General features: G+C 37.1%; 1 protein-coding gene across 1 annotated transcript; it reads left to right on the top strand.

Annotated features, from left to right (window-relative positions):
- The first annotated feature begins 33,473 nt into the window (after positions 1-33,473).
- LOC116112072 (protein STRICTOSIDINE SYNTHASE-LIKE 3-like) lies at positions 33,474-37,654 on the top strand. Its single transcript, XM_031398260.1, has 4 exons — positions 33,474-33,966; positions 35,031-35,306; positions 36,211-36,378; positions 37,020-37,654. The coding sequence occupies exons 1-4, from the start codon at positions 33,638-33,640 to the stop codon at positions 37,420-37,422; spliced, it is 1,176 nt and encodes a 391-aa protein (XP_031254120.1). The 5' UTR covers positions 33,474-33,637; the 3' UTR covers positions 37,423-37,654.
- Positions 37,655-70,888: the final 33,234 nt, after the last annotated feature.

Genomic DNA, 70,888 nt, shown 5'->3' with positions numbered 1-70,888 from the left:
GCCCTTACTCTTCTTTGGGAATTCCATCTATATCCTTTGATTCATTACAAACTCACCCCCATATCAACACATTCTCCATGAAAAATCCTTACAATTAACTCCCCACTTTTCCTGCTAAAAAGGGGTAGAAAGGTCAAATTGACCTTAGGGAAGAAAATGTCTAAAACTCAACCAACATTTTATTCGGCCTGTCGCCGCGGCGAAGAAACCTTTGTCGCCGCGGCGAAACTGTCCAGAGAGTTTCACCCTTGGTTCAACCCATCTTCGCCGCGGCAAAGATTCTTCTTCGCCCCGGCGAAGCTTGGTACACTTAAATTCTTCTATTTTCAACCAAAATTCAGGGCAACATTCAACATAACATTCAATCAAACAATAATAACAAAAACCAACTCGATTAAGGGCGAAAGAGGAAACAATAACAACGTACCTCAAGCGGGGCGTTACATTAAATTAGTTGCGAGTTAAGGGCTAAGATTGCTTCTGATTCTCAGCACACGAGTTGACTCATTCTCGTCGATAGAAACCTTAGATAAAGTCTCAACCAGCCTACTGTGGGAATACTCCTCTTGAACACAAGGGTCGATACTGTCTTCCACTGGATCAGACTGTGGTTCGATCTTGTTGATCGCTATTGCCTATTCGGGAATGCTTGCAGGCTTCCATTTCCCTTTGCATGCCATCTACACTGCTCTATTATAGCAGTCGTGAGGTTCATGAAACTTCATCTTCAGATGGTAGATTGAGGTGACAACCTTGAAATTCCACAGTAGAGGTCGTCCGAAGATGCCATTAAAGTCTGATGGACAATCCACTACCAGAAATTATGTCATTTTTGTCACTTTGTGGGTATCTCCCAAAGTAACCAGAAGAGAAATCATTCATCGGGGAATTAGATGGTCTCTGGTAAACCCATATAGAGGAATGGAGACAGGTTTCAGATCTTTCTCTTCCAACTTCATTTCCTTAAAAACTCGTTGAAATAGGATATTCACGACACTCGCATTGTCCACCAACATTCTGTAGACTTCGCACCTTCCTATTTCAACCATAACGACCAGTGTATCCTCATGAGGGTGATGCAGTTGTACCATGTCTTTCTTAGAGAAGGTAATCTCCTCTTCTCTACGCAACTTGCTTGGTCACAGTGCCAAATTTAGAATATTTAAGGGCTCATGCCAAGCCTTTCGAGCATATTTTTCTTATGCATTTCGAGAGTTTCCAATTATATAAGGTCCCTCAAAGATAGTCCCTACCAAATAGAGACCTTTGCGACCTCAACACCTTTTCCCATCGCTCTATTGATCATTCTCCCTTACGGGAGTTGGACCATCAACATACTCCTTGAAGTGCCCCTTTTGAATGGGGTCGTCAATTGCCTACTTAAGAGCTCGACAGTCATCAGTATGGTGCCCATTATCTTAGTGGTAACAGTAGTATTTCTTGTAATTCTGCTTAGATGCGGGTTTTTTCATGGACTCTATCTCTTCGAGTAGATTAGCTTCTTCTTATTTATCTAGAATAGCTAAAACAGATGCGTTAAGTGGAGTGAAGTTATCACGGTCGTGATCGCAATGAAGAACTTGGGCATAGGATTTCATGGGCTCAAACTGTTGTTTCTTTCTTTTTCTCTGATCATCGTTAGCCCATTTGCGATCAGATCTTCTAGTACTCTCTCCTCGGTATTCTTCCCTTTGACCGGGAGCGCTAGTTGAAGCCCCGGAGTCATGGTGATTTAGAGCTGCCACTTAGTTTGCAGGTGAACTCTAACAATAATTAGAGTTCGAACTGAATCCTTAGGTGTATTAGCCACCTTGTTCAGTTCCCGGTGAAATATGTCAATATAGGATTGGAGAGACTCATTCTTCTCCTGCCGTATGTTGTTGAGGTAGCTTAACGATATTGAGAACTTCTGATTGGCTTGGAAGTGTCTAAAAAATAACTAAATCATCTGCTGCCACGAGTTGACAGACCTTAGTGGAAGCGATCTGAACCACTGTTTTGTGTAAACAGTCAGAGTCACTGTTATGCAGTGACATTCTCCAAATTGTAAACTTAGTGAAGCTCCATAAGGTCGTTAAACTCATAGAGGTGATCTTGTGGATCAAAATTTTCATCGAATACCCTCATGTCGGGCATTCTAAATCTTGATGGGAGAGGAGCAGTCAAAACTGCTGAAGAAAAGGGAGATGCCTCAACGACCTGCCCTTGCTCGTTCTCTTGAGCTCTAAGCTAATCTAGAGCTCGTTGTAACTCCTCTATTTGAGGAAGCGAAGCCTTTTAGGCATCACTTTCTACAATGTAAGTACATTCCTTACGATTGTGATTAAGGAAGGGTTGTAGATCGAAACCTTCCCTACCTTGGCTGGAGCCTTTGACATACCTTGACATATGCTAGTTGAAGCCTTGTGAAGGCATTGAATGGCTTAGGGAGTTCTCCCTACCTCTGCGGTGGTCAGAACTGACCCGCTGACGGTGGGTAATTCCCTCGCGGTGATGGTTGGGACCATCATTTCAGCAATGGTGGGAATCTCCCTACCGAACCTCTTATAAGGGTGTCTTTACGATGTGGCGTGGGATGACCGTTGATGCAACATACTGCCAAGTTCCAGGGCCACAGGTTTTCTACCTAGCTTGTGACCAGTATTCACTGGCCCTTTAGAGCCTTTCGGCCCATGCTTAGCCATTTGCTTTCCCTTGTCTTTACGTGCTGTAGTGCGCATGGTATGAGCTTTTGCTCGTTTCCACGTTTTAGCGCGACTTACAGATGTTTTTGGAGGTGGTACCACCTTATCAGAGTTTGGTGGCATGACCTGATCTAAACGATCTAGCCTTTAGCTCATCGTTTATAGGGTGTTATTAAACCTTTCTAGATAGTCCATCACAACTGGATTTGGCTAGGAAGCCAAAAAGATGTCTGCCACAACACTTTAGGGAAGTGGAGCTACTTCGGGAGGAGTAGTCTCCTGAGTGCGAGGAACATCTTCGTTGTTGGTGCTAGCACGCTCAATTTCAAGACCACGAGCCATGAGTTTGTAGGTAGAACTGATTGATCAGTTGAAATTACCGGATGAATAGCTAATGTGAAATCTGGCTCTCCTTCTATCGCCAAACTGTTGATGCTTGATTTTGACACCAACAACCTCGCACATGCAAAGTGCTAAGTAGGTATTAGAAATTACACATGAGTAATTTGAGATTTAAGTTAAGTCACAATAACATGCAAAGACTTAATAGTAAATGAGACAGTGAGAATTTTATAATGGTTTGGATGCTTAAAGCGATTCATACATCCACTGTTTTATTTTATATGAGTGTTCTTAGTTATTAGCCAAGTTACAAGAGGTCGCAAACTACGAATAAAATTACAAGAGCTTGGTATTTAAACAAAATATTAAGCCAGTCTCTTTCCCATAGGTTGTCTTTGCTATTTGTTTTTATGAAAGTCAGAGATCCCAATTTTGTGAGGGGAAGTCCCCTATTTATAGCTGTTGAGTTTAAGGTAATGATTACGAGTCTGCAATTGGGTAGGTGCTGTACAAGTCCTTCCTTGCATCCCATTGGTTGATAACTTAGGAAATATCCTTAAATTATATGGGGCTTGGACAGGTTTGTGGACCTCATCCATTCACAGACAAAACTTGAGCCTGCTAAGTTGGTGACAACGGTATTCTCTCTGTCTTGGGGTGATGTGGCATATTTTGGATGGTGCAAAGCCTTACTGAACTTTGATTGGTGCTCACTGATGTAAGCTTACATCAGCCCTGGTTTTATAGGCATAACAATCTTTTTATGCCCTGTAAAATGTTAGTGTAATTAGAGTAAATAACTTTTTCCCACCCAAATAATAGTTTAATGACATTTTTTCACCTATAGACTTTAAAAATACCACTTTATTACCTAAATTTATATTCCGTTTCTAATTCCGGCATCATTGTGACCTCACACCACCACCATTTTCTTCCCTGATCATCACTCACCAAAACCCCTCAAACCCTACTCTCGTCAATCACCAACAATCAAGCGGTTAGAGTTTGCACAGCCACTCCTCCCAAGTCAAATTCTGATAAATCTCAATCACCAAAATCCAATCTTCCACACCAAAAGACTCCTCAGCCTCCCCTCTTCAAAAGCCCCAATAGCCTGGACCGAATTTGCTCTTTGTTTGCCATTGGAATATGAATTTGGATAGCAAAGTAGTATTTTAAAAGTCTGTGAGTGGGAAAATGTCATTAAGCCATTATTTGGGTGGGAAAAAGTCATTAACTCGTGTAATTAACTCTAAATACAATTATACAAACCTCTTAACTAAGAAAAAAAAAATCAGAAAAATATACATGTTGAAAATCAACTGGTTCACAAATATAAATAAACCCATGGTCTACATGTACAAACTCATCACACAAACAAATATTTACAAACTGATGTAGCTATCGCAACGAAATATGGTAGATACTAGACACATTTTAGCGTAACAACTTGAATCCACAAACACATTTAAATAAACAAAGATGTTGAATCCACGATGAAATAACTCCAAAATGAACCAATACTTAACTAATCATAATACTAGGACAAAGAATAAGAAAATTCTAATAAACAATGAATTATAAAATAAGAACGCAAAATTAACTAAAAATACATTTATAATTTAACTAAAATCCTAAAACAACTATACTTCCATGTATAAAATCCTAATTAAAAATAGAAAATCAAATAAAAAAAGAAATAAAATAAAATCCTAATTTAGGAAAATATGTCCTACATCAGTATCACATCATCTATTTTCATTTGTTTAATTATCTTTAATTTTAAATAATCTAATTATATTATAAGAAAATGATTTTGATACAATTCAAAGTAATTAATCAATATATAAATTGTTGATGTAGAAATCTACACCAATCAAAGGTACGTGATTGACAATGCTAGAACCACGTAGGACGTGGGCATAATCCTGACGGATCAGCGATGAAATAATATGGTGATGAATGTGTAATAACAAACATAAAATATTAAAGAACAACTTAGACTTTTTAAAGTGGTTTAACAACTTATAATGCAAAACCTATGTCTACTGTTATGTAATTGAGTGTATGGTATCAACGATCTGATTTAAAAGAGTTATTCGAATGATTTTCTCTTCTATGAGCTTTCTCTCTTCCAAATCTCCCCAAAAAAAATTGTAATTAGGTTTATATAGTATCTGTTACAAGGTTGAGTTGAAGATAAACTCAAATTCGATAATATAGGGAAGTTTTGTGATCACCGACCTTAGGTATGGGATTTATGTTCACGAGATATTTGCATGCCAACTAGGGATTTATCGCTCTGGATTTCCCGTACAACATAAGTAAATAAATGGAAAAAGAGTATAAAGCAACTTCATAGAATGTAGAATTTGTTTGAATATTCCAAAAAAATATATTTAAAAAACCAAGTAATAAAAGCTTTATCTTATGTAGAATTATTTAAAATTTGAAATATATTCTATTAACGTAATATATCTTAATAATATTTAATTATATGATTTTAATAGATATTATATAAAAGAACTTTGGGTTGTTTCAATGCATGCCCTGATGGCACATATAAAGTTCACTAGAAACAAATTATTTAAATACCAATGCATTAAAAATTAATTACTCTCTATTTTTTTTTATTTTTTTTTGTCTTTCTTAACATTCAATTGCATCAAAATAGGTAAATATTTTATCTTTTAGGGAGCGTTTGGATCATATAATGTTTTATTATAGGAGTATATTATATTAACGGAAAGAAAGATCACCTTGAAGATTATTGGAAATGTTTAGAAAATGTGTTTGGTTGGTTCGAATAAATTGGTGAATAATATGCTTGGTTAGGAGGATAAATGGGTGTGCATATTATATAGATTACTAAATTGTCTTCCTTTTTAAATATTAATATAATAGTATTTATTATTATTATTATTTTTTAAATCATTTCTTTTAACCCCCTACATTTGAAATTTTGCTAAAACACTCCAGTTATATAAAACTTTAATTTGTAGCAGAATCACCCCTACCACCCCAAGCCACTACTGAAAACTAGCCAACACCGTCGACTGCTGCCGACAATCGACGGAATGGCACACGACTAGCCGTATATGGCCGACCGTGGGCTGGCAAAGCTAGAAATGGCCATAGATCACAAATCCATGGTTGGAAAATGGCCAGATCTATAGCCATTTCACGGCTAGATCTGTGGCCGTTTCATGGCCACATCTTTGGTCATGAAACGGCCATAAAAATGCCAGATCTTGTCATTTTTTGGCCATGGATCTACTGGAAAATGCCTTATCGATGCACGACCGGCCAAATCCCGCTGGTCGTGCACCATTACGACAACTAACACCAGCAGCCGACGGTGGTGAGTCACGACCGGGGGTGGTCTTGGCTGGTTAGGGGTATTTTGTTAACTTTTAAACTTTTTTATAATTGGGATGTTTTAGCTAATTTCTCAAATGTAGGGGGGTTGGGGAATTGTTATTTGGTAGACATTTGAGGGCAATTGTATTCGAAATGATTTTTAATTAAAGGCAAAATGGGTAGAAAATCAGATTATCCTTGTAATGTTTAAATAACATCCTCTAACAAGGTAATAAGATTACCTCTCACATTACCAACAGTAAATATTATTTGCAATAAAAGATTATCAAAATATTTTATTACTTGCAAATAAAATACAAGAATCTTGTAAAATAAAAGAAGATTATCCCCGTTATGTTATATACCCCCGATCCAAATGGCCCCTTAGAGTTTAACTTTAACATGTGCAGTTAAATTCATAATGTGAAAGTCAAATAACAATGGGACAATGTTTAATGATAGTCATACAAAATTTAAAAGTATTTAAGGCAACTAATTTTATTTTATATTTTTAGAAAAGTTTAATTTAAAAAGATACAATACAGTTTTTAATCATATAAAAACTTTTACTAATAATATTTTATTTTAATATTTTTGAGAACTTTGGGACCCTAAGTTCGTTAGGGGTTGAGTCGTACTACTTTGAATCATTTAATTCTATTATACTATATATGTTAATTGGCCCAAAAAAGTTTGTGTATGTAATATTATTAAAAAAAATTATAATCATAGAGTGAAAATAAAGGAAAAAGAAAAGTCATGGAAAAGGAAAACACGTCAATCAATTAAAACGTTACAAACCTAACAACCACTAAATAGTACTATACTATTCGTCACAAAGCCAACTTCTATTTCAATGATTCATCAGATTTCTTAATTTTATTTTATAATTAAATCAACAAAAATCCTCAACAAATCTCCAAATAATGTGTTTGAAGAATTTGTACTGGTTTTCATTAATAATTATTAGGAAACTTTAACGCGTTTGGTTCCCTATTTCTATCCATATTCCCAATCTTATTCCCCAAATATTATTTGACACATTATTCCAGAAATATTACTATATTTTTTTAATTACTTTTAGTCTCCTTAAGTTTATTAATTTCATTAAACACCCCCAGAAAAAAAAAAAAGTTAAAAAATTAGCAAAATCACCTCCACCCACTCATTCTTGCCAGATTCCGGCAACCACCGTCGGTGGCTACGGTGGTAGCCGGAATCTATCACAACGACTTACATCTCGATCGAAATTGATCAATATTCACCGATCTGGCCGTCAACGATGGGCTTTTGTGGCCGTCGATGGCCACATCTGGCCTTTTCCGGCCAGATCCGTGGTGGATCTGGCAGAAAAATACCAGATCTACGCGTTACGACACATATCCGATCGGTCTGTGTTGTAACACAAGTTTCTAGCCAGGTTTCGACGGTGGTGGGGGTAATTTGACACTACGGTGGTGGGGTGTTTTTGTCATTTTACAAAATTTTTATATATTGGGGTGTTTAATTAAATTAGTAAACCTAGGGGGTTTTTTTATAAATTTTTAAATTTTACCTCGTAATACTCCCCTATCTAACTACCCAATATTATTTACAAAATCCTATCCAAAATAATAAACCAAACACACCCTTTGATTTTTTTTTTCCTAATAATTATTTCTACGATTCTTCTGATTTTGATGGTTTCAAAATCAATTTGGCGCACCATTAAATCCAACAAATAAAAAACTTTGGCTTGATAATGAGGAGAGAGTGTTTTCACTGTTTTTATTACAAGGTCCATGTGTTAATAAGAGAAATTATATTTTGTGGAAAGGTAAAGTGTAAAACATGGTCAAATGGGGTTTTTCACATTTTTCGAGACATAAAAGTTAAAAAGAAGCTCAAAAAAAGAGAAATAAAAATATTATTGAACTTAAAACTAATTAGGTTATTAATTTATGGTCTAATCAACTCTCGAATCATGATCGAAGGGTTTGTATAAAAATTACGGTTTATTTTTTGAATAATACTGTGCGTACTAACAGATTTTACTAACCTTTGTTAAAATCACATATAGTACCCGTACTATGTGCATGGTACCCGTGCTATGCTTTAAGTTAGTATACTAGTTTGTAGAATCCATTAGTACCCATAGCATTACCCTTATTTTTTCCCTTTCAAGAGGTCACTTAGTATTAAAATCATTCACTTCGTTTAGAAAGTATAAAAAACACTCATATCGGGGAGTATTTAATGTTTTAAAGAGTTTCTTTTTTAATATATATATTTTAAGGGGGTTTTCATAATTACAAGAATGTTTTTAGTACTTTCTAAACAAGTGATAAGTTAATAGTAAGTGATCTTACAAGGGAAAATGAAATAACCCCATGAGGACAATATTATCTCTTGAATAGGTGGACTTTGGAGAAATACTTACATGAGACTCTCTTATCGCCTTACTTAGGTGAGGTAAGACGACCATCCAATGAAGTAATGGCATGTGTTGTCACAAATTTTCTTTCATCCACTTACAAGCATGATTGATCAATAATTACTCTATATCATTCATCAACAACTATGATGATAATGGGTGGTTATGTAAACAAACTCTATGGAGGCGTTTGGCTGCGCGTTATTTCCAGTTACTGATGTAATGTCATCTTATATTAATTAGATTACTACGTTTAGTTGTTAAGTAATATAAAATTTCAGTAATCTTCCAAAACCAATAGTATTACTGTTGGTTATATAGGTGGTAATTTGAATACTACTATTTTCTGAGGTATTTTAAGATCACTTAGTAATCTTATTTTTATTACAATTTACCCCTTATTAATAAAATTTTAGGACAATAATGTCCTTATTTTTAAATTAATTTACATGAACATGTCATTACAATTTGATCCCTAATTAATTAAGTTTTTAGAGAGTAATGCCCTTGTATTTAAAACAAATTGTAGGCTATCCAAGACCACCACCGTTCGCTGGCCACCACTGCCAGCTAATGTTGCCGAAACGATGCACGATTGACAGGTCTAGCTGGCTGTGTGTCAAGATCTGGCTAGATTGGTGGCTAGAAATGGTCAGATCTATTTTAGTTGTTTCCGATTAGATCGATGGATCAAGCCATTTTCGGTTAGAATAGATCTGATCGTTTCCAGCCAGATCTGGCCGGTTGTGCACCGTTTTGGTCGCTGTTGGTTGTGACCAACGGTGGTAGTTGACTACCGGTAATGGCTTGGGGTGACTGGGGGTGATTTTGTTAGAAATTAAACTTTTATGTGGCTGGGGTGTTTTAGCAAAATCTCAAATATCGGGGGTTAAAAGAAATGATTCCAAAAATAATATTATATTAATATTTAAAAAGAAAGGCAATTTAGTAATCTACATAATATACCCACCAATTTATTCCTCCCGACCAAATATATCAATATAACATACCCACCAATTTCTCCCAACCTAACCAAACACATTTCCCTAAACATTCCTAATAATTTTCAAGGTGATTTATCTTTCAATTAATATAACATTCTCAATAATACAACATTCCTTGAACCAAACGTTCCCTGTAGGTCATTATGTTATTGGAAGGTCTCACCACATCACCTAGATAACATGATAAAGACGGTCCCATATAAGTTTCATGTTTCAATATTGTTACTATATATTTTCACTAAAGATTTAAATTGTAATTCTTTGTTACTCGTAGACTTTCTTCTTCTTTAGCCTTATATATGTATTTTAATTCTTGAAATTAATTAATTTAATTGAATACTTACTATAAATCTTATGTGGTTAGCCTAGAGCTGGTCAAGGACCGGTCCTAAGCAGGCTTGGGCTTGGGTCCGTTTGGGACTGGTACCATTTGGGACCAATCACTCATGGGTCTGGGACTCATGGGCCTGGGAATGAGTAATTTCAGGACCCGGACCGGTCCAGTCCTATGGGCCTGCAAAATTTCATTTTCTCCCTATCTTTTTTTTTTTATATTTTAGGGGCGAAATGAAATTTTGTAGGGGGGTTATATAGTTTTTAGGGGTAGATTAATAAGTTTTAAAAAGTTTAATTAATTTAAAAAAATAATAAATTAATGGTTAATTTTAACATAAATGTAATATTCACACAATCACACATTCACGTTTCACAAATAAACAATTAAATAATTTTTTTTATTACATTATTCATCTCCATCGTCAACAATATTTAAATTATTAAAATCTGTGTTCCTAAAGAATTCGAGTAGTTTGGGATCTTCAGGGTGCTGTTGTAGTCTTCTCTCTGCATGAGTCTAATCTTGTAAACACATTATCACTTCAATCATCTCATCGATTAAAGAGCATCATTTGTCTTCAACAATCCGACCACTTGTTGAAAATGCTGATTTGGATGCAATTGTAGAAATTGGCATAGATAAAATGTTACGTGCCATTTGGGCTACAATGGGGAATCGACTTTGATGTTGGTTCCACCATTGAAGCACATCCATCTCACGTTTCTCCTTCTTCGTCATGTAGGACATGTCCATTTGTAGGTAGCGATTCAGCTCATTTGGTTCATGTATGTACGAGCTGGAGCCGCTACTTCCGCCATGTTCCATATACGTCCACATGCTCGATCCTTGATGGAGGTCTTCTTCAGGGTCCTGATCGTCTCTCCTGGATGTTCCACTTCCACTTCTATTGTACCTATTCTAATATAAAGAAAAAAAGCTTTCCAATTTTTGCTTAAAGTCAGTCAAATAAGAAGTATAATCATGTCCTAAATGCTGGCCTATCTCAGTAATTATACATTTAACTACATGTAATTTAAACCTAGGATTTACAACAAGGCCTAATCCATTTAAGAATGGAATATCTAACTAATATTTATCGTATTTTTCTTCCATATTTAAAACAATTTCCATTAAAACGTCATTATATCTATATTTAGCAAAAGTTTTAGAAATTTGAAGTAAAATATCTAATGTTAAATTAGTAGTCGGATAATAAATACCACTTAATGTATTAGTGGAATCATAAAAAATTTCAAGAAATGAATTAAAAAGTTCACAAACCGCCCAATCATCATAGCTGACAACTTCCTCTGGATGTTTCTTCCAGTTGACGAAATCAGTAATTTGTCTTGCGGTTGGCAAAGCTTTTTCCAGCATCAAGTAAGTGGAGTTCCAACGGATAGGCATGTCTGTACATAACTTCAAAGGTCGAACCGGTGGGTCCTCTTGCCTACAATATTTAACGTACTCTTGCCATCTTTTGTTGCTACCGTCGATGATGAATCCGATAGCCATGCGTACCCTCTCCATCTTCAAATGTATAACATGTAAACCTGCTTTAACAATCAAATTGATGATGTGGCAAGCACATCTCTGGTGAAAAAATTTGCCTTCACCACGTGGATCCAATCTCTTTTCAAATAAAGAGACCGCCACGGTGTTAACAGTTGCATTATCAAGTGTTAGCGCTACAACTTTATAAGTTAATACATGTTCTTGTAAAACTTCAAGAATTGTAAAATAAATAGTGTCAGCACTATATTTTTCATATAATGGTTTAAAACCTATCAAATTTTGTTGTAAACCCCAACTATGATCTAAGAAATTTATTGTGACAGTTAAAAAAATTTGTTTTTGATCCATAAGCCCATATGTCTGATGTAAGTGTAATAGATATATTCCTAAAATTTTGAAATTCGTTTTTAAGTTTATTATTTATTTTGTTATAAAGTTTTAGTATATCTCTTCTATTTGTACTTCTACTAACAGGGGTATATGCTGGACAAAATGCAGTTTTAATCATGTGAATAAAATAAGGATTTTCAGATAAACAAATGGGAGAGTCCGTAGCAACTATGAATCTTGATATCTCCTCTCGTGCAACATGTGCATTGTATTGCCATGTTGAGAGAGTTGAGGATTGTGGATTAAAATTAAGTTGAGTTGGAATTTGCCTACCTGATCCAGTTCAAGATGTATAAGACATCTGCATTATTAGAGGGTGCTTCTTCTCCAAGTGGCGTCGCATCGTCAAAGTCCCATTCTCAGGGCCAATAATGGTTCCACAAAAATTACATACCCCACATGATTCTTCCCCCTCCCCATTTATCTTTGGCCGTTTTGATTTGGTGAAGTGTTGCCATACATCCGACACGACCCTCTTTGACGGTCGAGAGGGTTAGGTCATGCCCGTGCCCGTTGAGTCGCAACTCGCTTGTGTTTGGCTGCACCTCGTCCCGATTGAATGTGGTTGTTGAATTGTAGTTGCTGCCTCTAGAGGAAATGGTGAAAATGGATCAAACCCTTCCATTTCTTCGGAGGATGAAACGTAAAACTCATTTGGGAATGATCTTCCGAATGTATCATTTCGGAATCCATTATGAATTTATGATAAAATAATAATTAAAATGAAAAAAATTAAATAATAATATGAATAAGAGATGATATTGAAAAATAGAAAAAATTGAATAATATAAATAAATAAATAAATAATAATATGAATAACTTATAAATATGAATTGAATTAGAATTTGGAGATTTGGAGTAAAGAGTGGAGAGAATGAGAGAATGAGAGATTGAGTGGTGTTGACAAAATGAGAAATTTAGGGGATATTTATAGTGTAGCAAGGGGGTGGGGGGGCATGGTTGTGCATTTAACTCCTATAATTTTTGTCTATTTAAAATTTACAAGGAGTTTTAGTAATTATCCAAGGGGCTAAAAAAAATAAACCAAAAGGGTTTGGGCCCGGGCCTTGGAGGAAGGCCACATGGAGGGACCGAGCCCTCCTCCTTAGGCTTGGTCCGATTTGTTAGGACTAGTCCTCTCAAGGATCGATCCTAGGACCGAGTTTTTGGACCCAGTCTCAAATGCCTAACTCTAAGTTAGTCTGAATAAAAAAAAAAAAAAAAAAACATTGGGATTATTTGCATCTAAAAGGATATTTAAACGTATATTTTGTTAAATATACACATTATTGTAACTTAAAAAACAATTCTTAAAATTTTGGTTTTAGTTGCATTTGCTATTGTATTAAATATAGAGTAAACAACTTTTTCCACCTAAGGTTTGGCCTAATGACGCTTTTCCATCAAAAAAGTTTCAAAATACAACTTTATTACCCAAATGGTTCTGGTAATAGTCTTAGTTGAATATAGTGATATTCATCATGAAGACAAAAATACCCTTTACTCAATTACTAATATTCTCACTCTTCAAATATGAAATTACTGATATGTAACTTGCTAACTTGTCCCTCAAGTTTTTTTATTAAACATGGGTTTGCCTTGGTATCGTGCTTTAGCCTGAGAGGGAGAAGGCTTCCCCCCGACTCTTTATTTTATGGAAACCTCGCATTCAACCTCCTCGGACATTAACATTGATCTAGTTTAGGCAGCTTTCAGTCCGGGAAAGGAAGGTCAGGTGAAATCCCGTTCGTAGATTAAGAAATTAAGTATGTCAGCTCCTTTAGCCCATCAACAGCGGCGATAACATAAGACAGGGAAGGCATATCCGAAAGTCCCCCATCTCGCGTGAGAACGATGCCTTTCTTTTTCATTTTCTTCCATCTCTTCTCTCTTCTCCTCTTTCTTCGGTGCTTTCTTCTCCCTTCCATTTACATTTTCTTCTCTTTTCCTTATATTTGTTCTTCTCCTTTTATTTTTATTTATTTTTAATTTTTCTTCTCACTTTCTTCTCAGTTTACAACTCAAAACAAACATCAGTCCATAATACAACAAACAATAATCAAATTCATGTTCAATTTGAACCCAATCAATTGAGAAAACAAAACAACACATAGTTGCAGGCAGCGAAGTCGTGACCGACCTTTGGTGAGCAATCAATCTTTGTAGTGATGGGGGGTTTTGTAGGGAAGGGCCGATGAGTCTGTGGGTGGTGACAGGAGCAATTTTGGCTGCAGAAATAAGTCGGAATCTGGCTTGAACAGGAAACCCTAGTTCTTGCGCGTCTAGTGAACGGTGGCTACAAACGGCGGGGTCTAAGGGGGGTTTTGGTGATGCTGAAGCCGTTGGTGGTGTCGGAAAGACCAATTCTGTTGGGCCGGCCAGATCGAGCCATGATGGAGGCTAAGAAAAACTATTAAGAAGGCCTTGACTCGCTTAGCCCTCCAATGAGATAACTGACACCGATAACAATAGGAACTGTTATGGCTTCAGGTTTGGATCTGAGAAAGAAAGCATTCAGGATAGAAAGAGAGAATGAAAGGGCAAAAAAAAAAAAAAAAAAAAAAAAAAAAAAAAGAAAGAAGAGAAAGAGAAGAGAAAGAGAAGAGAAGGAGAAGAAGAAGTGAAAATTACAGAGAACACAGAACAGGGAGAAAAAGGCAAATGACTTTCCGTTCTCCCTTTTTTTTTCCTAAATTAATTTTAGTAGGACATGGGGCAACCATTCAACCCTACAATTACCCACACTTCAATTTAAAATTTTGATTTCCGATGCCAAATGTTAATTCATCGTGCTCTTATGTATAATGGACTTTTTACCATCTCTCATTCTTCGCAACAAAATTTATTAACAAAATGGTATTGTGGTTAGTAAAATTGTATTTTAAAACTTTTTGGGTGGAAAAGAGTCATTAACTAAACCTTAGGTAGAAAAGAGTCATTTACTCTTAAATATATTCATATGTTGATTTTATATTGTAATTATGTTATAAGAGATCTACTTAGAATGCTGTTAAATGTAATCATCTATACAATAAATCTCCCATGGTTAGTAAAACTACTAATAAAACCTTAATTAATTTTATAGTTGGTGGTATCGTTTGTTATTCTAGAAATTATATGGGTTTATCTATTTTAGTGAAATAATCACAAGGGGCTTCTATAATTATGTAAGCTATCCCAAAAATCATTTAAAATTACCGAATAATATAACAATAATAAGAAATAATGTTATAACTTTTCAGAAAACCATAATTTATTAATTGAAAACTCTTGCACAAACTGTAATAATGAGTCATATCCTAATTCATTTTGTAATGAATCAAATCCTAACTTATATGTGGAACGGATATGCTCCATTTTCTAGATGTATAAAAAATAGACCATGTTAATTGTCATCTCCAGAAATATTAGGAATTGAAAACTCACAAAGTGTACATTAATAATATAATTGATAAAATTACTAAAAACCTAACAGCTATTAAAGTTAGTAATTTCATCATTTTGTCACCTATATTATCTTTATTTTTTTATATGAATAATACATTTATATAAGCTCTTCATGTGCCATATGGTATAATAATATCATCTCGTCAATTTGTTAAAAAAAAAAAAAAAAAAAGAGAAAAATGAAAAGAAAAAAGAAGCACAAATAAAAGGGATTATATAATTTGGACTAAACACATTGGTTTATTGTAATATATCCTAATCCACCCAAAAATCAATTAAAATAATGTAACAACATAATAATAAGAAACACATGTTATAACATTCCATAAACAAATTATTCTATCAAGTAAATACTAATAAAGAAGTATAATAAAGAATAAAATCTTAATTTATATAAAGAAATCAAAACTCAAAAGCACACTTTTCTAGATATATAAAAATAGACCATTTGAATCATCATTTTTTTTTTTTTAATATATAATAATGAACTCATTTTTATAATAATATGAATCAAATCCTAACTCAAATAACGGAATCGTATGCTCTGTTTTCTAGTTTATAAAAAATACACCATGTGAATCGTCATCTCCAAAATATAAAAGGAATCGAAAATCCACAAACCGCACCAAAATTTTATGCATATAATTAATAATATTATTCATATACTAACAGCCATTAAAATTACTCCTTTCATCTTTTTGTCACCCATAGTATTTTTTTTTTTTTTCCCCTCTTTAATGAATAATACATGTATATGGGGTCAAAAATCACCCGGGGCCTTATTAGGCCCAAACAAGAATGTTTCACTATATCAGTCCAACCTAAAGATCCAATCTCGGTTGGGTTAGCATCAGAGCCCATGACATGGGTTGAAACATGCGCCTCATGTCCAGCTTTTCTCCAGAATGGGCGACACCAGCAACCCACCTAAGGCCAAGCCTTCAAGATTGAGGTAAGTAACATTCTTCTTGTTTGATGCTATCATAATTCGCCCAAGATTTCGTATCTTAGGCAAATTAGGACCTCGGTTGCTAATAAGTCGAGTGAATCAGGATCTTTCCTATTCACTAGACTTCTTCCCTTAAGGACTCAAAATCCTATCAGGATACGAAGATCCTACAACTATTATATAAACAAAGGTCACTCCTCTGTTTAGGCATTCAGCCTCAAATTCTCAATATCACCTACCAGCACCCAAGCTCTTACTCCTATGAGCCATACTACTACGCCGTGCTTCTAGTCTCCGACTTGACCTCCAGTAACCCTTCATTCCTTTACCCTCACTAAATTGCCTCATTCAGCCTTATTAACTTAAGCGTCGGAGTGCCTATGGTAGATACCACACCGGTGTCCAAGTAAGCTCCGCGCTTGTTTGCTTTGTGTGTAGGTACAGTGGATTGTCAGTGGCCTCAACCTCACGGGATCAAACCCTACTTTCGCAATCGTAGATTTTAGCATCTACAGTTTGGCACCCATCATGGGGCCTCTAGCAATTGATCTTCGTTCAAACTCCTGCTTTATGAAAAATAATGCTATGGTTGAAAACACGGATACTACCCCAACTGACCTCACGACTAAGGTCGAGGCTCTCTCAGCACTCATGCAACAACAAGCTGACAAAGTCACAACGTTAGAAGCCGAGAACAACAACATTCGGGCTAAGAATCAAAGCCTATGGGAAAAGGTAAATTAGTTCTATTCTCTTGACTTCCTATTCAATCAGATACCGAAGAACCGCTTTGGCGTCTTGGTAAACCGCATACAACCATTGATGACCCCAAACCCTAGATCCTCGGTTTCCGACCTATAATCATCCCAACTCCAGTCATCCATGACAGATGGACTAGCACCCACCACCACAAATATAACAAACCTGGCCATGCAAACACGACCCCTATCAGCTGATCCCTCAATTACCCACGATCAGCTCACTTTAGCCATCCCAAGCCACCAGCAACAAAACATTACCAATGTTGACCAACCCCTTGGCTTGAATAACCCACACTACATCCAAGACCCCTCTAGTTTGGCTCACCCTCACGGGTCGACCGATTAATCCATCCAAACACCATTCGTCTTGGCTTATCCTAACAGGTCGAACGACCCCTAAGCCACACCTTTAACCATCCATGCTGAAAAAAATACCTGAATAGTTACACTCAGGATGACTCACCTTGAAGGGATGAATGGAATCCAAAACACACAAGATAACCACTAAGCCTACCTCAACGACTCGGCGCGCCCTACCAGACTGAGTGAAAGAAAAACACATCCCCAAACCATGAACCCAGACCTCTTGTCTACCGCCTCCTCTCTTGAACAAATATTAGCAAAAAAGTTGGTTGACATGGAAGCTATGATGAGACGTATACCTAAAGTACCTTCCCCATAGCTATGCTGACTTACCCTTCATTGACTCCATAGCCCTAGCGAAGATGCCCTAGAAATTTTCCATCCCAAACATGAAACCATATGATGGAACGACCGACCGGATGATCATATAGCTTCATACAAATAGAGGATGTTTGTTGTCTCCATACCTTGGGACCTCAGGGAAGCATGCATGTGCAAGGGTTTTAGTTTAAGCTTATTAGGGCCAATCCTTCAGTGGTACACAAACCTCCCCAACAACTTCATAGACTTATTCGCCCAGCTCACTGGCGTATTTGTTGAGCAGTTTACAAGCAGCAAGAAGCTAGAGAAGCTATTGTCCGACTTATATAGAATCTATAAAAAAAGAGGAGAACCACTGCGTGAGTACGTTAGTCGGTTTAATAAAGAAAAGATATCAATCTCATCCTTCCATCTTGAGATTGTAGTGGATGCTTTCAGAAAAGGACTACTTCATGATGGGAAACTCTATAAAGACCTCACTAAACTAGGTTACAATTCTATGGAGGACACCCTGGCCTGAGCGATCATTTAGATAAGGTGGGAAGAAGATAAGGTAAATCATAGAAGACATACATCCTACGATGAACACTGATAGAATTGCAGCGAGAGGCGTCTAGAAGCACGATAGTATGAAGCAAATAACTCAGCTCCAGCACGCAATTCCAACAAGAACAATTGGAAACCATATGACCGCCCGCCAGCCCAGCCTACATATAGACCTTCCAGCTCTTCTTCATTCGTGGTCCCTGAGTATAACCTTAATGTCGAGCTAGCCCAAGTGATTGCCATAATGAAGAGGATGGATCCGATAGTTAAGTGGCCACCCAAGCTGAGACCAGATGCCAAAAGAGACAGAACCAAATGGTGTGAGTTCCACCATGACCATAGACATAATATTGCCAACTACATAGCTTTGAGATTGGAAGTCGCGGCCTTGCTTAAGAGGCGACATCTTCGCGACTTACTGACTGATAAAGGTAAAAGCACAATGAACAAAAAGGATGAGAAGAACCGGTCCTCCCCTCCGTTGGATCTAAAGCCGAAAGGTTTCTACAACATGATATTCAGTTGTTCAAAGATTAGCGGAGTTAGCTATTCCTCGGCGAAAAGACATGCCCGAGCAAGCTATCAAACTTAAAGCTTGTTCTTCCTATCCGTCCACACAGAAGCCTACTCAACAAGTCATCCAGTTCAAAGACAATGAGCCAGCCACCCTGACAGCCCCGCACCATGATGCCTTGGTTATCTCACTACAAATAACAAATATTCTGGTAAGGAGGGTGTTTGTAGATGGAGGATCTTCCACCAACATTCTCTTCTTAGAGGTGGTTAAGACAATGGGCCAGACGAATCAGATATCAATAGACGTCCCACCATCCTGATCGGATTCAGCTTTGAGCAAAAATATATAATCGGAGAGATAACCCTACCTATTTACATGAGTGGAGTAAATCGACAAACCATCTTCCTTGAGATGGATTGCCCCTCGCCTTACAATGTCATCCTAGGCAGACCTTAGATCGATGACATGAAAGCTGTCCCTTCAACCTTCCACTAGACAATTAGATTCCCTACCAAATAGGGAGTAAGAGAGATCAAGGGCAACACAAAGTCCTCTAGGGAGTGTTACAAAAGTGCCTTTATGGGTAAGCCTAATACCTTATAGCAACTATAGACAAGTCCTACTAGCCCAACCGAGTAGGATCAACCTTCAATGAAAGAACTGGATGAAGTACAGATTGACCTTGATCATCCCAACCGGAAGACCCAGATTGGATCGATATTGAGTCCTGAAATCAGAGAGTGACTGATCAACTTCCAACAAGAGAATCTAGACTGCTTTGCTTGGTCCCACCCAGATATGACAGGGATCAATCTTAACGCAATCATCCATCATCTCCAGGTTACCCTAACTATCACCCGGTAAGGCAAAAAAGGAGAAAGTTTGCTCTAGAGAGAGACCGAGTGATCAATGAAGAAGTAGAAAAACTCTTGACTAATGGGCTCATTCAAGAGGTCTACTACCTCGACTTGCTAGCTAACGTGGTGGTCGTCCGAAAGAAGAATGGGAAGTGGAGAGTCTACATAGATTTTAAAGACTTGAACAGAGTGTGCCCCAAGGACTCCTTCCTTTTGCCATACATTCACATGCTAGTTGATGCTATAGCCAGTCACGAGTTGCTTAGCTTCATAGACACCTTCTCTGGTTATAACCAGATACTCATGCATCTAGATGACCAAGAGAAGACTTCATTCATCACAAAGAGGGGCACTTACTGTTACAAAGTGATGTTGTTCGAATTTAAGAATGCTAGGACTTACTACCTATGAACGACTCGTTAACAAGATGTTTGCAGAACACCTAGGGACCACCATGGAAGTGTATATCGATGACATGCTCGTTAAGTCACTTGTAGTCGAGTAGCACCTAGACCACCTCAGTCATGCCTTTACAATTTTAAAGAAGTACAACATGAAGCTCAATCTTGCCAAGTGCTCATTCGGGGTTTCTTCTGGCAATTTCCTAGGGTATATGGTGACTCAACGCGAGATAGATGCTAATCCTGATCAAATTTGAGCTGTCTTGAATATCCCCTCACCAACATGCATCAAAGACATCCAACGTCTCTCTGGAAGAGTGGTTGCATTAAGCAGATTCATCTCTCGGTCGGCAGACCAGTGTCACCCCTTCTTCGCAGTCCTTTGAAAGTCAAAGTAGTTTGAATGGACCCCGACCTACGAAGAAGCTCTGTAGCAACTCAAAAGTACTTGACTTTGTCACCTCTACTTTCTAAACCACTAACTAGAGAAAAACTGTATACATATTTGGCAGTCTCAAAGTCAGTGGTTTTAGCCTTCCTAATTAAATAAGACAATGGGAAGCAGCTACTAGTCTATTACGGAAGCAAGTCGCTCCTCGACACCAAGACCTAGTACAATCAGTTAGAGAAGTTGGCCCTTGCACTCATTCACTCTAGGAAGCTTCGGCCCTATTTTCAGTGTCATTCCATAATTCTTCTCACCACATATTTGCCCAAGAAGATTTTACATAAGCCCGAGCTCTCAGGACGACTCACACAATGGACGGTTGAGCTAAGTGAATTTGACGACTCCTTCCAACTGTGCACAACCATTAAGTCCCAAGTGTTAACGGATTTCATAGCGGATTTCACCCCCAACCTCCACTCAAGTGGAGAAAGAGTTATTATGCCTAACAAGTGAGACACCTTTGAAGTAGACTCTCTCGGTCGACGGGTCGAGCAATGTAAACGACAGTAGTTTGAGTATTGTGCCAATTACGCTAGATGGGGAGATTATCCAACGAGTCATCTAATGTGGCTTCGAATGCACAAACAACAAGGCCAAGTATGAGGCTTTGATAGCCGGTCTCTCACTCATGAAAGAGATAGGGGTAACAAGGTTGGAAGTCAAGTCTGATTCTCAGTTGATAGTCAATCAACTACAAGGGACCTACCATGTTAGAGACTCGAAGATTACAGCCTATCTGAACCTGGTGAAGGAGCTACAATTGGCCTTCAAAGAATTCGATATCATTCAAGTATCAAGAACATAAAATACACATACTAATGCACTCGCCAACCTCAGCTCAGCCCTTCAAGGTACGTCTGACTCTTCAATCCCACTTCTTTTCCTTCAATGGCCAGCCAACTGGAAAGAGCCACAATCCAAGACAGTATTGGTCCCTAAAGAACCCTCAGAGGTTATGAACATCGAGCCAGCCGAATCATGGATGACTCTAATCCTGAAATACTTAGAGAAAGATGAGGTCCCAGTAGAAAGGAATGAAACACGTCGTCTTAGGGCTAAGGCAACACAATTTACAATCTATGAAGGATAGCTCCTAAAGAAGTAATTCTCCGGCCAATACCTCAAATACATAACTCTAAAAGAATCCCAGTACGTACTAGCAGAACTTCATGAAGGGGAATGTGGAAACCATACTGGGGGACGCAGTTTGGCACACCGGGTGATAACCTTTGAGTTTTACTGGCCTACCATGCGCTTGGACTTAGCCTCTTATGTTAAGAAGTGCGACAACTGCTAACGATTTTTCTAATTTCTAGCACCTTCCCCCCAAACGACTCAACTTTGTCCTCACCCCTTGGCCATTCATGAAATGGGAAATGGACATCATTGGTAAACTTCCAACCGCACCTGGGCAATAAGTGTACATGTTGGTTGTGACAGACTATTTTACAAAATGGATAAAGGTAGAAGAATTCGCCAAGTGCGAGATCGAAAGGTAAAAGGCTTTATATAAAAGAACGTAATCTATCGATTTGGGATTCCAAAGGAGATAATCACCGACAACGGATCCCAATTCATCAGCTCTAGCTTTAGAGATTTTTGTGAAACATGGGGAATCAAGCTCAACTTCTCGACTCCTCGAAACCCTTAGTCAAACGGCCAGGTTCAATCATATAACAAGATAGTCATGCAAACCATGAAGAAGCGCATTCAAAAAGTAAAAGGAGCATGGGCAGACAAACTACCAAGAGTATTATGGTCTTATAGAACAACCACCTGCTTATCCACAGGCGAAAATTCTTTCTTCCTAGTGTATGGCTTGGAGGCAGTCATCCCAACTGAGGTGTTGGCCTCATCTTCTAGGCTCTAGTAGATGATTGACGAATCAAAAAACCAGAACTTAGGCCTAAACTTGGACACTCTTAATGAACTGCATGAATAGACATAGATTAGAAACGCGATCTGCCAGCAATGGGTCGCCCGACACTCCAACCGCAACATCTGAGTGAGGTCATTCAAAGAAGGCGACTGAGTCCTCCGGAAAGTCTTTCAAAGCACAAAAGAGATAAACACTAGCAAACTCGGTCCCACGTGGGAAGGTCCATACAAGATCACCCGGGCAATCAGCAAGGGCATCTACAAACTTCAATCACCAGAGGGCAAAGACATCAGTCACAGCTGGAATGACATCCACCTTAAATGGTATCACTTCTGATAAATCATATCTTAACTTCTTTTTTTTTTTCTTTAAAGGATGAGTGGGCCTGGCCACCTCCTTCAACATCAATCGGCCTTAAAGCCTTGAATCAATAAAAAGTAATATTCAGAGAAAAAAATTGTGTTCAACTATTCTACTACAATCAATGCCCATGGGCTTAACACTTGAGGTTTTCAACTATATAGTCGGTCACGCCGACTGGCCCCACGTCATCGGGGTTGAGGTTTTCAACCATAAAGTTGGTCACGCCAACTTGGGTACATAGCTCTCGAATTTTCAACTACAAAGTCGATCATGCCGACTGAGTACACAACCCTGAAATTTTCAACTACAAAGTTGGTCACGCCAACTGGGCACATAGCCCTCGAATTTTCAATTATAAAGTCGGTCACGCCAACCGGGCGCATAGCCCTCAAATTTTCAACTACAAAGTCGGTCATACCGACTTTGAGCACAATGCCCTCGAATTGTTGAAAGATTGATGAATAACACATGGTGGAAACAAGAAAAACATAAATGGAACATGCATGTTGGTTATGGAACATTCAAACATTAACAGCTTAAAATGAATTAAGTTTGGTGTATTACACCTTCTCCAAGTGCCTTATTTGATGAAACCAAAACCCAAAGGAATGAGTTCTTTACACTTTAACACCACCTTGAGAGAAAGAGAGGGTGGTCAAACCTAAGAGAGAGCTTGTGTTTTTCCTTTTTGAGTGAACAATGAACCACTTGACCTAAAATGCAACCATTTGCATTTATATATACATGGGTCATTTTGTAATTCCTTCTTTTCACTTGTATACCCTAATAAAATCTTATTCTATAAAGAGCCCAAGCATTTATTAATTTGGCCTTTGAATAATCAATATTATTCAAGGGCCCATGTAAACTACACTAGTTTACATTAACAACCCATAAGTTTACCCTTTTGCCCTTTAACTATTAAAAGGTTATTTTAGTTCATCTCATTTATCTTAACACTTTAAGATATAATAATTAAACACAATTAATTATTTCTTGACCATTTTAACCTTTAAAATATCACGAATAATTTTCTACGCAACAATTACCATAGAAATGCTGTCATTACCCTCGGAAGGTGCTAGCCCTCTTCAGATAATCATTTCTTTTTGTTATCCTTCTCTAACTTCTCAAGGCTATTAGTGTGACCATGTAGGTCCACCGTGGATTAGCCGTGAGTTGGTTTTGGATGAATTCGGGAACCTATCCGGAGGCCCAATGACTATGGTAAACATCTAGCAATGTGCCATAGTTTGTAAACCACGATGAAGAAAAACTTCATCGAACCTTTTTCAGATCATATGTACCATGCAGGTAAAGTCCCTCCACTGATATATCCTGATTGAGTACAGATTCATGGAATGTCAAGATCCTAAATTTAATCTTCTATCGAATTGTTGATCAATATGTCCAGAACTTGTCATCACGAACTTACTTTCGTATGACTAATAATAAACTCTAGCCAGAGATTTTGATTCACGATATTTATCGGCGTTCGTCCAGGAAGTCGAACCCGGATGAAGTTAGCGGTACTCTTGATCCTATATTTCTGAGTCAATGGATCCCGTTTTGACAATCGTTCGTTTCCGCATATGAACAACGCATGACCAAGTAGGCTTTATTATATGAAACATGACTAGTCTCGTACTTATACGCCATATGAACCATACACATCTGTATCGGATCCGACCACAATGTCTCAAGTTAAAGATCGTGCACTAATATAACCAAATGATATATCATTGACTACATGCTTTTCCAAGTGATTTGTCATTATTCGGTCACGTTAAAAAAAATAGTTCGCTAGCCGCTAATCCATACTAATGCCCCAATGACATGACTATTATCATCATCCATACTTATATCAACTCATGATATCTTTCGGAAGCATCTAGTATGCCTACTATGCAATATAGTTGCCCAAATTGTATTGCTTCCGTAGGGAACCTTTTGATAAATTTATTTACTGATTAAATGAATCATCTGGACAATTCATATACATACTTTATTTTAAATGCATGACCGAATAAAGGAAGAAATTTATATATATGAATTGAAGAACTATTTCTTCTATTATTTATGATATATTGATACAAAACAAAATGCTCTGAAACCGACAACACGAATGGTTTCTAGGGCATACACTAACATTCACTAACAAACTCCCACTTGCCCTAAATCTATTCGATGTTGTATCTCATACCCATCTTGTCAAGATGATGGTCCAATTGCTTTTTTTTCATCGCCTTAGTTAATGGATTAGCTACATTTTCTACTGAAGGTGTCTTCAGAATTAAAATCTCTCCAACTCCAACGAATCCTCTCAAAATGTGATACTTGCGCTAAATGTGTTTGGATTTTTGGTGTGCCCTTGGTTCCTTTGCCTGTACAATAGCTCCAGTATTGTCACAAAACATGCTTATCAGGTAAGCCATGTTCGGAACCACACCTAGTTCAATTACAAACTTTTGCATCCAGACAATCTCCTTTGTTGCTTTTGAAGCAACAATGTATTCAACTTCTGTAGTGGAGTCTGGTGTAGTTGTCTGTTTGGAACTTTCCCAACTAACAGCACCTCCATTACATATAAAAATATACCATGACATAGACTTTCTATCGTCAATATATGACTGGAAATCAGAATCTGAGTATCCTTGAATGTTTAATTTTGAACATCCATAACTCAAAACCAGATTCCTAATTCTTCTTAAGTACTTAAGGATCGATTTTACAACTGACCAATGTTTCTCCCTTGGATTTAATTGATATCTACTCGTACACTTACAACCTAAGCTATATCAGGTCTTGTGCATAGCATTACGCACATTAAGCTGCCTATAGTAGATGCATAAGGCACTCTACGCATCCATTGTCTCTCTTCATCGGTCCTTGGACCCATCTCTTTGGAAAGATAAAGACCATGAGTGAAGGGCAAGAGACCTCTCTTAGAGTTCTCCATGCTGAATCTTTTCAGCATTTTCTCTATGTACAATTTTTGGGATAATCCAATTATCCTTTTCATTCTATCTCTATAGACACGAATGCCTAGGACATAGGTCGTTTCTCCTAAGTCTTTCATTGAGAAGGTTCTAGATAACCAGACTTTAACCCTTGTCATCATGCCTACGTCATTTCCCATCAAAAGTATGTCATCTACATATAATATGAGAATCGTGATCGCATGATCTTTAACCCATTTGTGTACACAAGGCTCATCCAGATTCTTGACAAAACCAAACGATTTGATTATGTCGTCAAATTGAATGTTCTAGCTTTTTGAAGCTTGCTTCAATCGATAAATGGATCGATGCAACTTGTATACCTTACATTTTTCAGTGGAGGATACAAAACCTATTGGTTGTTCCATATAGATGTTTTCCTCAATAAACCCATTAAGGAAAGCTATTTTGACATCCATATACCAAATTTCATAATCATGGTATGCTGCGATGGCTAGCATTATACGGATGGATTTAATCATAGCTACAAGCGAGAAGGTTTCCTCATAATCTAATAATTGTTTCTGAGTATAACCTTTTGCTACGAAACGAGTTTTGAAGGTCTCTACCTCCCCATCCTTGCCAAATTTTCTCTTGTAGACCCATTTACAACCTGTAGGAACTATTCCCTCTAGTGGATCCACAAGTGACCATACTTGATTGGCATGCATTGATTCTATCTCATAATTCATTACTTCTAGCCATTTTCCTGAATCTCTATCCAATATTTTTTCTTTGCAACTTCTAGGATCATCACCATAATCATCTGCTCCCAATAAGTAAAATTCAAAATCTTGCTCATTAGGAACCTATATCTTTCCGGAGGTTTTGATATTCTAGAAGGCTTTCACACTAGAACCATAGAATCTGATACTGAGGTTCGCTGAGTGGAAGTTCCAGCTTCAGCAATCTTGGTTCTCGGTTTTTGGCTTTTCGGACTCTTCCTTGAGTTCAATATTTCTTCCAACATCGCCTTCCTCTAAGAACTCGTTCTCGAGAAAGCGTGCATTTCTACTAATCCAAACTCTTTGATCACTTGGGAAGTAAAAGTAATATCCTAAACTATCTTTAGGATATCCAATGAACCGACCCTTCTCAGATTTAACATCCAGCTTATCAGATTTAACTAATTTAACATAAGCTGGACAACCCCAAATCTTCATATAATTCAGACTTTGACGTTTTCCATACCATATCTCATATGGTGTTTTCTAGATAATTTTAGAAGGGACCCTATTAAGGATGTGTGTGGCTGTCTGGAGAGCATATCCCCACAAAGACATTGGCAAGTATGTAAAACTCACCATCGATTGTACCATATCCAATAGGGTACGATTTCTCCTTTCAGACACTCCATTAAACTGGGGTGTATAAGGAGTAAATTGTGAGATGATCCCATTTTCTTTTAAGAACTCCTAAAACTCTGTACTCAAGTATTCACCCCCATGATCTGATCATAGTATTTTAATACTCCTTCCAGTTTGATTTTCTACTTCATTCTTGAATTCTCTGAATTTTTTAAAGGATTCAGATTTGTATTTCATTAAATACAAATACCCATATCGTGACATATCATCTGTAAAGGTAATGAAGTATTCAAATCCTCCATTGGCTAAAGTACTGAATGGTCCACACACATTTGTATGTATAAGTCCTAATAGTTCTTTAGCCCGCTCTCCTTTATTCTTAAAGGGAGACTTAGTCATCTTTCCTTGGAGATACGATTCACAGGTTAGATAGGGTTCAGAACCCAATGAGTTTATGATCCCACTTTCTCTAAGCTATACTTATCTTTTCTCTCTTATATGACCCAATCTATGATGCCATAGAAGTTTAGGATTTGATTTAGATTGAGTTCTTTTATTGGAAATGGTATTTTTTGAAGCATAATCATTTTGTTCCAAGACATACGAACCATTTGTATTCATAGCTTTACCAACTAAAACATTTCCAAAATGTATTGAACATTCATTTCCATTAAACAGTACATGGTAACCTGCTTTGCACAAAGCAGAAATAGAAATGATGTTTCTAGTGGCTTTTTTAAAGTACAATACTTTAAATAAATTCAAAACAAGTCTTGAAGGTAGTCTTATTAGGCAAGTCCTTATGGCCTTGACTGCAACTCGTGTCCCATTTGCCATCCTCAAAATGATCTCGCCTTTTGTCACCTCATAACTATTTTTAAGTACCTGTAAAGACATACAAACATGAGATGTTGCTGCTGAATATAGTATCTAGGAATGATTATCTGAATTAACACTTAATTTATATTCCATCATAAGACATTGGTTCGTACCCTTTCCTTTGCCTTTCCTTAGATTGTTCAGGTATTGAGGACAATTCCTCTTCTAGTGTCCATCTTCTCCACACCGACTTAGTCGCAAAACCTTCAAAGTTCATCTTCGGACCACCACATCATTTGGCCATAGGGCTGAATGATTTTACCTAGGTGTTTCATGTGTGACACAGGTTCGACCTGTTCAAAATCTGTTCCAACACTTAGAAATTTTGTCAGTTAAACAGGTCAAGTCAGTCAGCTAGGGCGACCGAATCAGTTAGTTTACTACTATAACTGCAAGTATCCAACAACATCAATCTATAGTTGGTCGGTCACACCGACAACGCCTAGGGGGCAGTAAACAAAAACTTAGTCAACCAGTTCAACGAGCTTACAACATCAGCAGAATATCAAATTTTATTAAAGCCTCATAGGGGCTGATTCAAGTACATAGCTGTGGGCATACAACACCCAAAATATAAGTCTACGTGAACAAAAAAAGAAATACACTATGGAGCAGAGTGCTCTGGATCCTGATCCTGATCTTGAGTCGAATGCCCTATCGTTGGCTAGACCCCCTTCCCTTTGCTTGAAGACGCCTTCATTGCTGACCCATCTTAAGGTAGGGACTCAGTCGACACAACAAGTAATTCTTCCAAGTCTCTAGCAAAGTCATCCATGGAATCCTTCTTCTCGGTCTCAACTTGATCTTTCTTTGCTCCACCATCCCCACGTGCCGACTTTGCTTCAATCCCTTCCCACAGTTCTATATCTTTATCAGGATTCCAGTAAGAAGTGTTGCCCGACTTATATTCCTTCATCAATTCAGTGCGAGTCTTGATCATGGCATCTATGGAAATTGATTGACATCGCTCCCTAAGGGCGATCGACTCCTTCTCCTTCTCGGCCAGCGCCTTTTCCTTCTCGGCCAATGTTTTCTTCAACTCTGCCAACTCTAGCTCAACCTGTCGTAGCTTAGCAGTACTCTCCTTCGATAACTTCAAAGCTGAAGCCTCTCAAGTACGAAGGCCAACATTGGACTTTGTCAATTCCTAGATCTTCGCGTCTTAGGTGACCATGAACTTTTTTAGATAGAGACTCCCAATCAAAGCCTGCAAAAAATCAAACACTCAGAAGTTGTATTTTTAGAAACAAAGCATTCCAAGATAAAGATTACCTGAAACTGTTGAGCCACTGCACATTCAGCAACTGCACTCATTCCCTTTTGGTCCATTCGGCTCTCGTCTGCGGGTTGCAAGAAAGACTTGGCTAGGTTCCCCATCCCGGTTGCATCAGAATAGATAAAAGCCATCATCAAGAGTGTGACGATCATCTTCTCAACATCCTCGTCGACTTGGACAGTCTTTGATGACCCAGCTCGGTCGAGGGCTGCACAATTGGTGGCACTAACTCGATTCGTCCCACCTAGACATTCTCACTCGACCTAGCCGCCGACTCTTTCTTTCTCTTAGCTTGGCACTAGGCAATCGCTTCGTTTGCATTTGGAAGTCGACATTGATGCTCTTCATGAGTCTTTCTACAAGGGCAAACTTTCTAGGAGTTAGAGGATGAAGAAACAAATGTCAAAAACAGATCTAGTTGCAATAACACGTCAATAAAAAGCTCCAGGTTTGCTTCAGCATAGGGAGAGCTATACCTCTCTCTCTATTGTAGCGACCCTGCTCCAAAGATGACTCGCCCTAAGGTTTGCCTCTTGTAAAAGCACTCTCCAGTCTCTCTACTTTTGTAGTATATCAAGCACTTCCTGGGTGGGCATGTCTAATTCGTCACCATTTTGCCTGACCTTGTTAAACCTCAGATCTACAGAATAACGAAAGATAAGGCTCAATACTCAAAGAACAAAAAACAAGTAAAAGGTTACTCACTAGTCGCCTTCCAAGTAAATGGTATGTCGCCCCTGCTCTTTCTCTCCAAAGATTGTTTTGCCCTTCAAGAATAAGAACTTCCCCTTCCAGTTTTATCACTCAATCGTAGGAACATCACTAAGTGGAGTCGGTCATGCCTTAAGGTGATTGAGTATCTACATTTGTCTCTGTCGTGCTCCTTCAAGTAATAAAAGTAAAGGAACTCATGCATGCCGAATCCCACTCGGTACATGGTGCAGAGAAGCTCTAACACTATCAACAGCCTTCAGCCATTCGGCATGATCCGAGTCAGTGCTATCATGAAATGGTTTAATACTTCCTAAACCAAGCGGGGAATCGGCGACCTTAGCCAGTCGTAGAAATAAATATCGTACATTACAATCCACCTTGGTACATCCCAGTCGACTCGCTCATGGTCTCTTAGCAGACGTATCTCTACTGAGTCAAGAATATGGTACATGGTCATTATCCTCCATTCATCATCCTGAGTGAGCTCTGGGGGATAGTCCAAAGGCAAGATCCCTCCACCCGATCATTCCTCGCACTCCCACTCATAGAAGGTTCACCCTCAGGTGTGCTACCTAGCTCTTCATCGCTATCTTCCCCACTCTCCCCTTACTTGTCAGAGTCGTCACTACTTGACTTGGCAACAGCCAGATCGGCCATGGCTACATTTTGTCCCTTAGGAACTCCCACAGGAACGTTACCCTCTTTCGGCAAAACTACCATAGTGGGAGCATTCTCATACTCTCCTCCCCCCTCCATCTCACCCTGACTGTTCCCACTCGACTCGGAATTCAACATTGGATGTTCAGAAGTTAAACTTTTTTCATGACAATTGACTGAGTCTGACAGACCTACCGAATGATCAAATCAACTTTCGCCTTGAAGGATGAAGTTACACTTTGCTCCAAAAGTTATCACTCGACTCGATCAAGCACCCCGGGCGTACCGAATGGAGATAGTGAATAAATCAACTCTTCTTTCTTCCATAAACAAAACTCCCAAAATTTCCAGAAACTTTCCCAGCGACACCCACACTCCTAAAACCAAATCCTTTAAAGCCTTTCTCCAAAATTCCTAAAAAAATCGCCTTAAAAACTCATCGTAATCTCGAAATCTAGCGAATCTAGAAGTACCTTCTGTGAACTCTAGAAAGAACCGAAGAAACCAAAAAGAAAAAAGTGGTACGCTGGATTACTCAAAGAAAAACGATCATAAAACTTGCTTAAATTGTCTCTAAAACAAAAGGAAAGTAGAAGCAAAGAGAAGAAATCAATTTCTGTGAAGGAAAAGAGAATTACCGTGAACAAATCATTGAAAACTCCTGAAAAAGCTTCGACGGCGACCGAAGAAAAGTTTTGAGAGGAGTAGAGAATGAAGTGAAGGCGAAGATGAACAGTCGCCAGAACGACTTCTCCTTTTAATCACCCAACCTGCTAGGACAACACGTAGTAGCAGCCAATTGGTTGCAACCCTTCAATTTCCCGCTTAAAAGAAAGAGGAAATCCTAATCGTACATGTGTCATATGATGAGACCGCCTCAGGAACCCCAATTTCTTATTTCTTGCTCAAAGCACACATAACTCTACAGTACACGCGTCTTGTTCTCCCGACGCCACCCAATCACACTTAGACAAAGTTTGACTCGCCCGAGCAAACCAACTAGACTCCCAATCTGAGAAACAGACAAGACCTATTCGGAATACGAAGCGCATAGACACTCGACCTGACTGGTCGACTGGATCCTATAAAGGGTAACGCCTCTTACCCTATCTTTTGGTTCAGTTGACTGAACAGACTCACCTTCAAAGGTCTCTCCTCGCACCTAATTGCTTGGTTCAGTTAGCCGAGTTGACGTAGCTACAAAGATTGTATCTTGCATCCTAGCACTCGGCTCGATCAACTGAGAGGACTCAGCTACACAAGAATTCGAAAATATAACCAACAGTCTCCTCACACTTTCACTAAGACAAGACATCCTCATTCAGTTAAAGAGAACACTCGACCGTCTCGGCAGACCGCCTTCTAGTTAGGTTAGCTTCCCGTCAGACCATCAACTCTTCAAGCTAAATACTCGTTAGCTTAGAGAGTAGGGGGCTAACTATAGGGGTAAAAAATCACCCGGGGCCTTATCAAGCCCAAACAGGAATGTTCCACTACATCGGCCCAAGCTAAAGATCCAATCTCGGTTGGGTTAGCATCAGAGCCCATGACATGGGCCAAACACGCACCCCAGGTCCAACTTTTCTCCAGAATGGGCAACACCAGTAGCCCACCTAAGGCCAGCCCTTCCAGATCGAGGTAAGTAACATTCTTCCTGTTTGATGCTATCCTAATTCGCCCAAGATTCCGTATCTTAGGTAAATTAGGACTTCTGTTGCTAATAAGTCGAGTGAATCAGGATCTTTCCTATTCACTAGACTTCTTCCCTTAAGGACTCAGAATCCTATAAGGATACGAAGATCTTACAACTACTATATAAATGGGGGTCACTCCTCTGTTTACGCATTCAACCTCAATATCACCTACTAGCATCCAAGCTCTTACTTCTATGAGCCATACTACTACGCCGTGCTTCTAGTCTCTGACTTGACCTCTAGTAACCCTTCATTCCCTTACCCTCACTAAATTATCTCATTCAACCTTACTGACTTAAGCGTTGGGAGTGCCTATGGTAGACACCACACTAGTGTCCAAGTAAACTCCACGCTTGTTTGCTTTGTGTGCAGGTACAGCGGATTGCCAATGGCCTCAACCTCACGAGATTAGACCCTACTTTTGCAACCGTAGATTTTAGCATCTACATTATATAATCTCTTCACATGCCGATATATTATTATCTCATCAATTTGTATTTTTTTTAATAGAAAATAGAGATTTATGATTTTTTTTTTTTTTTTTTTTTTTGGACTAACAAAGTGGTTATGGTAATTACATCCTAATTTACCCAAAAAAATAAATTAAATATATGTAACAAAAGAATAATAAGAAAGCATGTTATGATATTATTTTAATTTTTATCAACTCAAAACACTAAAAACAAGTATAATAATAATCAAATCTACAAAGGAATCAAAAGCACTAAATTTTAAAAAATAGACCTTGTGAACCATGATTTCCATACTATAGAGCAAAGTGAGAAGTGAATTATATAATTAAGAAAATCACAAAAAGTGAATTATATAATTAAAAAAATTGAAATAGAAACGAAAATCGTGCCGGCCCCCTCATCACAAATATTTACTTAAAATTGTAAATGCAACGGTTGTCTTCATCATCATAATGAAAAGAAAATTTACAGCGAAACTAGATTCTTGAATTCCATTCACGAACTTTGGAAATCCCGAAGAAAGAAAATTATATATAAATTATATTATATATATATATGCTAAAGCTGATGCACTCAAACCAACCAATGACCATCTCCCTCCTTAGTCTTCACCTAAACCTAAAACTCGCACACCTTCTACCTACTCCTCTTTCTCAGCCAACTATAATTAACAACACTTGCATTTTTCAGCTTTAGACTCTTTCTTTTTTTCTTTCTCGTTGTGTTTTTGGTTCCGTAGCAATGACATTTAGGGGGTTTTTGCGGTTGTTGTTTCTGGTTCTGGCCGTGTACTGTGGGCTTGACCCCTTCAAGCACAGTGCCATATCGGAGTTTCCGGATTATGTGTCACTCAAAGTGGAAATGCCTGATTGGTCACTCGTTCCGACGGATAAAGACGATCAAAATTTGCTGCAGAAGTCGGAAATTAAATTCTTGAACGAGATTCAAGGCCCTGAAAGCATTGCTTTCGACCCTCTTGGCCGTGGACCTTATACTGGTGTTGCTGATGGTAGAATTCTCATCTGGAATGGCCTCAAGTGGACTGACTTTGCTTATACTTCCAATAACAGGTTGGTTTTTTTTATTCTTCTTTTTAGCTTCGTTGGAGTCTTTTGACTGAATGAGAGTTGAATTTAGTTTGGATTAAATTCGAGGCCTTAATGTCCACTTGATTTCAAATGGAGCATGTGCTGTATTAATTATTAGAAAATTGAACATTTTTGTCTTAATAAATGGGGGAAACTGTAGTGGATATATATTCTTACCAAGAAGAAAGGAAGAACGAAAAAAAAAAAAATCAGAAAGTGGTTTTGAATTCAGATTTAATACCCAAATAAGCAAATATTGTGTTAATGGGGAAAATGGAAGAGATAGACACCGATAGCTATTGGATTTTTGGTAAACATAGACGTGGAGTCATATGCATTATGTTTGTAAATTAACATGTTTTCATAAAAAATCCTAAATATCTCTACTGTGTAATTTATTTAGAAACTTGAATAATTCAAGTTTGGTGAATGAAAAAAATTGTAAAGAACCAACTCCAGGGATATGTCTAGTAATTGAAATATTCTACAGATTGAGCTTTCATTATCTTATGAGTTATGACCTCCATCAGAACTTTGATTTTAATGTTTGTCATCTCTAACCACATTGTGAATTTGCTTGTAATTGTGCATTGTACCACTTAAGTTAGATTAGTTTGTGTTTCTGGGAAATAGTCATCCGTTCATTGAATTTCTATTCTATGATGAGCTGATTTCACTGAAGAGATTAATTTCACCTAGGTCTCATATTTTTTTTTTTTTTTTCAATTAAATTATTTGCAAAATTGAGATAACAAAACTACAGATAAAAGGTAATCAATAAATTGTTGGACAAAAAAACGAAACAAAGAAAGAAAAAAAGGAATATATTTCTATCAAATTTCCATGTTCCTAAGTATATTGAATTATTAGTATGGTTTAAACTGAAATTCGGCATGGTCTGATATAAATTCCTCACTGAAATGAGATATCTGGTTCATCTATTTATTTTTGCTGATTTCTTAAAAGTCTGTGAAGCTGTGTTCTGGTTATTTATTATCACTTCAGCAATGATAATCTTTTTTCCCCTTAATGATTTTGGAATTTAGGTCGGAATTATGTGACCCGAAGCCATCGCCTTTTGCTTACTTGAAGCATGAGCACATCTGCGGCAGGCCTTTGGGGCTCCGGTTTGACAAGAAAACTGGTGATTTATACATTGCAGATGCATATTTTGGACTGATGAAAGTAGGTCCAGAAGGTGGATTGGCAACATCCCTTACAACAGAAGCAGAAGGTGTGCCGCTGAGGTTTACCAATGATCTAGACATTGATGATGAAGGGAATGTTTACTTTACAGATAGCAGTATTGTATACCAGCGGAGGTGTGGAAATTTCTACTGCTGTGCCTTAGATGCTTATCACTGATTATAATAATTTTATTCTGCTGATGAAGAAATTCATTGTTTCAAATAATTTGTCACTAGCGTCAAAATGGATTTTCAGTTAGTGCTTTAAATTGTCACTTGCTTTTTACTGAAAAAAAAACAGAACCAATGAGAAAAACTGTATAATTTTCACAATGAGAAGGTTGTTCCAATTTTAATACACAAGAGGGTGTCTTACTCTATATCGAAATCTATCCCCATTATCATCTTGTTATACGCTTGGCTACTGTTATAACGGGTGGAGGAGGATTCCTATACATTATTATGCATGCACACGCTTGATGTTACAAATTTAGTTGGTTTTACAATTTCAACTTTCTCATAGCTTTTTCTCTTTACGTTTAACTGTATGCATTTGATAGTGCTATTATTTTTTCAATTTAATGGTCTGGTTAGTCTACCTGATCGTCAATTGTATCTGCTATTTGTTAGATTATAACTTTATTGCAGTACGATATGGTTAAAAACCAAAAGAAAATCGCCATAATTCAAAAGATGATTAAGATAAAAGATAGCTCTTTGTACTGTATTCGAATGTTATTTAAGAATCTATTATAGATTTCCTGACTTGTTTATGATCAGTCATAAAAGCATTTCAAGAAGATAATCAGATATATCCTGTTGTTGTGCAAGGTCTCTAAGACAAAAATTGCCTAGTGCTGAGAGGATAGCTTTGTACCAAGTCTTAAACCATGCTCTAATCATATTTGGTTTTCTATGTTGCTTCTTTGCGATGATATTATAAAAGTATGGTTATGGGGAGACTTTTTTTTCTTTTTTCTTTTTTTTGAATGTAAGCATAATTGTGGTGCATTTCTTCTGACACATTAATATTTCTCAGGAACTTCATGCAATTGGTTTTCTCTGGTGATGATAGTGGAAGGGTTCTCAAGTATGATCCAACTACAATACAAACAACTGTTCTTGTGAGGAATCTCCAGTTCCCTAATGGTGTGTCCTTAAGTAAGGACAAATCATTCTTCCTCTTTGTTGAAGGATCCGTTGGCAGGTGACCCTTCTTGTTTTTATATTCGCAATTCTTGCAGTTTCTACATTTTTGGGAACCTTCATGTGGTAGTTTGTCACATATTGATATGTGGCTAGAACTGACGAAAGGAATTTAAGTTTCTCCTTTGATCTGAGGAGTTTCTTTGCATGTTCTATTACAAGCACCAATGATTTAAATTTGTATTTACGAAGAATGGCATCTAATAGCTATGCAGTCCATAAAATTTGTTTTGACGTCTCTGTTGACAAGTGAAAAGATATGGACCCCCTGCTTTTGGGAGGTTTTATTAAAATATAGTTTTTTGCTGCAGAGGTATTTTTGATGAAATCTTTTCATAAAATGATATTGTTTTATCTCAACTTTTTCTTTCAAAATGTCGGAGATTTGAGACAAAAATCTTAATACATTGTCTCACATTAAAGATTGTCCAATGAACTACTGGTGTATTTGGGACATTGTTATCTTTTTATGACTTTGACAAAATACTGCAATTTCAATCTTAAATATATATTGTGATTGCTAATTGCCATTTCAAAATCAGGAAACATTATATGTGTGTCAGAAGTTGTATTGAATCATTCAGGAATTAGAAGCCTTTGTTTTCCTGTTTTATGAAATATTTATTCCATCTGGTAATGCAGATTATGCAAGTATTGGCTGAAAGGTGAGAAAGCAGGTACTTCAGAAGTGTTTGCCATCTTGCCTGGATACCCTGACAATGTCCGAACTAATGAAAAAGGTGAGTTCTGGGTGGCAATCCACTGTCGGCGATCACTATATGCTTACTATTTGGGTCTATTCCCCAAACTTCGGACGTTCATGCTTAAACTCCCGATATCGGCAAAGATACATTTCCTGATACAAATTGGGGGAAGGCCCCATGCAGTAGTTGCCAAATACAGCCCAGAGGGGAAGCTTTTGCAGATATTAGAGGACAGTCAGGGAAAAGTTGTTAAAGCAGTTAGTGAAGTGGAAGAGAAGGATGGTAAGCTGTGGATGGGCAGTGTTCTGATGCCATTTATTGCAGTTTACGACTTACCTTGAGTAAAGTACAACCATTTAATATACAAAGCTAGAGGTATCTAGCCGCTTTCAACTGCTTTTCTTTGTCGCTTGAAAGTGTTGTGAACCATATGTGCTGGGTTAGAATTTCTTCTTTGTTTCCTCATGTTGGCATTCTAATGTTTTTGCCTTTTAAATGATAAAATCATTTATGTTTACCTATAGTGACTTGCTTTAATGGATTGATCTCTAAACTTAATTTCATTCACATTTATCTTTGGATGTGAAATTAGTAAGATTGCACCATACTAAATTTGAAGTTTCAGATTATCTTAGCTGTATTCCTAGCTGTTGTTGGTGAATTTCTTAAGTATAGAACATTTGGTTCAGTTGTGCGTTCAGTAAGATGAAGATAAGCCAATTTTATGGAGGGAGCTCTCTATGAAAATTCTAGATTTTGGGATATTTTTTATTAAGTCTTCTTTTTGTCAATTAGGATGAAAATGGAGCTATAAGACGACAAATTTGTTGGTTATCTTTGACGAAGATGGCATTATCAAATGTCAATTATGTTCATGTGTTTGGATGGTTAAAAAAGTTTAACTTGTTGCGTGTTAAGTTAATGTATACATTGAAAAATGTAATCATCTTGCAAGTAAATTAACTTTTACAGTAAGTTTGAAACTATATGATGTTGAATTTGGCTTGTATTATTTGTGATGAAATAGAACCAAAAGAGGAAAACTTTGTTTGCGAAGATTAGATTCTGGATAGAAGATACATTGATTTTATAGAATGAAGACTTTGTTTGATATTGAATTCATGTCTTAGGCTTTTGAAAATGACATGTTTCGATTATTGTTTTCAGTCTGGTTGGATTTTTTCATCTTGTTCATTTAGCGACTACCCAACAAAATCCAATAACCTTATTGAAATAATATTGTTTTAAAAATGTATAAAGTGATACTTGTAGCACTACAAACATTTATGATCAACTAATAACAAAATTTATTATTACAAATTGATGCAATTGGGCTGTTAGAATGTTATTTTATGACAATTAATATCACTTGGGGTACTTGACTCTGTGTTAAGCTAATGTACTACCACTTAACTAATTAATAATTACCTAATTTCCCTCTAAGGTTGGTTTAGATTAAAATCTACATGATAATTTCATTATTAAATATTGCTAGTATTGAAATTCATTTAATAACTATTAAAAAGCTAATTCCTAAAGTTTGATCAGATAGGAAGATGAAAGCTGGTTTGAGCCCGGTGAATAAATTTCCATCCATTGAGGAGATTAAGTCGTCGGATCAATATTATGCTCCCCCGATTCAGAAGATTGAAGGCTCTACATTGATTTCAAGTGATGATTGCTCAGAGGAATACCTAGCTCCAGGCCTGGGGTGTCAAAATATTGAATCGGAAAAGGATCAGGAAGGCTTTAGCAATTCAATTGAGACAGGTGAAGTCAGGAAACAATCAGAATTAGCGTGCCAACGATACTAAGCTCCGGTCCCCAATGATGTGTCTCTCTAAAATGATGTATCTTGCATGCTAGTTTTTTTTCAAGTAGCCTCAAATTAAAATAACACCGAATCTCCAATATCTTGTAAACGATTTACGGATGGTACTAGGCACCCTCAAAGTTAGATAAAGAGTTATGATGAAATATATTGGAATATAATTCCATATTGGGCTCATAGCTAGATCATAGTGAACCTAAGTGATCACACCTAAAAAACCAAGTAAGATAAGAGAGAGTGATACACATCGTTAAAGGTTAACGATGTTTGGATGTAAAATGTATGTATTGTGAGAAATGATTATTCATGGAAAGCTAGCATTTACCAAGGGTATTAAGGACATTAGGTCATTATTGGATTAGATTCAATAATGGGTTAATATATATATTTATAGGATTAGATTCAATAATGGGCTAATATATATACTTATTGGATAGAATTCAATAATGGGCAATATATATAAAATGAGATTGAATAATTTGCCTGGGTTATAAATTTGTTTAAACCAAGGATTAATTATTAAATTGAAATTGTTACAAGGACAAACAAACAATAACGAAATTTTATTAAGAAGTTAATAACAATTGCAAAATTGGTCCAAGTATATAAATGTGATTATAATCTCATTTAACCTAATTTTCACATAACTCTCAAGAACCCTAAAGGTGGCATTTTCACTCTTCTCTTCTTGGGGTCGATACACTTGAGGTTCTTCAAGTTTTTTGAAGATCTTGGAACTCCTTTGCAAGCTTCAAAGATTATAGAAGCTTAAAAGGTACAATTTCTATCCAATTAGTTTGAATAACATGTCATATGGACCTTTTGCCATATCTGCCATGTTAATTACCATGTTTCCATCAATTTTACCCCAAATAGCATGTAATCTTTCAATCACTATAATACCAGCTTAGCAAGATGTGCTTTTAAAATTGATATCCAAAAAGCTTACGATACAGTGGATTAGGGCTTTCTTTTGAACACTCTTAAGTACTTTGGCTTTTCTGATATCATGATTGGCTGAATCAAAGAGTGTGTTACTACTTCTTTTTCTATTGCTATTAATGGAGAGCACCATAGCTTCTTTCAAGGGTAAAGAGAGTTAAGACATGGGGATCCTCTTTCCCCTTACCTGTTCAAGTTAGTAATTCAAGTCCTTTCGGTTATTATCAGAAGACGAATTTGAACTAGTGAGGAGTTCAAGTTCGATTATAGATGTGATAGACAACAAATTAGTCATCTTTGCTTTGCATATGACTTATTTTTATTTTACTATAGTGATCTTGCTTTTGTTCAAGTGTTGACAGACGCTCACACAGTTTTCAGATCTATCGGGTTTGAGGCCTAACCCTTTTAAAAGCTCCTTATTTATGTGTAATGTTAATTAAAAAAGAAAATTATTATAAATAGTATAATGTGGTTCAATGAAGGCACCCTTCTTGTCAAATACCTTGGAGTGCCCCTCATTACCACTAAGCTTCTTCACCGCGATTGTATATCGTTAATTGATAAAGTCCAACAAAGACTTAATTCCTGGAAAAATAAAAATATGTCTTATGTTGGGCGCTTGCAGCTGGTTATTTCGGTCTTGTCTTCTTTACATGTTTTTTGGTCTTCAATACTCTTTCTTCCTAGCTTTATCACTCAAACCATTGAAAAACTGATGAGATCCTTTTTATGGTCTATGCATGATTTGAGTTGAAGAAAGGTAAGTGTGGCTTGGACAGATGTCTGCATTCTTAAATGGGAGAGAGGTCTTGGGATAAAACTTCTTAAGTGGAAGAATTATGCTCTAATGACTAGGGCTGAGCATGGGTAAAAGGTAGAACCGGAACCAAAACCAACCTACATATGTTCAGTTTCGATTCCAAATTTGGTGGAACTAGCCTTGTACGGGTCAGGGTCCGTTCCACCACTTCAGTAACCGGACCCAGAATCGGGAACCAAAGTTGAAACTGAGGTCTGGGTACCCAGGGTGGAACCAACGAGTACCCGGGGTGTACTTGTTATTGTTATAAATTGTTGGGGTGTATATTTGTCGTTTTTAGACTATCAGGGGGTATACAAAATTTATAGGGTACCTAAAACTAGAATCGGAACCTGTGTTATAGGTTCCAGTTCTGAGTACCTAGGAGTTGAAACTGACCAGTTCTATTTCCTTGGAATTGGGCAAGGTACCGGGACTCGCTCGCCTCTACTAATTGCCTTTCACTTGTGGAGCATAGTTTCGGATGAACATTCTTTTTGGGTCAAACGAATCAATTGTTATAAACTTTGGGGAAGAAATTTCTAGCGTATTAAAGTACCCTGGGATGCCTTTGGTGTTGGAGAAAGCTGTTAAAAATGAGAGACATGGTTAGACTCCACATTGGATCTGATTTGGGGGATGATAGAAACACTTCATTATGATTTGATAACTGGCATCCGATAAGCCCCTGAACTTGTGTGTTCCCTCTATAGTTTTCTTTACTTCGGGGTTGTGATACAATGCATGGGTTAGCGACATTATTTGTAATCATCGATGGAATTGGCTGGATAGATTCAGAGAAGATTTTCCCTTAGTGAGCGTTTGATTTGGGTCATAAAAGATAACATCGGTAATCTATCTTTAATAAAAAAATTACCACGTTTGGGTGTCAAGTAATGAAAGATTCCGGTAATCGACCAATATTAATAGTGATTACTGCAGATAATATAGGGGTAATTTGATTATTGTCTGAAGGGGTGTTATTTTTTTATTACCGGGGTAGTCCACAATTCATACCAATTTTGCCCTTAATTAATAAACATTTTGGACACAAATGTCCTCATATGTCTACTAAATAACAATTAGCCCAAATGTACAAAATGACTTTTGTTACCTCATTTATTATTATTTTTTGACAAAAATACCCTTACTATTTATATGAATAATACCCAAAATAGCCCTAACTACCCAAGATGACTGCCAGCCATCGACTACCATCGTCAATCGTTGTCGACAGTCGTTGGAACAACACACACGACTGGCTGAATCTAGCCAACCGTGCACCGATATGGTCATTTTCGACCAAATCGAAGGCCAAAAAAGGCCAAATGGACGTGGGTTGGCCTTGTGGCAAAAAACTACCAAATCCATTATGACCATTTCTAGCCAGATCCATGGCTATAAATGGCTAGAATAGATTTGGCCATTTTTTACCAGATCCACGACTGTTAATGACCACAGATCTGGTTGTTAATAGCCAAAATGGATATGACCAGACGACCAAATCCACGGCCATCTAGCCGTTTGCGCCCTTCGAGCTAGTCGAAAATGGCCAGATCTATGTTTGGATGATTGTCAGTGGTAACCGGTGGTGGTGGCTGGCGGATGGGAGTTGTCTTGGGTGGCTGGGTGTATTTTGTTAAATTTTAAACTTTTGTTGTTAGGTGTTTTAGCTAAATACTCAAATGTAGAGGGTTAAAAATAATGCTCTAAATAATAATAATAATATTAGAAAGGAAGGGCAATTTAGTATAATCCCTCCGATAATATTTTATTCCTCTCAAACTAACATATTAATTATTTATACTCACCAATATAACCAAACATATTGATATAACATTCTCCCATTAATCTTCAAGGTAATCTATAGTTCCCTAAACCCAACGCTATGTAATTGTCAACCATAATCTTCCTATTTTTTTTACTAGCAAAAAGGACACAATTGTTTAAAGGGACATGGATGGTAAAAGGGTAAGATTTTCTACGAGGCAAGATTTCAAAGATATTTGCTTAGAAAAATAAAAGACCCCGTGGAGCACTCTCTTATGGAACAATATCTATATTCCCCGCCATTCCTTTTAGTGTGGCTTGCCATAAAAAAAATAAGCTTTTACAAATTAAACCTAATTTCTCACAAATGATACAAATAAATCACTAAGTGCATTTCCAAGCATTTATTAGCGACAAATTGTTGCTTTCCTTACCCTTACTTCAACAATGAGTTTTGAGTTGTTGGTGAGTCAATTGATGACCACCTAGCAAAGAACTCACTCCAAGGAGCATCCCATTGCCATCCTTGGACCACTAATATTAATCAAAGAATACCAAGGCAAGTAATATGAAAGAAATGGTGTGGAAGCCAAACATCCAAAGAGTTAGTGAAAGTAGATGTGTTTGAAAAATATTTCAAGTGATTAATGTAAAGCAAAGAAGACAAAAAAATAGCACAAAAGTGAAAAATCCATTACAATTGTTAGAGTTGGTGAACTCTATTTAACCTTTAGGTACCCATTTTTAAAGATGTAGCCAAATGATTTACCAAGTTGTGTTAACACAATCAGGTTTACAAAAAATCAATAATAATTAAGCTGTAAATGTAAAGCACACCAGCATATACATGGTTTGGCTAAATCCACTTTTAGCCTACATCCATGGAACCTCGTCCAGATCTAAGCAAATCCACTAATCAACAAACATTACAAGATATAGTTCAAAGTTGATCTAAGATACAGTGAAAAGAACTCCCTGTTCAACTTTACACTTAGCACCACACTCTGAATCTCTAATGTCTTGTTGCACCACATATCTCTTCACACTAGGTTCACTCCTAGAAAATGCTTGAGCTCCACCTAAGCTTTAGTCGCTGAAGACACACTCCAACATCAGCAAAGGAACCATGTTCCAGCCGCCATTCAACAATGAAGATAAACAAGAAAGTTTCTAGCACAAACCCATATAAAAGAACCTAACCAAGAACAACTCTCTGAAAAGTTCAGAGCACCAACGAAATAGATATTCAGGTTCAAAAAGAAAAACAAATAAGGAAGAAGATGAACTTCCTTTTAGCTAAACAAAGATGAAGGATAATAAGTGTTTAGCACAAAAACATATGGGGAACCTTTAAGAAAAAAAATCTCTGAAAGTTTCAGGACACAAGGCAAAAACAAACATAAAGGTTAGCTCACAAGTGAGCAAGAATGAAGAAGATATAGACCAATTTCGTGCTCCCCAATTCTTGCCAAGTCAGCAAACAAGGGTTGACGTATATTGGTCCAAAAATGGAAAATATTCCATCTATCTTTTGGGACCACAACGAAAAAGGGAAAAAGCTTATTTCCCTAAACCACAAGAGGATATTGTGACACCTCTAGGTGGTCCTCATGATAGCACAACAGATGGGAAAAAATATCTCAGCAGATAAAGATAAAAATGCAACTTGTGCAAAGTGAGTCAGACGTGCAATGTTAACACAACAGAAAAGTGTGCACACACTAAATGAAAAAGCAAAAAGGCATAAGTTTGACATAGGTATGTAAGCACACATCCATTGTGCACACACATGAAATGAAAAAGCAAAAGGCATAAGCCTGACAATTGAACACGTGGAGGATAAAAAGAATTCCAATTTTTTTTTTTTTACCACAAACATAACTTTTCTCTTTCTTGCAGGACCACAGACAAAGTCTTACAACCTTTTAGGACCACATAAGGACATTGTGATACATGTAAAGTTAGGTCACACAAGAATATCATGAATCAAAATAAACTTGATGGGCAAGGCAACGAAGAGAAAACACCACTTGGCAAAATGTGTCACCATAACATAAGTTTTACAAAAATATCAATAATAATGCAAATAAAAAAAACTAGAAGTAGTATTGTAGGGGCTTGATGTATATTGTATCAGGCACATTTATAAGAAGAAGTTTGTAGAATTTTGGAGTTACTGGTTTTAGCTATTTGGCTTCAATTTTATTCGTGTAAATTGTATTCTGACCTGAAACAACACCCAAGAAAAAATAACAAAACATTTCCCAAATGAAAGATAAAACACCAAAGTATTTAAACCCGAAAGATGGCCAATATCCGGTTTTATTTTGAGTGAATTAGCTTGTTGTTTGTGTTTTTCATTATGAAAAATGTCTTTAATCTCTCCTCAAGGCTGATGCATGAAATTAGGAAAAGAACAATGAAGAAAGATCACAACTGGGGATTTAAAGATTGCTGAAATTAGGATGTCGTTCATGAAAAATAATGCTACTATTTTGGGTAATTATTATTGAATTTTAATACAAATAAGCAACAAAACAGCAGCAGAAAAATAGTGGAAGAACAGCAACAAAACAGTAGAAGAACAATAGTAAATAGCAGCGAGAACAACAGGAAAAACAACAGTGAGACAACAACAAACAGTAACGATACAGTAGCGTTTAGGTGTGCAAAAGCACTGTCCTTAAGATCAGAATTTCGCTCCTATTGGAAGAATCTTCGTGGTGTAAAAATGCTCAATAACGGACTGACCTCTAGGATACAATGACGAACCTCCTTTTAGAGTGCACATTCTAATAAAGGTTTAGAACAATATAAGACAAAGTAGTAGTGGTGAAGGAGAGTTGGAAAGAATAAGAGAGTGAAGAGAAATGTAGAAGCAACATACAAAGTGAGAAGATTGTGTGTTGAAAAGAGAACCAACACCCCCTTTTTATACTTGACAATTTCCGTTTCTTCCCTCTTAATTTTCCACATGTAGCAGCCATTTTATTTAAATTAAAAATTGAAACTGACACCAACTATTCAAAGCTCCAAAAAACTGTCATTGAGTTAATTGCATAACAGTCATTTTTTAAATTAAAAAATTGAAACTGTTATTGTTTTAATTGCATAACAGTGCAAAAAACAATTAACACTTGGTATTTTGAAATATCATAACAGTAGCTATTATCACAATTCAATTGATTTCTTTTTGTGGATTTTCATGGATGTGCTTTGTTGGATTTTCATGGTGGTGTGTTTGGTATTTAAGAGATAATATGAGAGATGGAATAATGGTGTTCAATGGTTTGGTGAATGAAAGGAAGATGGTTGACGATAGGTATTTGTGTTTACGGCTTGCTGAAGAAAAAATAAGCTCTTAGTTTTTTTTTTCCTTGCTCTTCGATAATTGGTGAGTGAATGGTATGTGAATCATGGTTGATGGATCAATACTCCAGCCTTTATGTAGGACTCTTGTAGATAAGAGAAAAAAAAAGATAAATAAAAACAAAACAGATAAATAAGTAAGGAGATTTATATGAAAGACAAATTTTTAAAATAATAATATGAAAACTAATAGAGATTGAAAGGTGTCTAGATTCATATATATACATATATATAGTGGTTCTCTAGTTAAGACCGTCCTAATATAATAATATCAAGACCATACATATTCATCGTTAAATTTTTATATGTAAAATATCATTTCAATCCAATTAGTGGATTCAATGGTATTCAAACACGGTCCTTATATAACTATACCAGGATGGTCCTGACTATATATACACACGTATATATAAACAAATAAATTGATAACAATGAAGAGATTTATATCAAAGATTCTTGATGAAGAAATATTCCTAAAAAATAAGGAAGCACCTTTAGAGAGGAAGAAAAGCGAAGATTTGAGCTAAAATTATAGCTCTTTCTATCTTTGTGCTTGTTTTCAATAATGAACTTAGATTCTTATCGTTTTTATTGTTTTGTTTCATTTTCTAGCATGAACTAAACTGTTTAACAGGAGTTTTGATGTAACCTTTGTTATTGTTAGAAATAGAGTAAATATAGGTTAAGGTTAATTATGTAATTGTGATAGAGTAAATATATTAGGGTTGTATATTGCATGTTTTTAATGAAAGAAATTAATAGTAAAAGGGATTCCTTTTCTACGAACATGGTATCAGAGTTGATAGTGTTCTGATTGGTTTGATTTTTTTGACGGCCAGCAATCTTGGTTTGTTGATGCGTGCAAATGCAACACCTAATTTTATCTCACTAAATTCTAATGCAAAGTCATGTAGTAGCAAAGAGCAAGTAAGGGTCTTTCCTACAAAGGATTTGTGACTTAATTAATTATCTACTTCTAACGAGGTTTGTCACGAATTATAAAAACTTAACAAAAACTAGCAAACTAAAATTAAACAAAGTAAAATAAGCAAACAATCATGAAGAGATAAATAAGAGAAACTAGATTGAAGGTTTATTCGCCACCACTAGACATGGATTACATATAATAAAAGCATTCCTTAACTTTCTATCCTCTTGATCACATTAGCTCAGAAAATACCAAACGTTGATAAGTCTCATATCTTCTTACTGAGTTGTTGGATTAGACATGGTCATAACCCAATTCCCTATTTATTAAATAACCTAGGATATGATCTCTAGATTCAAAGTAATAAAAGCATTAAGTTGTGAGAGACCTACTGAATCAAGGCTAAACTCATATGTTCGGTTTAGTTATCTTGAGTGATTATCCCCTATGTATGCAGGCATACACTTTACCACTAGTTATTTAGGTTAATAAAGCGATTCCATACTAAACAACCTAAATTGGCATTAATAGATTAATCCTAACAATTCAATTGTGCACTTAAACAATTAAGACAATCTATCTAAACGCTATTTACAGAGAAATAATCACATAACCAAGAGGGATCAAAAGATAAATAGATGCATATTTTATTAATTTCAAGACATGTCTAGGGCTTTGAAATCACCCTCAATCACAAAAGAATTAGTTACTCATGGAGAAGAATAAAAACATAATCATATTAATGAATAACAAAATAACAACAATAGATAAGAAAAACTTAGGAAATCTTGGGTAGAACAATGGAGTTGATGATGATCTTCCCCAATTCTTCTCTCCAAGCCTCTTTCAATCTCTCTTAATCTCTACATTATTGAGTATTTTTGTTCTCTCTATTCTCCTCTCAAGAATCCTCCAAAATAATGCTAAAAGACTTCTATTTATATCCCACAAGGGTTAGGGTTTTGTTTTCCTTAATTCTATTTAGTTTAGGACTCTTAAAACCCCAATTTCCTAGTCAAACACGGATTTAAAAACCCAGCTGTCCTGACTGTGCTTGGCACTGTGTTGCAGCATGGTTGATTCTGGACTAAGTGTGCTGTGGCACAGTGCTGGTTTTGGTCTTATTGTGCTGCAGCACAGTGCTACGGCATAGGGTCCAATTCCTCTCCTGACCTTGCATCATTCTTTAACACTCTAGAGACGATGATTTTTGCATACTATAACGATGAAATCTGGAAAAGTGTTAAACATATGAAATTTAGCCCTTTACATAAAATTTTTGACAGTTTAAGAATAATCTCAATACAATATCTACAGCTCAAGTTATTGTCAAAACACCAAGGCATGTTCCAAATTGGAGCGTTTTCTAGGATTTTCACTTCAACTTCAAATCGCCATAACTTCTTCAATTCAACTCCGATTCTCGATCCGTTTGTTTCCAGTCATCAAAAATTCTCTCACCAGTAGCATCTCTCATCTGAATATTATATTTAAACAACAATTCCTTGAAAACACAACAAAAATATATGTGATCCCAAAAAGTGCATTTATGAAACAATTATGTTAATTCATGCAAATTAATCTTAATTTCCCACAAACGATACCTATAAACCACTAAGTATAAGTGTATTTTTAAGCACTTATCATTCGTGTCAGTTTTTGGTGTTCTGACAACCAATAATCACCAATCTGTTCTCTATTCATCCCGATTTGTTCTCTATTAATCTCTATTTGTTCTCTCTTTCTCTGATTTGGTTCTCTCTGTTCTAATTTGGTCTATTTTCTAGTCTGGTTTCTAGTTGCGATATCAACTACTGGCGACTTTATTCTGCAATTCCGATGACTCCTAATCTCTTGATTTTTCAGGCGAATTTTATGAGTTTATTTTCTGGTGTTGATTTATTGGTGTTTTGATGCTTGGTCTGATTTTGGTCAGATTGTGTTATTATTTTGGTATTTGATTTATTGTGGATTTGGTGATTTGGGTTTATTGAATAGGCCCTAGTGTTTGCTTTGTGACTGTTCTGGATGTGGTGTTTGATTTGGCAATGATTCACTATAGTTTGGGATGCATTTTTATTATTTATTCTATTGGTCTGAGTTTGAGTGTTGACCTAGTTGGGAAACGGTGATTGGTAGTGAATGATTTTTTATTGCTAAATATTACTTATTGGTGATTAGGGGTTTTGTCTCTGAGCTTGGTATTTTTTTTTTTTTTTTTATTGTTTGATTACACTATGGCAAACATACGTAAACAAGGGGTGACTGAAATTTCCATCACCTCCTCTACCAAGATTATTGATAGAAAATTATGGTATGTTTCTAACATTGATATGGGGGATCATTCAACTAAAAATCCACCTCCAGAAATAGAGACTAATAAGGAAACTAGGAAGAAATGGTTAAGGGAGGATGATAACTTGTTAAATTAGATTAAGAACACTCTAGATCCCACGGTAAATGATATTACTAATCACTGTGATACAATTAAAGAATTGTGGGAATATCTTGAGTTTTTATACGCTAGTGAACAAACCTTGTCCCATGTTCATGATTTTTTGTTGAGGATTTATCGGGCTAATATGAAGGAGAAGACATTGCTTGAGTACTATATAGAAGTGAAGCAAACTTTTCAAGAAAAGCGGGCTATATTTTCCGTGACTGCAGATGTTGTGAAGATGAATGAACAAGAGAAGCAAGTGATTGTCCAATGTTTTCTAGCCAGGTTGAGGCTAGAATATGATGTAGTTCGGACACAACTCCTAACTGGTGACAAAATTCCTTCTTTTATTGATGTCTATACTCGTCTTCTTAAGGTTAATAAAAGGGAAAATAAAGGCACGACACAAGATTATGCTATAGATCATGTTGTTTTAGCTAGCGTGAAGACTAACAATGATAAATGAAACAAAGGGGTGAGTCAAGATATGGGGAGTAGTCGTGGTCATGGCACTCGCATTTGTTTCCATTGTGGTGTTGAGGGACATGTAAAAAGGAATTGTTGGAAACTTCATGGGAAGCCTATGAATGGGCAAGGGTCTAAGAAATATGCCCATATTGCCACTCAAGATGGTCTCTTACCTACTCCTTCCATGGTTACTGTTCCTATAGATGAGTATGCTCACCTCACACAGGTTGCTAGTCCTCCATCAACCATTCCATCGACTATCGCTATATTGACACAGTTAGGTAATCCTACGGCTTGTGTGTCTACTTCTAGTTGCAATTAGGTCATTAATTCTGGTGCTACTCACCATATGACAGGTGATACATGTATCCAATCGTCATTCATATCATCTTCTAATTTGTCTTTGGTTACTTTAGCTAATAGGTCTATTGTGTCTGTTATAGGGTGTGGTACTGCTTGTCCCACCAAATCTATCTCTCTCTCATCTGTTTTGTGTCTTCCTCGCTTTCCTTTTAATTTATTATCTGTGAGTCAAATCACTAATATATTCAACTGTGGTGTTTATTTTTTCCCTACTCATTGTGTCTTTCGGGATCTTGGGACGAAGCGGATTATTGGTAGGGGTCATGTTTCGGGTGGCTTGTAAGTGCTTGATGACATTTCTACTCCAATGCCACAACATGTTACTTATACTAGTGATTCATCCCTGTCCATCTTCCATGGTCAGTTCGAACATCTTCCTCTCCCAATCTTGAAGAAATTGTGTCCTAGTTTAGAGTCAGTGTCACATTTTGAGTGAGTCATGTTAGTTTGGTAAGCACCATCAATTGTCGTACAGTTTTAGAATAAATATACGAGTTGCGATTCTTTTTGATATTATACGTTCGGATATTTGGGGTCCTTGTCTTGTTTTGTCTAAATCTAGGTATATGTACTTTGTCACTTTTTTTTGATGATTTTTCACGTGTAACTTGGCTATATTTTATGAAAAATTGTTATGAATTATTTTCCATTTTTTGTGACTTTCATGCTGAAATACAAAATTAATTTGCCACCTCTATTAAAATTTGCGGAGTGATAATACCGAAGAATATTTTTCTACATCTTTTTCTTCTTTTTTGTCCACCAAGGGTATTATTCATTAGTCATCTTGTGTGTATACACTTTAACAAAATGGGGTTGCTGAAAGAAAAAATCGTCATCTGTTGGAGGTTGCTTGTACACTTGATTTTCATATGAAAGTTTCCAAAGAATTCTGGGCAGATGAGATATCCACTGTTTGTTATTTGATTAATAGAATGCCCTCCTCTGTTTTGGGTGGCAGATCCTTTATTTTATTCTTTTCCTTCTCAGTCTTTATTTCCTTTCCCTTCTAAAGTCTTTGGGTGTACTTGTTTTGTTCAGGATGTTCGACCTCACCTTTCCAAATTAGGTCCTAGGTCTCTTAAGTGTATATTCTTGGGTTGTACTCGTTACTAGAAGGGTTATCATTGCTTTTCTCCTACATTGGGTAATTATATTGCCTCAGTTGATGCTTCATTTTTTGAAAGTACTCTTTATGTCAACTCTTTAGATTGATCAACCCATATTATCCTCAATGATCTTCTTATTTATACCATTACTCAACATCATTCCTCACCCCCTCCTCGTCCTCCTATTACTCAAGTTTACGTTTGTCGGGATACTTAGCAACAACATATGGTACCCATATCGGCATTTGACTCATTGCCCTTATCATTAGCTTCATTCTAGGATCCAAATCCTTCTGACCTTGATCTTCCCATTGCTCTTTTTAAAGGTAAGCAATCTTGTACTTATCCTATTTCATCCTTTGTTTCTTATACAACCTTGTCTCCGTCCTCTAAGTCTTTTGTTGCATCTTTAGATTCCATGTCTATTCCCAGTTCTGTGTCTAAAGTAGTTGCTCATGCTGGGAAGTAGAGGGCTGTGAAAGAAGAAATGTTGGCACTTGAGCATAATAATACATGGGACCTAGTTGACTTACCAACTGAAAAAAAGGCAATTGGGTGTAAGTGGGTGCAACGTCCCACTCGAGGTACGTAGCTAATGTCTCTTACTTTACTCTTGTTTGACTTGGAATATTGTTAATATGGTTTGGTTGGCCCTTGATTGAATGGATCTTTGGTTTGGTTGAGTGGTTGCTCTGAAATTGTAAAGACTTGGTGGAATTTTGGGTTTACTATCTTCGTCGGGGCGAAGAAGAATCGTCGCCACGGTGATGAGGCCTTGCAACCTATGGTGTAGGTTCTGTGAAGTTTCGCCGGGGCGAAGAAATAGTCTTCGCCGCGGCGACGAGCCTAACAAAAAGTTTAATGAAGATCCTAGAGAATTCTTCCTTTGGGGCACAATGACCATTCTACCCCTAATTAGCAGGAAAAGTGGCGAGTGAAATGCAAAGAAATTGCATAGAGAATAGTTTAATTGGGGGTGCATTTGTAAAGAATTAAAAGGGCAAAAGTGGAATTCCTAAGAAAGAGTAAGGGTAAAATGGGAAAGAATGGAGAAAATATGAGATGATAAAGGTTTAACTTTAGAAACCCATTCATTCATCTTCTTCTCCACCGCCATTCTCCTTTCCTACTTCCTCTCAATTCCTTTTTCATTAGTTCAAGGATTTTTAAAGGGCTTTTTGGAGTGATTGGAGTAGAAAATCAAGCTAAGTCATCCTAAGGTAAGGATTCTTGCTTTGGATGTGAGGTTTTGTGTATATTTGTATATTAAAGTTGTATGGTTTTATTGTTTAAAGGGTAGAGAAAAGTCAAACAAGCAAAGGAAAACAAAATACTAGTGAGAGTTCTTCATCACAAGGTAAGTAAATCCCAACCCAAGTTGAGATTTGAGAATTCTCTTGAGTAGAGATTTAGTAGAAATGAGGTATGCATGTTACATGTATGTTATTGAGAAATTGAGTAGAGATATATTGAGTTTGTTGGATACTTTTCCTTTATAAGAAGTGCGGATGTGTGATGAGTTGAGATGAAGTTAGATGAGATTGAGTATATATTTGGGAGTGTTCTTCTATGGAAGGGATTATGCCCATGGAAGGGAGTTTACTTCAAATTTTGGATGGTTGTAAATAGAGAAGAGTTTGATATGCACATGAGTTGTTTGATGAAATGCCTAAGAGAAGCATGAGGATGAGTTATGAACCTTAATTATTGCAACCTTCCCTATTGGCATTTCCTAAGTGCATTAATGAGCATGAACCATCCATATGCATTACTTGTGCATTGAGAAGTAGCTTGAGAAAGAATTGAGAAAGAGTAGGGAATTACTCTAAGAGTTGAGCTACATTATGATGAGTAGCTAGAGAATGGAGTAAGTTGTGCGATGGGGAACCTGTGACTGATGAGCAGAGTCATGAGAGTGGGTGTTTTGTGATCCCCAACCGTGCCTCCAGTAAGATGGGGCTATGATCGTCACGTAGAGTGGAACATGAGATTCCAGCCGTGCCCTCGGTAAGAAAGGGTTGTGACATTCTAGAGATATAGAGAAAGAATGTACACTCACATGGCCAAGGGTTCCGAATCCATGCATGACCAAATCTGATCGGTAGAGAAAGGAGCAGAAGTCACGTAGAGTGGTAGCGCCTAGCCGTGCCTCCGGTCAGATGAGGCCGTGACATTCCAATGAGTAAGAATGAGAAACAAAAGTATAGAAAGAACAAAAAGAGAAAAAGGGTAAAGTCACGAAAAGCAGGTTGAGTTCCCGGCCGTGCCTCCAGTAAGATGAGGTCGTGACATACACCAGAGGGTGTATAGCAAAGAATATGAGAAACAGAAACAAAAAGAGAACATAGATGAGAAAAGAATAGTGTAAGGAAAGAATTAAGAGAAAGTGTTACGGGGATAGGCAAGTAGAGGATTTACTTACTGAGCATTAGTTGTGCTCACCCTGTTGTTTCTATGTTTTTGCAGGTTCCAGGTGAGTACGCAGTCGGATGGACGTCAGCGGGCGAGGGAGAGTAGTTACACTGTCCACCACACTTTTGAGAACTTTTGTACATGATACTAAATTTATGTAAAGACTATGTATATTAAATGAAAGAAAACTTTTGGGCCCAACTATTTTTATTAATGTACCTTTAGTTTATTGTATGTGTTTTGTGAATACAGTAGTATAAAGCAGTTATTACAGTGGGTGTTTGCAGTAAAGGTTAATCTGGATGAATATGCGGCACAGTTGAAAGCTCGGCTGGTTGCTAAGGGTTATGCTCAGACATATGGTATTGATTACCCTAAGACATTTTCTCCAATTGCTAAAACGACTTTTGTCCAGTTATTGATTTCTCTTGTAGCTTCCCATGGTTGGCCACTTCACCAACTTGATGTCAAGAATGCATTTTTGCATAGTGATCTTTTTGAGAAGGTTTACATGGAGCAAACTCTGGGGTTTGTTGCTTAGGGGGAGTCCAGAAATGTATGTAAACTCAAAAAATCTTTATATGGCTTGAAACAATCTCCACGTGCCTGGTTTGGGAGGTTTAGAGTGCGGTGTTTGAGTTTGGTTTACATAAAAGTGCTTATGACCATTCTGTCTTTTATAAGCAATCTAGTTCTGAGATTCTTCTTGTTGTTGTTTATGTTGATGATACTGTGATCATGGGTAGTGATAGTGGTGGCATTCATAGTTTGAAAGATTTTTTGGCTTCTAAATTTAACACGAAATACTTGTGCTCTTTAAAATACATTCTAGGAGTTGAAGTTTCTAGGAGTAGAAGAGAAATTGTTTTGTCTCAGCAAAAGTATGTGTTAGATTTGTTGACTGAAACAGGACCAACTAGAGCTAAACCTTGTGATACACCTATGGTTCCTAATGTGAGGTTGAATGTTAAGAATGGAGAGGTACTTGGTGTTGCAGAGCAATATAGACAGATTGTAGGAAAATTGAATTATATAGTAACCCGTCCAGATATTGTGTTCTCAATAAGTGTGGTGAGTCAATTTATGTCATCCCCCATGACACCTTATCGGGATGTAGTTTGTATCTTGAAATATCTCAAGAGAGCTCCTAGACATGGAATCCTTTACATTAATCATGGTTACAGTAAAGTAAAAACATTTTCAGATGCAGATTGGATAGGATCATTTATAGACAGACATTTTGACTGGATTTTGTGTCTTTGTTGGAGGAAATATTGTTTCGTGGAAAAGTAAGAAACAACCTGTTGTAGCTAGGTCAAGTGCAAAATTTGAGTATTGAGCTATGGTACAAGTGACGTGTGAGCTTATATAGATAAGACATCTTCTTGAAGAAATTGGAGTTGGTGATCTAGCGACTATGGATTTGTTGTGTGACAACCAAGCAAAAATACATATAGCAAATAATCTAATTTTTCATGAGCAGACAAAGCATATAGAGGTGGATTGTCATTTTGTACGGAAAAGCTTGAACAAAATTTGATTGCTACTAATCATGTTAGAACAGGGGAACAACTAGCTAATATCTTCACTAAATCTCTAGTTGGAAAAAGTGTAACTTACATTTGTAACAAGCTGGGCATGATAGATATATATGCTCCAGCTTGAGGGGGAGTGTTAAAAATAGTGTAAATATAGGTTAAAGGCAATTATGTAATTGTGATAGAGTAAATATATTAGGGCTATATATTGCTTTTTTTTTTTTTAAATGAATGACATGAATAGTAAAAGGGATTCATTTTCTACGAACAGTTACAATTATGCAATTTATATTATTCGAGTTACTGTTAGTTCTAATTTCATGATTTGAGTATTTATTTCTATGTTTAATGCTTTGGGATGCTTGATCACCATTAAATGATGTGTTGTTCACAATGAGATCGAGATGTGATTTGTGATATGTGTCTCTTGGGATAAACACCATAGATTGAGCGAAAACTAAAGATAGATAAACGTTATCTATGAAATCTAGATAGAATTTCACAATTCTTAAGAGACTTGGAACTATTAAACTTCAATTTTTGGTTCGGAAGGTTAAGAGGAATGGGTGATTTGTTATAACCTGAGAAAGAGTACCAAACAACTTAGGGAATTCGATTTTCAATCAAGAAATTAAAGCTTGGGTAATAGAAATCTGTAAATTGGGTTAGCGTAACAGGTGAAATCAAACACCTTAGCCTTTTTTATCATTATTAATTTGATTCATTGAGATTTTGGGTTTTGCTTTGATTTCATTGTTGTCTTTAATTGTGAATTTTTAATTAGGTAGTTAAAATTCCATCATTCCATTTGTTGATTCTTCAATAGTGTATTAAACTAGCTCATTGAGTAATTAGTACACTTTCCTTGTGGGAACAATACTCTATTCATCATTTTATTACTTTTTGTGATTAATGCACTTGCTAAGCATACAATGCATCAAGTTTTTGGCATTGCTATCAGAGATTATTATTATTAATATTGATAGTATCTAGTGTAGCGATAAATTTTAGAGTTTTTATTTTTATTTTGTTAATAAGCATAAATTTTGTATAGTCTTAAGCTTGAATTTTTTTTCTTTGCAGTGTATGCCAAGATCGAGAAGTCTTACTTTGGCTCTTATAGACCGTAAAATCGAAATGACTGTGATATGAATCAACAAAGAGAAGAAGAAAGCAAAAGTGAGACCAAGTGTAGATATGGCGGATCAGAGAACATTAAGAGAGTTTACAGTGCCAACAGTTGAAGGTTGTAATCCAAGCATTAAAAGGCTGCCAGTTCAGGCGAACTTGGACCACGTTGACTCCTCGCCCCAATCTTGGGGTGAAACTTATATTGTCCTGATTAGCGGAACTACTCTTTACATTCATTCTCCATCTCCACCACTCTTCATGCATGCTGATTCTTTCAGCATCGCATTCTATCTCAATTTAAAAGTTAGGCAAGCACAACAAAAGCGCATTAGTTAGCTTATTTTTCAAAGTTTTGAAAGCCATACAATTCATCAAGCATATCATCTAATCTGGGGATTTGTTAATAGCTCGGCATTCCACACATATGCGCCATGTTCCATCTTTCTTTGTGACCAAGAGGACAGGAACCGCACATGAGCCGAGACTCTCCCTTACAAATCCCTTTTGCAACAGCTCATCCACTTTCCTTTGTATCTCTTTCGTTTCCTCGGGATTAGCTCTATAAGCAGGTCAATTTGGTATGGCAAAACCTAGTATTAAATGTCAAATCCTCTTAGAGGAGGTAATCCATGGGCAATCTCCTCAAGAAATAGATTCTCAAATTCCTGCAGTAAAGACACGACAACTGACGTTCAGCCTGCTCCATGAATTCATCCACCAGATGTTCTACATTGGTCCACTCTGACAGGCTCTGAATGAGATTTTCAATGGTATCTTACAGGCCCAGTAACTCTATCAGGATGAAAAGTTATGGTCGTTTGAATGGGACATGCTCATTTAAGCCCTTTTGACTTTACGCATGGAGTATTGATGTTCATCCTACTCCATGAATTCCTCCGTAAGACATTCTACATTATTCCATGTCTACAAACTCTGAATGAGATTTCCAACAGTATCTTACAGACCCCATAACTCTTCTCGGATGAAAAGTTATAGATGTCTGAATGGGGCATGCTCATTTAAGCCCTTAGGGCTTTACGCATAGAGTTTTGACATTCAGTCCGCTCCATGAATTCATCCGTTAGACATTCTATGTTTGTCCACATCGACAGGCTCTGAATGAGATATTCAACGATATCTTACAAACCCCGTAACTCTTCTCGAAGAAAAGTTATGGCTGTTTGAATGGGATATGCTCATTTTTAGCCATTTGGGCTTTACGCACGGAGTCCTAACATTTAGCCCTCTCCATAAATTCATCCGCTAGATATTCTATGTCAGTCCATGTTGATGGACTTCTGACGGGCTCTAAATAAGCTCTCCAACAGTATCTGACAGGCCTTAAAACTATTCTCGGATTATAAGTTATGGCCGTCTGAATAGGGCATGCTAATTTAAGCCCTGTAAGCTTTACACACAGAGTTCTGACAATCAGCCTGCTCCATGAATTCATCCGTAAGACATTCTACATTAGTCCACACTGACAGACTCTAAATGAGATTTCCAACAGTATCTTATAGGCCCCGTAACTCTTCTCGAATGAAAAGTTATGGCTGTCTGAATGGGACATGCTCATTTAAGTCCTTTGGGCTTTACACACGGAGCCCTAACGTCCAGCCCGCTCACTGAATTCATCCACCAGACATTCTATTAGTCCACATCAACATAATTCTAACGAGCTCTGAATGAGATTTCCAATGGTATCTTACAGGCCCCGTAACTTTTCCCGGATGAAAAGTTATGGCCATTTGAATGAGACATGCTTATTTAAGCCCATTGGGCTTTACACATGGAGTTCTGATGTAAAGCCTACTCCATAGTTCATCTGTCAGACATTCTACATTAACCCACATTGACGAGCTCTGAATGAGATTTCCAACGGTATCTTACAGGCCCCGTAACTCTTCCCGGATGAAAAGTTATGGTCGTTTTAATGGGACATGCTCATTTAGGCCCTTTGGGCTTTATGCATGGTCTTCTAACGTTCAGCCCACTGCATGAATTCATCTGCTAGATGTTCTACATTAGTCCACGTTGATGGACTCTGAATGAGATTTCTAACGGTATCTTATAGGCCCTGTAACTCTTCCCGGATGAAAATTTATCGCCATTTGAATGGGACATACTTATTTAAGCCCTTAGGGCTTTACGCACGGAGTTTTGACACTCAGCTCGGTCCATGAATTCATCTGCCAGACATTCTGTATTAGTCCACGTCGATGGAATTCTATTAGACTCTGAATGAGGTTTCCAACGGTATCTTGCAGGCTCTGTAACAATTCCCGGATGAAAAGTTATGGCCGTTTGAATGGGACATGCTCATTCAAGCCATTTGGGCTTTATGCATGGAGTTTTGATGTTCAGGCCGCTCCATGAATTCATCTACCAGACATTCTATGTTAATCTACATTGATAGACTTCGTAATGAGCTTTCCAACGGTATCTTATAGGCCCCGTAACTCTTCCCGGGTGAAAAGTTATGGCCGTCTGAATGGGACATGCTCATTTAAGCCCTTTGGCCTTATGCATGGAGTTCTCACGTCCCAAAATCTGCCTTTTTCTTACCATCAAGATTAGTATGCTTACTAGTAGTAGGCAAAGGTAAAATATATGAAAGAACAACATGCATGAAGAGTGGTGGAAATGGAGAATGAAACATGAAAGGATGGATTCAAAAAACAGTTTTTAAACAAAGCTTGGAAAAAGGGATTATATCTACTCCTTTGCTTTGGATTGATGAAGATTAGTCTCAAAGTAATGAGACCTCCACCTTTAACACCACCTTGAGAGATTTAGAAAGTGGTCGTGGCTTTGAGAGAGAGTTTTTAGTTTGCTTTGAGTGAACAATGTGTATTATGAACTAAAATGCATTTATATATACTTGGGCAATTTTGTTATTATTTGTTTTTCACTTCCAAGCCCCAATAAAATCTTATTTTAAAAGGGACCCTACGAATTTATTATGTCACCCTTTGAATAATCAATATTATTCAAGGGCCTATGTAAACTAAACTAGTTTACATTAACAACCCATAAACTTACCCTTTAACTATTAAAAGGTTATTTTCGTTCATCTCTTTAATCTTAACACTTTAAGATATAATAATTAAATATAATTAACTATTGCTTGACAATTTTAACCCTTAAAATGTCACAAACAATTTTCTATGTAACTATTACCATAGAAATCCCGTCAGTACCCTCGGAAGGTACTAGCCCTCTTCAGATAATAATTTCTCTCTCTCATCCTTCTCGAACTTTTCAAGGCTATTGGTGTGACCATGTAGGTCCACCGTGGATTAGCCGTGAGCTTGTTCTGGATGAATCCAGAAGCCTGTCCGAAAACCCAATGACTATGGTAAACATCTAGCAATGTGCCGTAGTCCCTAAACCACGATGAAGAAATACTTTATCAAACCCATTTCAGATCATACATACCATGCAGGTAAAGTCCCTCCATTGAAATATCCTATCAAGCATGGATTCATGGAACATCAAAATCCTAAACTCGACCTTCTACCGAATCGTCGATCAATATGTCCGGAACTCGTCATCACAAACTTGCTTTTGTATGACTAATAATGGACTCTGGCCAGAGATTCTGATTTCTGACATTTATCGACGTTCGTCTAGGAACTCAAATTTGGATCCGACTACAATGTCTCTTGTCAAAGGACTATATCGTGCACTGATATAACCAAACGATAAATCATCGACTACATGCTTTTCCAAGTGATTTGTCGTTATTCGATCACGTTTGAAAAACAGCTCACCAACCGCTAATCCATACCAATGCCCCAGTGACATGACTATCATCATCATCCGTACTTATATCAACTCATGATATCTTTCGGAAGCATCCAATATGCCTACTATGCAATATAGTTGCCCAAATTATATTGCTTCCGTAGGGAACCCTTTTCGATAATTCATTTACCGATTAAATGAATCATCTGGACTATTCATATACATACTTTATTTTAAATGCATGCGTGAATAAAGGAAGCAATTTATATATATGAATTGAAGAACTCTTTCTTCTATTATTTATGATATACTGATACAAGACAAAATGCTCTGAAACTGACAACACGAATGGTTTCTAGGGCATACACTAATATACACAAACAAACTCCCACTTGCACTGAAGCCATTTGATGTTGTATCTGTTAGAGTAGATGCCCCAGAGCCAATCAATTATTGTAGAATTGACTCTTTGTAATAATGTCCATTAATCAATAAAAAACATTTTATACTATATCGCGTAAATCATTATTATTGCAATATGTATTGATATATGTCCTTAGAATGGTAGAACCGTGACGAGGGTATCAAGTGCTTCAAATCTTGATAGTGAGAACCCTATGAGCACAAATGGTGGCCATTCTAGAAATGTCCGTAGCCCCAGTATTATTCTGAAGTAAGGGCACAGACAATACGGTAAGGCTATCATAGTGTTGAATGACCCCGTCGAAAGGCAGTGACTGATCTCACTTGTCAAGGTTGTTTGGTGACAACCTGGTGCAACACATGGGTGCTTGCTGTAGGTAGATATACCGCAACAAGTTCACTAGACTAACCCACCAGAGGATTCAATATGGATGGTAACCCCAGTGTCTATGGAACAAATCCTCTAACGAATGGTGGTACATGTAATCCTTAGACTTGAGATCACCGGAGCGCCTTGTGCACTAATTGGTGCAGTTTGACACTAGCCTAATGCAGTTCTATTCAGAGCTGTCAATACGGTGGTGATTGGCTGCATCAAGGAGTGTATCAAGACTATGGTGGATTGACAGAGGATTCATCACTCCTGGGTACGGGAGAAGTTATCTCACGGCAGAATTCAGTATATGGCAATGACACTGAAACTGTGGCCACAGTGGGATTGAGTTGTTACTCTATCCGATTTATAATACAAGTCATTGGTCCAGAAACTGAATACATAATATCGAGAGTAACCGAAGGTTGACACTATTTCTATGCCTTTGTCTCGTCGAGATAATGTATGATGAAAGGAACGAATTGTACAGTGACTATATCATTGAAGGTAGCTACTTTGCTGAATCTGTATCTATCGGGTGGCCATAATGCCTTGCTAGGGGCTAATCTTGGTCTGTGTATTAGTGAGACGATTAATTGGTGTTAATCGCGATACTATACACTACCGGTACGATGAGGAGCCTATGGGTCACACACATAGAAGATAATTTAAGAGCCAGGAAGATAGAAGAGAGTTTTCGTCTTTTTGGACGAAAGGGTATTTTGCTAATTTCACAGTGCAATTAAATTTGCTGAGGTCGTAGCCTTTATTTAATTTATTAGAAAAATTAAATAAGTGAAATTACATTTAAATATGTGTTCGCATATATTTAATTAAATCATCATTATTGTGAAATGTTAATTAAATATTAATTGATTTTAATTGAGATAATGATAAAATATATTAAAATATCTAATTGGGAGTGTTTGGTAACATGGGGTGTTTGGGTTGGAACCCAAGCCCATTCCATATGGGAATAGGGCAACTAAGTGTGCCTATAAAAGAAAAATATTTGTGTGTGATTAAGAAGAGGATTTTAATTTACCTTTTGAGAGAAAAGAAAACACACACACACCACAAAGAAAAACACTCTCCCACGCCATTTTGGTTTGTGCCAAAATCAAAGTTTTCTTCTTGATTTCTTAAGGCCAAGGAGGATCTAGCAAATCCCTCCTTGGTTCCTTGTGATTGTCTTCGTGTGGACTTCTACGGTTCGATTCTATACTTGGATCGGTAGCAAACATGTTCAGAGACAATATTGGCGGAGCCTCTAACGTGGGTATGAATCTAAACTTTAGATTTATTTTTCTGCAGATTCTTGATGTAAAACATAAACTGCAATTTCTGTACTCATATTTTGGGTTCTAAGGAACGATCCATTGTTGTAAAATTTTTGTTTTCCGCTGGGCAACTGGATCGTTTCCTAACAGTATCTCATACCCATCTTCTCAAGATGATGGTCCAATTGCTTCAGTGTCATCACCTTAGTCAGTGGATCAGCTACATTTTCTGCTAAAGGAATCTTCAGAATTATAATCTCTCCAGCTCCAACGAATTCTCTCAAAATGTGATACTTACGCTGAATGTGTTTGGATTTTTGATGTGCCCTTGGTTCCTTTGCCTGTGTAATAGCTCCAGTATTGTCATAGAACATGCTTATCGGGTAAGCCATGTTCGAAACCACACCAAGTTCAATTATGAACTTTCACATCCAAACAGCCTCCTTCGTTGCTCTCGAAGGAGCAATGTATTCAGCTTCTGCAGTGGAGTCAACTATGGTTGTCTATTTGGAACCTTCCTAACTAACAGCACCTCCATTACATATAAAAATGTACCCTGACGTAGACTTTCTATCATCAATATCTGATTGGAAATTAGAATCTAAGTATCCTTGAATGTCTAACTATGAACATCCATAACTCAAAACTAGATCCTTAGTTCTTCTCAAGTACTTAAGGATTGATTTTACAACTGACCAATGTTTCTCCCCAGGGTTTGACTGATATCTACTCATAATACTTACAGCATAAGCTATATTAGGTCTTGTACATAGCATTGCATACATTAAGATGCCTACGACAAAAGCAGAAGGCATATTACGCATCCGCTGCTGCTCTTCATCGGTCTTTGGACCCATCTCCTTCGAAAGATGAAGACCGTGAGTGAAGGGCAAGCGACCTCTCTTAGAGTTCTCTATGCTAAATCTTTTTAGCATTTTCTCTATGTGCAATTTCTGGGATAATCCAATTACCCTTTTTGTTTTATCTCTATAGACACGAATGCCAAGGACATAGGTCGCTTCTCCTAAGTCTTTCACCGAGAAGGTTTTGGACAACCAAACCTTAACCTCTGTCATCATGCCTATATCATTTCCCATCAAATGTATGTCATCTACATATAATATTAGAAATGTGATGGCATGATCTTTAACCCATTTGTATACATAGGGCTCATCCAGATTCTTGACAAAATCAAACGATTTGATTATGTCCTCAAATCGAATGTTCTAGCTTCTTGAAGCTTGCTTTAATCCATAAATGGAACGATGCAATTTGCATACCTTATGTCTTTCAGCAGAGGATACAAAACCTATTGGTTGTTCCATATAGATGTTTTCCTCAATAAACCCATTGAGGAAAGCTGTTTTGACATCCATCTGCCAAATCTCATAATCATGGTATGCTGTGGTGGCTAGCATTATACGGATGGATTTAATCCTAGCCACAGGCGAGAAGGTTTCCTCATAATCTAACCCTTGTTTCTGAGTATAACCTTTCGCCACTAGTCGAGCTTTGAAGGTCTCTACCTCCCCATCCTTGCCAACTTTTCTCTTGTAGACCCATTTACAACCTATAGGAACTATTCCCTGAATCTCTATCCAGTATTGCTTCTTCATAGCTTCTAGGATCCATGATCATCTCCTCCCACTAAGTAAGATTCAAAATCTTGCTCATGTAGGAACCCATATCTCTCTAGAGGTTTTGATATTCTAGAAGACCCAAGATGACTCTAAAGAACCAAGAAAAATAAGAAACTCTAAAAGGAAGCAAAAGACATGTGAAAGAAATTACTAGAATTGACACTAATTGATTAAGAAGGCAAAATACACAAAAGAACCTTGTATATAGTTGAAACAATCACTAGAACAAAAATAAAGGGAAACTAGAACAAAATAAAAAGGAAACTAGAACGGAATAAAGGAAACTAATTCAACAAGAATAAGAAACTCTGGCAAGAAAACAAGAATTGGCAATTTAATTCAACAAAAATAGGATACTTAGCAAAGAGAACCTTGTATATAGTTAAAACAATCACTAGAACAAAATATATATATATATAAAGGGAAACTAGAACAAAATAAAAAGGAAACTAGAACGGAATAAAGGAAACTAATTCAACAAGAATAAGAAACTCTGGCAAGAAAACAAGAATTGGCAATTTAATTCAACAAAAATAGGATACTTAGCAAAGAGAACCTTGTATATAGTTAAAACAATCACTAGAACAAAATATATATATATATAAAGGGAAACTAGAACAAAATAAAAAGGAAACTAGAACGGAATAAAGGAAACTAATTCAACAAGAATAAGAAACTCTGGCAAGAAAACAAGAATTGGCAATTTAATTCAACAAAAACAGGATACTTAGCAAAGAGAACAAGAATGGGAAATTTTACGACTTGAAATTGCCACTTTGTTCTTTTTTTTTTTTTTTTTTTTTAGAACAGAGATTCATTGAACACATAAAAATAAAGCACAAGAAAATTTAAAAAGAAAGGAAGAATTCAAAGAGAACTGTGCAACAAAATCCAAAGAAAACGTAGAAGAATTATGAAAGCACGAATTTAATTTTTTTTTTTGAATGAAGAACGCAAACAAATAGTGTTGGAGATAAATAACCTGTTTCCAGCAACCAAAGCTTTGATACCAAATGATGTAGACCCTCTAGGTAAATTACCCTAGGAACCCACGGACTCAATGGAATAGGAGCAAGTTGGTTTGCCAAGAGCGTGTTGAGGATTAGAACCCTAAGGAAACTAAGTCCTTAAAACCCTAATCTTGAGACACCACAAAGGTTGATCACTCCCTTTGATAAGTTGAGATTCAAGCATTCAATCAAGAACACAAGGAGGCAAGCAATTAGCTTTCTGAAATAAACTTCAATTGATAATAATCTGTCCCAAAAAATAACATGGCTGGCCTTTTTTATAAGCAGCAAACCCTAAGAGAAAACCCTAGCTAATTGAAAAATGGGTTGGGCTTAAGTACAAGCGAATTGGGCCTAAATAAACCTTAAATAAATAAAAGACTAAAGAATCTAATGATGATTAAAACATAAAAAAATAAAAAATAAAAAAGCCCAAGACTAAAAAAACGAAAATTGAGTCCTAAATTAATCCTTGCATCCAACTTGATCTTCTAAATCTACCCCTTGCGTAAAAAGGTAATAGATCATCCCTGGTAAAGCTTTGGAATCTTCAAATTTAGTCTTAGAGTCTTCTAGTACAGCCTCTTTTTATTGCACTTCCATGCTCAAGCCATGCAAAGCCTCTTTCATCCTCTTTGTCTTTGCCCTAGTCATTGGATCGCCAATTCCTTGCAAAGGATCTTGGGAATATTTAGGAACATCAACTTGGTCAGCACCTCAATCTCCATTATGGACACTGAATGAGAGTTTCAACAGTATCTTACAATCTTTGTAACTCTTCCCGGATGAAAAGTTATGACCGTCTGAGTAAGGCATGCTTAGTTAAGCCCTTTGTGCTTTATGTACGGACTTCTGACATTTAGCTTACTCCATGAATTCATCCGTCAGACATTCTACATTAGTCCCCTTGACGGGCTCTGAATAAAATTTCCAACGGTATCTTACAAGCCCTGTAACTCTTCCCGGATGAAAAGTTATGGCTGTCTAAATGGGGCATGCTCATTTAAGCCCTTTGGACTTTACGCACGGAGTTCTGATGTTCAGCCCGCTCCATGAATTCATCCTTCAGACATTCTACATTTGTAACACCCCGCTTGAGGTATGTAGTTCAGATTTGTTGTATTACTTAAATGTTCATTGATCCAGCTTCAATTGAGTTTGTATGTTGTTATTTTTTGTTGGTTGGTCTTTGGTTGAAATGGTATGTTGAGTTGGTTGAGTGTTTGCTTTGAAATTGGTTGAGATTTGAGGAATCTTGGTATTACAGTCTTCGCCGGGGTGAAGAATAGTCTTCACCGCGGTGACGTCAGCTCTGTGTTGCGATGTCGGTTCTATAATTTTTCACCGGGGCGACGAAAATTGCTTCGCCGCGGCGACGAGACGACAGGAAAGATTTCTTGAGGTTTCTAGAGAATTCTCCATAGGGGTAAAATGACTGTTCTACCCCTAATTAGCAGGAAAGGTGGGGAGTAAAATGTAAGGAAATTTAGTAGAGAATGTGTTGGAGTTGGGGGTGTGTTTGTAATGAATCAAAGGACAAAGATGGAATTTTTAAGGAAGAACAAGGGCAAAATGGGAAAGAGTGGTTATAATATGAATTAAATGAGGGATTAAGTGTACTAAACCCCTCTTTTCACCCATTTCCACCGCCACTCTCACTTTCTATTTTCTTCCCATCCTTCATTCAATCTTCCAAGATTTCTAAGGAATTTTAGGGAGCTTTTGGGTAGTTGTTAGTAGAGATTTCATCTAAAGCATCCTAAGGTAATGATTCTTGCTGTAGATGAGAATTTGTTTATGATTTGTTGAAATCTTATGTTGTTATTGTTGTTTAAAGTTGTAGAGACAAGACAAGACAACAAGGGGAAGGAAAAGTGCTAGAGAAGTTATTTACCCACAAAGTAAGTAAATCCAACCCAAGTGGAGATTTAAGAACTCTTTTGAGTAGAGATTTATGTATGTATGTGTATTTTTTATGTTTATTGAGAAATTGTGATGAGATGGAAGGTTATTTCTATTTATTGTTGTATATACTTGAGTTATGAGAAGAGTTGAGATTCATGATGTTGAGTTGAGCTTGAGTTGAGTTTGATGGAAGTTGGAGAGAGTTTTGAGCCAAATTCTTTGGGAGTGTCTTTCTTTGACAGGAACTTAGAGAGGATGAGGGAGTTTCTCCCATTTTGGGATGATTCAATAGGGAAGAAGAGTTATGGATCAAGTAGAGGTTTGTATGCACATGAGTTGTATGAGGAAATGCTTGAGTAAGGCATGAGTAAGAGTAGAGAACCTTAATTATTGCTACATGGCATAATTGCATTTCATGAGTGCATTAATGAGTATGAGTCATCCATATGCATTAATTGCATTAGAGAAAGAGAGTAGAGAACTTTGAGTGTGAGCTTCATTAAGAGAAAAGAGAGAGAAAAAGAGAATAGAATAGGATGTGCGATGGGAAACCCGGGAGTAATGGGTAGAGTATTCCCGCATGTATGCTGCATTGAGAGAGCAGCATGAGTATGAGAGAGAGAAGTGGTATAGCCCATGAGAGTGCATGCGGATAAGGCCTATACCCGAGAGTACCCGAGACCGCATGTATGCTGCATTGAGAGAGCAGCATGAGTATGAGAGAGAGAAGTGGTATAGCCCATGAGAGTGCATGCGGATAAGGCCTATACCCGAGAGTACCCGAGAGAGAGATTACACACTCACATGGCCAAGGGTTCCGTATCTATGCATAACCGAGTCTGATCAGCTAGAACGAGTAGAAGTCACGTAGAGCGGGAGTGAGTCCCGGTCGTGCCTCCGGTAAGATGAGGTCGTGACTTACTAAAGAGAATTAGTAAAGAAAAAGAAAACAGAGAAAAGTATAAGAGAAAGAGTAAAAGAGAATTGTAAGGAAAGAATTAGAGAGAGAGTTACGCGGTTAGATGAGTAGGGGATTTACTTACGGGGCATTGTTTTAGTGCTCACCCCGTTGTTTTCTATGTTTTATAGGATCTAGGTGAGGACACGGTTGGATGGACGTCGGCATGCAAGGGGAAGTGGTTACACTGTCCACCATGTTTTTGATCACTTTTGTACATGATACAGATTTTGTGTAAAGAATATATACACACGTTTAGTAAAAGAAAATTTTGGGCCCAACTATTTATGTTATCTTCCTTGTGTTTTCATTACATATATTTTATGAGTATATCAGTAGAAAGTGGCTATTACAACATTAGTCCACTTGATGGGCTTTGAATAAGATTTCCAAAGGTATCTTACAAACCCCATAACTCTTCTCGGATGAAAAGTTATGGCTGTCTAAATAGGGCATGCTCACTTAAGCCTTTTGAACTTTACACACAGAATTCTAACGTTCAGCCCACTCCATGAATTCTTTCGTCAGATATTCTATATTAGTTCATGCTGACGGGCTTTGAATGAGATTTGCAAAGGTATCTTATAGGCCCCATAGCTCATCCCAGATGAAAAGTTATGGCCGTCTGAATGGGGCATGCTCATTTAAGCCATTTGGGCTTTACGCACGGAGATCTAAAGTTCAATCTGCTCCATGAATTAATCCACTAGACATTCTACTTTACCCCATGTCGATGGGCTCTGAAAGAGATTTTCAATGTTATCTTACAGGCCACGTAACTCTTCTCGGATGAAAAGTTATGTCCGTCTGAATGGGGTATGCTAATTTAAGCCCTTTGGCCTTTATGCACGGACTTCTGACGTTCAGCCCACTCCATGAATTCATCCGCTAGAAATTCTACATTAGTCCAAATTGATGGACTTCTGACGGGCTATGAATGAGCTTTCCAACGGTGTCTTACAGGGCTCGTAGCTCTTCCTGGATGAAAAGTTATGGCCGTCTTAATGGGGAATGCTCATTTAAGCCCTTTGGGCTTTACGCACAGAGTTTTGATGTTCAGCCACTCCATTATTTCATCCATCAGGCATTCTATATTATTCCACATCGATGGCCTCTGAATGAGATTTCCAACGGTATCTTACAAGCCCCATAACTCTTCTCGGATGAAAAGTTATGGCTATCTGAATGGGGCATGCTCATTTAAGCCCTTTGAGCTTTATGCACGGAGTGCTGATGTTCAGCTCGCTCCATGAATTCATCCGCCAGAAGTCCACGTGGATGGGCTCTAAATGAGAGTTCCAATGGTATCTTACAGTCTTTGTAACTCTTTTTGGATGAAAGGTTATGGCCCTCCGAATAGGGCATTCACATTCAAGCCCTTTAGGCTTTATGTATGAATTTCTAACATCCAGCACGCCCCTTGAATGAATCTGTCAGACCTTTGACAATACTCCACATCGATAGGTTCTGAATGACATTTTCAATGGCATCTTACAGGCCCCGTAACTCTTCTTGAATGAAAAGTTGTGACCGTTTGAATCAGGTATGCTTATTTAAGCCCTTTGGGCATTACGCACGGAGTTTTGACATTCAGCCCACTCAATGAGTTCAACCATCAGATATTCTACATTAGTCTATGTCGATGGACTTTTAATGAGATTTTCAACGGTATCTTACCGGCCCCATATGTTAGTAAACGATCCCATACAAGCAGCGGAAACAAAAATATAATTCAGGGATCGTTTACATGAGCCAAGATCAAGGGTATAATTTTACAATTCATATTAAATAAAATCTGCAGAAAAATAAATCTGATTTAAAGAAAAAACAAATGCATGTTGGAGGCTCCTCCAAATTTGTCGACGAATGTTTTGCTACCAATCCAAGTGTAGGATCGAACCTGCATAGTCCACACAAAGACAATCTCAAAAAGAGCCAAAGAGGGATTTGCTAGATCTTCTTTGGCTTCAAGATTAAGAAGAAAGCAAATCAATTGAATTGATTTTAGGCAAAAGATGTTTATGCCGTGGGAGTGTTTTGGAGTGGCTGCTGTGTGTTTTAATTTCAAGAAGCAATCAATTAATTAATCAATTAACACACACACTTTTCTTTTTATAGTTAATCAATTTGCCCTAATCCCATACGGAATAGGCTTGGGCTCCAACCCAAACGCCCCATGTTGCCAAACACTCCCAATTTGATTTATTTTATTTTCCATCATTATCTCAATTAAAATCAATTAATATATATATTTAAATATATATTAACATTTAACAATAATGATAATATATTTAAATATGTGCGAACACACATTTAAACTTAATTTCACTTATTTAATTTTTCTAACAAATTAAATAAAGGCTACGACCTCATCAAATTTAATTGCACTATGAAATTACCAAAATACCGTTTCGCCTTAAAAGACGAAAATGCCCTTCTTTCTTCTTGGATCTTAAATTGTCTTCTATGTGTGCGACCCATAGGCTCCTTATCATATCGGTAGTGTATAGTATCACGATTAACACCAATTAATTGTCTAAGTAATACATAGACCAAGATTGACCCCTAGCAAGGCATCATGGCCACCCGATAGATTCGGATTCAGCAAAGTAGCTACCTGTCAATGATATGGTTACCATGCAATTCGATCCTTTCATCATACGTTATCTCGACGAGACGAAGGCATAGAAATAGTGTCAACCTTCTGTTACCCTTGATATTATGTATTTAGTTTCTGGACCAATGACCCATATTATAAACTGGATAGAGCAACAACTCAATCCCACTGTGGCCACAGTTTTAGTGTCATTGTCGTATACTGAATTGCGCCGTGAGATAACTTCACCCGTACCCGGGAGTGATGAATCCTCTGTCAATCCACCATAGTCTTGATACACTCCTTGATGTAGCCAATCACCACTGTATTGATAGCTCTGAAAAGAACTACGTTAGGCTAGTGTCAAACTACACCAATCGGTACACAAGGCGCTCCAGTGATCTCAAGTCTAAGGCCCACATACACCACCATTCGTTAGAGGATTTATTCCATAGACACTGGGGTTACCATCCATATGGAATCCTCTGGTGGGTCAGTCTAGTGAACTTGCTACGGTGTAATTGCCTACAAGAAGCACCCATGTGTTACACCAGGTTGTCACCAAACAACCTTGACAAGTGAGATTAGTCACTGCCTTTCGACAGAGTCGTTCAACACTATGATAGCCTTACCGTATTATATGTGCCCTTACTTCAGAATAATACTGGGGCTACGAACGTTTCTAGAATGGCCACCATATGCGCTCATAGGGTTCTCACTATCAAGATTTGAAACACTTGATTCCCTCGTCATGGTTCTACCATTCTAATGA

Source organism: Pistacia vera, unplaced genomic scaffold, assembly GCF_008641045.1.
Source record: "Pistacia vera cultivar Batoury unplaced genomic scaffold, PisVer_v2 Contig656, whole genome shotgun sequence".
In the NCBI taxonomy this organism is placed as follows: domain Eukaryota; kingdom Viridiplantae; phylum Streptophyta; class Magnoliopsida; order Sapindales; family Anacardiaceae; genus Pistacia; species Pistacia vera.
This window is presented reverse-complemented; position numbering and strand designations above follow the sequence as displayed.

Bases quoted from the DNA above. Each gene is read 5' to 3' on its own strand.
- LOC116112072 (XM_031398260.1), top strand. From the start codon at position 33,638: ATGACATTTAGGGGGTTTTTGCGGTTGTTGTTTCTGGTTCTGGCCGTG. The intron at 35,307-36,210 runs GTGTGGAAATTT...AATATTTCTCAG, and splicing joins AGTATTGTATACCAGCGGAG to GAACTTCATGCAATTGGTTT. The intron at 36,379-37,019 runs GTGACCCTTCTT...CTGGTAATGCAG, and splicing joins GTTGAAGGATCCGTTGGCAG to ATTATGCAAGTATTGGCTGA.